Raw genomic sequence first — 72,089 nt, 5'->3', positions numbered from 1 at the left:
AAAGGGAAACCACAAAGCCTCCTTCACTTATGTGAGGAACCTCCATGGCAAAGCCCAGGTTTGTTCCGAATTAGTACTTAATGGTACCACTTACACTGATCCTGTTGACTTAGCCAGCCTGCTAGCAGATAGTTTAAGAGCAAACTTTACCTTCTTGTCCCCCCCAAAGGCCCATATGACATCCCCGACACTTATCCCACCACACCTCACATCTCCACAGAGTAAGTGTTAAAGGCCATATCCAAGGCAAAGAACACAGCTTCCATTGTACTTGATAGTATCCCAGGCTGTATTCTGCACCATCTCCAGCAAGAACTAGTTTTGCCATTGAGCACCCTGTTTAACCACAGTCTAAGTACAGGCTTCATTCCAGCAGAGTGGACAACTGCCATTGTCATCCTCTTGCACAAAGGTGGTGTCAGTACTGAACCTGGAAATTATCCCCCCATTAGCTTGACAACTCTGATCTGTAAAGCCATGGAGCATATTATTATGGATCTCATAAACAAGGACATAGGCAATCTCCAAGCACTTGACCCCACCCAGTTCAGATTCGTCAAAGGCAGATCTTGTCTGTTGTACCTAGTTGACTTCTTTGAGATTGTCACCAAGGCCCTGTATGAGGGAAATTCAGTACATACAGCTTACCTTGACTTGGCCAAAGCATTTGACACAATCCCCCACTCAGGCATCATTGAAAAGCTAACACAACTTGGTGTAAATCCCTATCTCATCCTGTGGGTTGCCAACTGGGTCACCTATAGGACCCACAAGGTCCAAACAGGTGCCTCCACCTCAGACAGCAGACCTGTCACAAGTGATGTTCTCCAAGGATCTGTTCTGGTACTCCTACTGTTTGGCATCTACTTCTCAGAGGTCCAGTGAAAGACAAATGGTCTGTGGCTGACCACGTTTGTGGATGATTGTAAGTTGGGTGCTGTCATTGACTCCTTAGATGATGTTAACATAGTGCAAGAGGGTCTCACAGCAACACGTGACTGGTACCAAAGTCATAGCCTTAAGTTAAATACAAAAAAAAATATTATCATAACATTTGGCTAAAACATGGCCTCTACTGATTACCACATAGACGGCAACCCCCTAAGCACACAACCTGTGGTGAGAGACCTAGCTACACAGGTTGACAACAATCTCACATTCAACCATCATGTAACGGTAGTGGTCAGAAAAGCCTTTTACTTGGATCATGTCATAAGTAAAGGCATTGCATCAAGAAAAAAGGTGGTTATTACCTCTCTGTACTCCTCCCTCATTAGGCCAATAATTGAGTATAATGCCAAGTTTGATTTGTACCTTTCCATACCCTTGCACCAACTGGAAAGGCCAGAGAAATACCTCACAAACAGAATCCATGGCCTCCAACACCTGTCCTATGTTGACAGGCTGAAATCACTATCACTCTTCTCAGTATTGTACAGATTACTCAGAGGTGATCTGTGTCTCGCTTACAAGGCAATTTCGGACCCTGCCCTACTAGAGGTGGTCTATTTCCATAAGTCTAACTCCATGCGCATTACCCACTTGAAAGTCCTAAATCTAATATACAACATCAACAAAACCTGCTGGACAGACAAGTTTGTCTCCCAGAGTCTGCTCCATCTCTGGAATAGACTTCCCATACACGTGAAACAGAGTAGCTCACTGACCCTCTTCAAGCACAACCATGATGAGTGGATGGGAAACCACCAATTTGTCACAGGGTTCCACTTGTGTCCCTCATTGGCAGGGGTGAGAGGTACTAACTGAGGTTTCTTTTTTGAGGATAAACTCTTGGCTAGGCTAATAACCTTCTATGATCCTATGATAACATTTTATTCCTGGCAAATCATTGGCATGTCATTGCAGAGAGCAGTCAGAAACTGATGACTGACATTTGAGTTTAAAACTTCATGCTCTTCAGAAAGAAGTTCATGCAAATGTACAACCTATATACTCTATCAACTTCCTAAGTTTGGAAGTGCAATAATAATCCTCTGTCCCTATTTCTGGCCCTTTGTCCCCTCATTTTTATTGTTTTGTCCACATTTCTCACTCTAAGAGAGTATTTAAATAATAATTGGCTATGCCCCTGTATTGCTCCCAACTAATATTCTTCCTGTTTTTTCCTACTCGTCTCATACATGTTAGCCCAAATAGTGCTCATCCAACATAGGGCTATCCCACTATCTGTCTTATCTTTATTAATCTTTGTTCCTTCAGATGACCTAACTTGTAAAACTACATGACCAATTTTGATCTTTCAGAAGTGGTTCATCTCGTAAAGCTACATGATTTATGCATCTCATGTATATTGTAAAAAAAAAAAGTATTCCTGTATGCCTGAAACATGCATGTTTATACTGTATTCTGTTGTTATATGTTGCTATAATATTTTTGTTAGGCTCATTTACATATTTTAGAAATGTACTACTTAAACTAAGTTTTGTACCTTAATAATGTTCTCTTTTCTCCCTGGGTCTCTGCTTAAAATGTTTTCTTCAACCCAGTTGGACACTACCCAGTTAACAAATGTAACTAAAATAAATAAAATAAAACAATTGGGTTAATTAACCATAATTCCCCTTCTTCTTCCTTCACATACAAAATCCCTCTTCAAAGTGGATTTAATTTTAAACTGCATATGAATGAAAATACAATAGATGTACCTCAGGATTTAATAATATCTGTGTAGGTACCGTGGAGAGCCTACACAGAATGTATGCATGTACATGGCCATGGTTCCCCCTCGGCAAGTGTGCCGTGCATATTAATGATTGTGCACTGCTGAGGGAGAGCATAGGAACAGGGGATAATGAATCAGTGAATTGTTTTAAATGTGTAATATTTTATTTGTATGATTTTTTTTTCCTCTCTCTATGTTTGCACTGCAAGGTACCCAGTGCACCAATGCCAAGTTGTGCTCACATATAGACAGCTGATACCTGTTACGTATCTAAAAATAGAAGCCATAATTCTTTTTTTTTTTTTTAGAATCGCCATTTGTTTGGCCGTGTGGTGCTTATACATACATAGCCAACACCTGCCAAATATCTAAAAATAGAAACTGGATGTAATTAATTATTTATTTATAGGTCTGTTTATGCATGTTTGTGTGGTACAGCACAGTGCTCAGCAATGCTAACAGGTAGCTGACTAGTATATGTGAATGTATGCCAGTTTTCTTAATATCCAAGTAGCTAAATGGGTACGGTTATGGCCTACTGTGTAGTAGGTCCTAGGTTTGAGTCTGTAGCAAGCATAACATGTCTGCAATGTAATTTACTGTTTTTGTTTAGTTTAATAAAAAAATTGTGAAATATGGTACTGCGGCATGGTGCTAAGTACTACTTAAATATGCTAACAGCTACTACTGTTTGTGTGGTGCTAAGCTTTGCTAAAACCATGGTTGTATGGGTTTTTGCCCTGCCCAGCTCTTCTTAGCTAGTTTGCGTTCTGCTAAGCAATGTAGCACTTTTTTGAATGTTGCTCAGTGACGTGTAAGAGCAGGAAAACAGCCTACATTAAGTGCAATAGGTGGGAATTCTGAACCATTCCTTGGAGTATAATCAGCTGTTGATATGGCAGGTGGTACTGGTGAAGGTGCATGCTTTCAGGTGCAGAGATGGGGTGTTCAGGAGTCCAGGGTCTTTGTTGGGCTCCTGGTAAAGAATCATGAACCCAGGCTGATGCAGGGCAGTTTCCAGGGCTCAGCATGTAAGGCAGAGGCCTGGGACCAGTTGGCCAGGAAACTCACCAGTGCTACTGGTATCCTCCACACAGGTGAGCAGTGTCATCACCATTATGATGACCTAAAGAGGAGAAAGAGGGAAACCTTGGACACCTGGGTCCAAGAGGCAAGAGCTGGGAATGCCCTACAAATAAGTAAGTATGGTTTCCAACTGTCTTACCAAAATGCAAGCTGAATGTCTGTAAAACTGGTATGCATAATGGTATGCTTCTCTCCCAACAGCTGCAGATGAGAAGGCATTGAGTCCCATGCCAGGCACCTGGCCAGATTGCCCTGAGAGTGTGGTAAGTATGGCTATAGTATGCTAACTGTAGTGCAATAAGCAAGAAATAGTAAATAATTTACTGCAATAAAGTATACACAACAAAAACTGTAGTGCAATAAATGGGCAAGTACAACTGTAGTGCAATAAATGAACAATAACAACTGTACTGCAATAAATAATAAACTATACCAATAACAGTAAGCAATATGGTGTACAGCAGGATTGTGTTGGCATAACCATTGCAGTAAAGCTGTGTGCATTGCTTGTTAATGGAAAGGTTGCTGCAGTCAAGTGTAATACTGTAATAGCTGTAGAATGCAAAACTAATGGCCTGCAAACTGTATTGTTTAACTCAGAGTACAGTCCGAGGCTGATTCCAGGGCAATATTGGTCACATAATGTTCTCTGTTCCTCTTACTTCAGGTAATAAAGGTATATGGGAAGGTATCCCACTCTATGGGCAGATATTATATGTGAACTTCACAGAAATTTGTCAGCAATAGCAATAAAGTGTTAAAGTAGCATTGTTGATTCCTAAATACATCTGTTTTAATATATGCAGTACAGTTGTATTCTATGCATGTGTATTCTACTGTCACTGAACTCAAGTATAACACTATAATAGTTCTAGAATGCAAAAAGAATGCCCTGTACCATGTATGGTTCAACTCACAGTATGGTTCAAGGTTGTCTAGTGTGTGTGTGGACTTCTCAGAAATTTAAAAGCAATACAAATAAAGTGTTGAGCAGCATTGTTGATTCCTAAATACATCTGTTTTAATATATGCAGTATGGTTGTATTCCATTCATGTGTGTTCTACTGTCACTGAAGTCAATTATTACACTGTAATAGTTCTAGAATGCAAAAAGAATGTGCTGTAACTTGTATTACTCAGCTCATAGTATGGTTCAAGATTGTCTCCAGGCCATTATCAGTCACATGATGCTCTCATTTTCTGTCACCCCAGGAACAAAAGGTATATGGGTGCGGTAGCCCATATTATGAGCAGATATTGTGTGTGGACTTCACAGAAATTTAAAAGTAATACCAATAAAGTCTTTCGGCTCTTAGTGGAACTTCAGTCTGCTAATGATTGGCAGTGAATTTTTATGGTGTCAAGTTGCCAGCCCGGCATCCAACCTTCAAAGAAGGCACAACCACACATGCTTGCACCTACCTGCATGTCTTTAAATTCACTCAACTGCAGGGAGGACATGCAGATTCCACACAGAAGGCACTCTAGTCGAGAAATGAACCAGAGAACCTCTTGCTGTGAGGTGACAATGCTTACCACTGCACCACCACGGCCATCATAAGTGTTAACCAGCATTGTTGATCCCTAAATAAATCTGTCTATTTCCAGTATGCCTGTATTCCTTGCATGTCTATAATTAGTTGCTGCAGTCAATTACTACATTATTTGAAGATGTCCCCAGCAGTCACAACTATTGTGTTCTATTTCCATACCTGTCAACTAAGGCATAATGGCTCTCTAGTTTACTTAATGTACACAAACAGAAGTGTCATGATTTTTCATAATGTAATTAGAACCACCTAATCTGTCTGTCACATGATTACCAGATAAATTACTACCTGGAATACAATGTATTACCAAATCTGCTTACAGAACACCTTGGTAGCTATCTAAGTCCACATTATGTGAAACTGGTCTGTGTAGTTGTGTACCTGCATTTGTCATTGCTTGGCCATTACTGACCCATGCTAACAGCTTGAGCGGTATGTACGTGCCACATCAGCTATAGCAGAATTGTAGTCACTGCACTCAAAACTGACACTACACACCTGTAGAGTAGATGTTTATTAGTGTTTTCATGGATATACTCTGCAATGTCAGTAATGGAATATTTTTCTCTCTCTCCCCACTCTTTAGCTTCATTTATTTATTATTGTTATTTATTATTATGATTTAATATTAACATATTTTGTTTAACTATATTTTGGATAATATGGTTTATCATTGTTATATGTTATTATGATTCAATATTAACATATTTTGTTTAACTGTTTTATTAGCCTTATGGTTTAATTCTTACTGGCATGTTGTTAACTTACTGACTGTTATGTTATTTACTGTTGTGTTAAACATAATATACATTAATATGTATTTGGATTAATTAAAATGATGTTCCATTATGTTAATATTAACAATGGTTTGGTTATTACTAACCTTAACTTATTGCTATACCTCATTTACCACAGCATGTCAAGGTAGGCCAGTTCCTGCTGATCCACCTACCTTGCCTCAACCAGCAGTGGCAAGGGACTCAGCACAACTGGGACCCAGATCAGTGGTGATCTCTCTGTTGCCTATGCAGTACCTGAAGCATTGGGTAGTACTGCCCCATTGGATGGGGATGGGCCCCCTCTGTCAGTGGTAGTGGAAGGGAGTTTTCACCCCAGTCTTAGGGCACAGGATAGTCTACCATGGGTTTGACCACCTCCTACTTTGGACTGAGGGCATTCTGGCTGTCCTGGTAGGGACACACATAGAAAATAAGCACCTGTCCCATGTGTTGAACCCAAGACCAACACACCTGCAAACCACTGCATTAACCTGCCACACCATGCAACTCTTAATTAAAACAGGTGGTTTAAACAAAATATAATAATTGCCAGTTACAGTCTTTAGGACTGTTTTAGCAGAGTTGCATGCCATGCCATGCCTCGCTGTGCAAACTTAATTAAAAAGGTAATGGAAAAAATGGGAGTGTACCTTGGATTCTGATGCAAGAGTATACCACTGGACAGCCAAAGACATGATAGTGGATGTAACTGAGGCCTGTGATAGGAGTCAAATGTGCTCTTTTATCAGCAACAGGTAGGAAGCCACCTGCTAAGGCATCCATGGCAAAATGCATGTTCAGCTGGGACTCTGGTGTAGAAATACATCCATATAAAGCCATGCACATACTGATGGATGTAGAAAATGCTTGTTACAGCCTGTATGTAATGCTTTACAAACAGTACATTTTGCCACACACAGTCCTGAGCTCAAATTCAGTGGTGTGTAGCACTGGATTTACAGTATTTGAAGCCAGAATTAATGACTGAGTCATGCACTCTTTATCCACACAATGCATTTCAAATTAAATAACTGCTTTTCACTGATGGAAATCACAAGCCTGCAGGTGGAAACACACTTCATATATCCTTATAGCAAAACTATATGTGCATAAATTGTCAGATCATGCAGTAATATGCATTCACAGAGAATATCAACTCAGGTACTGCAAATGAGGGCCACTAATATCAGAGTGCACCACACAATCCTTTCAAAGTCACAGTGCAGATTGCCACAGCTGCACAACTAAAATACACATTTGGAGTCCTTGCTTCTAACAAGGACTGTCCTCATACACACAGACTGTAACACATAGGTTCATAGGTTCATAGGTTCATACTAGGCTGTCTGCCCTAGGGCATTTATAAGCCTAGCCCAGAGTTTTGTGACTTTCACCACCCCTTTAGTTTGAAGGATACTATGCCCATTATTTAGCTGTGCCTCTGTCAAGCAGTGACACTGAGGTGATCCCTGGGGTATACCTGCGATCTCCCATCCATTGGTCAGGATTTCTCTTGAACAAAGCCAGCGAGGTGCTCTGCCTCACATGTACCGGAATTTTGTTCCAAAGCATAGGGAGTCTCTGGGTGATGAATCTGTCCCTCCAGCACATCCTATTTATGACCGTGTCAAGGTTCAAGTCTCGTGCTCTTGTAGATCGGATGGATTTAGATTTTTTGAGGTGAAGCATGTTCATTAATTCCGGGTTGGACATGGCCTTGTATGTCAGGCACAGGTCACCTCTGAGCAGGCGGTAAGCGACTGAGTAGAGCTGGAGCTCCTTCAGTCGGGCAGCATAGGACATATTTTTGAGACCCTTTATCCTTTTGGTGAGGAACTTTTGGGGCCTTTCCAATTGCTGCAGGTGTCGGGTCAGATACATTCCAAATGGGCGTTGTACTCAATCATCGGTCTGATGAGTGATGAGTACAGGGGAATGATGACCTCCCTTGACCTAGATGTGAATCCCTTCATGATCAGGTGGGCAATTTAGAAGGTCTTCCTAACTACTTTGGCAACGTGGGTGTCAAATGAAAGGTTACTGTCAACCTGGGTCCCCAGATCCCTGATAACCTCTTCTGTGCTTAGTGGATTGCCACCTATATGGTAGCTGGGGGTAACCTTGTTTTTCCCGAAAAGTATGACTTTGCATTTTTAGCTTAACTTAGGCCATGGCTTTGGCACCAGTTATCCGTTTCTATGAGACCCTTCTGAAGGATATCTGTGTCTGAAGTGTTTTCAACTATGGCGCCCAGTTTGCAGTCATCTGCAAACTTTGTCAGCCATAATCCTCCTGTGCTTGCCTGTACTTCTGAAAAGTAGATGCCGAACAAGAGGGCCCAGGACCGAGCCCTGTGGGACACCGCCAGTGACAGGCTTGAATCAGACATGGCGCCAGCAACTCTGACCCTGTGGGTTCTGTCACTTAGCCAGTTTGCAACCCATCTTGTGATGTATGGGTTTACATTTAAGCTGGTGAGTTTTTCTATGATGCCTGAGTGGGGTATTGTGTCGAATGCCTTTGCCAGGTCAAGGTAGGCTGTGTGGACTGCCTTGCCCTCATCAATGGCCTTGGTGACTGTTTCGAAAAAGTCAACCAAGTTTAAGAGGCATGATCTGCCCTTGACAAAGCCAAATTGGGTTTGGTCCAATGTCTGCAGGTCCCCTATGTCTTTATTTATGAGTTCCATTATGATCCTCTCCATAGCCTTGCAGACCAGGCTTGTCAAGCTGATGGGACGGTAGTTTCCAGGGTCGGTGGAGGCACCGCCTTTATGTAGTGGGACCACAGTTGCCGTACACCACTCCTTGGGTACGTATCCTGAGGTGAGGCTAAGATTAAACAGCTGCCATAATTGCGGGTTTAATTCCTCAATGAGTTAGTGGAGCACACAATCAGGGACACCATCTGGTCACATGGATGCTGTGTTTTTCGCCTTGGAGAGAGCTGTTCTCACCTGAGCATTTGAGATGTTTGGGAGGCTACAATCCTCTGGTATAGATATTTCCTTTGGGGGAGGGATTTGCACTGAACCTGTCAGCCAGTATGTTGGCAATGTCTGTAGGTTCAGTGATCTTTACATCATTTTGAACTAGTTCTGAGTATATCTGGGAGTTTCCTCCCAGGTTTCTAACATAACTAAAAAAGGCCTTGTGATTGTCTTTTGAGTCCTTGGCGATTTTTCTTTCAAAATTTGCCTTGGATGATTTTATGAGAGCTCATAGTTTTTTACTTATAATGATCAAGGGTGTCTTCCCTTAGGATTTTGCTCTATCTTGTAGTAGCTTTCCTTTGTTGTAGAGCTTGTTTATGGCTGGGGTCCACCAGACTGGACGCTTGCCTTTGGTACAAAGAGTCTTTGTTTTGTTTGGGATTGCCTGATCCATGCAGTCCTGGAGGTGCTGGTAGAAGGCATTTGTATGTGATTCAGCGGCTTTAGTGATGGTTTCTGCTGGTTTGGGGGCCTTGAAAGAGACCACACCAGTCCTAAGAAGTGTGAAGTCAGCTTTAGAGAAGTTCTTCACTGTGGCCTGACAGTTGCCCAAATGGTGGACATATTCTTATATTTATACCCCAAATGGTGGACATATTCTTATATTTATACCCCATGTTGCTTAAGGACACAACAAACATGTTGCATATTACTCTGTTGGTGAATACCATTGCCTAACATGTTTACCTTAAACACATGCCTTAATTGGAGTGGAAAGGGTAGCATCACTCTGGCTCTGCCTCTACAACAAGGTGGACACAGCTCCCTCAGTTACTCCTACAGCTTATTGTCCTTCAAAGTGTTCACACTCTCTTTCTAGGCCTATTACCTGCAGCAGCAGCTGCAGCCTGTAGCACACACCTCTATGTAAAGGTGTCTGTTACAGACCTACCCTCTGCGATGATGTAGTCACCTCACCTCAGTAATGTCCACCACAACATATCAGAAAGAGCCCCTAATCTACATGAATCCATTACCTCTTGTTCAGTGGTTGCATGTCATTAGCTGATGATAGTGCAGTTCAGCTGTTAGCTGCAATTAGCATTTCAGACTCACAGACTGGTTTAGAGGCAATTACCTGCTAATGAGAAGCATGTTAAAAAGGCAAAAAGCTGACTATGGGAACCATTCTGTATGAGACTTTCCTCACACAGAGCATGCCTTTGTGAAAACTTTACTATCACCAGATTTCAACAGAGGAGTACTGCACTCTGTCATGTATGTAACTGTTTTTGTGTACAACAGGATGCAGATGGTGAATAGATGTATGGAGAATAGGGAATGCATTACACCTGTCCTACACCTGTGATGATGACATCATGTCATTGATTTCTTCCCTTCTTACACCTGCCAAGGACGTACAACACCTGTCCTACACCTGTGATGATGACATCATGTCATTGATTTCTTCCTTTCTTACACCTACCAAGGACGTACAACACCTGTCCTACACCTGTGATGATGACATCATGTCATTGATTTCTTCCCTTCTTACACCTACCAAGGACGTACAACACCTGTCCTACACCTGTGATGATGACATCATGTCATTGATTTCTTCCCTTCTTACACCTACCAAGGACGTACAACACCTGTCCTACACCTGTGATGATGACATCATGTCATTGATTTCTTCCTTTCTTACACCTACTAAGGACGTACAACACCTGTCCTACACCTGTGATGATGACATAATGTCATTGATTTCTTCCTTTCTTACACCTACCAGGGACGTACAACACCTGTTCTACACCTGTGATGATGACATCATGTCATTGATTTCTTCCTTTCTTACACCTACCAAGGATGTACAACACCTGTCCTACACCTGTGATGATGACATCATGTCATTGATTTCTTCCTTTCTTACACCTACCAAGGACATACAACACCTGTCCTACACCTGTGATGATGACATCATGTCATTAATTTCTTCCTTTCTTACACCTACCAAGGACATACAACACCTGTCCTACACCTGTGATGATGACATCATGTCATTGATTTCTTCCTTTCTTACACCTACCAAGGACGTACAACACCTGTCCTACACCTGTGATGATGACATCATGTCATTGATTTCTTCCCTTCTTACACCTACCAAGGACGTACAACACATCAGGGCTGCATTGTTTTTTGTCATTGTGGCACACTGGTCTCATTGGACTGCCCCTTTATAGTAGTTGCAATAGCACACTGCAATTTGTCTGGCACTGTTCTTATGACATATTTTCTGGGGGGTTGCCCATAGGAGACACACCACAGTAGACTATAGAGTGCTGAGTGTATGATCATACAGTAGTAGCTGTCATGGCACACATGGGAATACCTGACTATTGCTACTATCTCTGTTGTATCCACACACTTAGTATGTTTGAACACTGTGGAGTATGACATGTGTGAGCAAGCAGTGGATAGTACCAGCAATTTTGTCCTTGCTATATCTCTACATAGTGTACTTCCATGTATGTGATCCTGTAATGTGTTCCTCTTTTGTTTGTCTTTCAGGAATTATGTACCATAGATGCCATGCACTCTTCTCAGATGCGGAGAATGAAATTATACTGGTAGGATTAAGGCAACATTATCACATCCTACTCTCCAGGGGAAGGCCAAAACAGGGAACAGCAGGTTGCATTGTGGGCAGACCTTGTCCATGATGTGAATGGCATGAGCCATCAGGGCATATTAGCAGATTCAACACCACGCAATGGACATGATCAATGCTTCACTACGAAGAGCAGCAGATGTAGCTGGGGATCATGCTATCACTGCTGGAAGGCCTGCAATGGAGCAATCACTCTTGGCCACTGAGGAATTCCTGGTGAACCTAGGCATCCACGACAGTGCCCAAGCATCCATCACACTGTACATCTTGGAGGTGGGTGCCAGTTTCCACAGCAGAGGAGTATGCAGGAAGGCTTATTGTTATCAGCATTGTAAAACTGTAGTAGTCAGTGTGTCAGGTTCTACATACTTTTATGTGGTTGTCAGGTCTTTGTCCTTTGGGGGGTTTAACCTCAGTTTTACTCTCATACTCAGAATGTGACCAATACAACAAGTAACACAGTAGCTACTGTAAATGTGAGATATATGGATGTATTACCTTGTTGTGCTGCAACATGCAGTGGTACTGACATAACCTCACCCTCGACTTTTCACAGGTCTGTCAGGTATTGGCCAAGGCCATGGCCCTGCTCCTGGTAAGCATGACACTGTTTTGTTAAGAAACATTTATATTCTATTAAAGTTAAGGGCCAGAATAATGCCCTATTTAAACACAATTTTGTGTGTAAGCAGGGTAGAAAGCTTTTATTTTCCATTCTGGAACAGGTACTTAAGGATCTTGGAGGGGGTAATCACAGTAGTGCAGTTGAACAAAAAGAAACACTTTGGCAGTTACAGTTAAGAGCAGATAAGCCTCCTGGTTTAAACAAAGCAATTAATCTAAAATGGCTTTTAAAAAACAAAAGGTTGAAGGTAAATAAATTTGTGTGTAATTCTATATATTTGGTAAGATAGATGTGCTGGGTTTTTATGTGTTGTTTTATCAAGTATTGTTTTATATTGATTATTTAAAAGGTAAATTTTACTGGTCATTTACCTGATTTACTTGAAGTGATTGTTATAAAGGTCTTGGGTTGAATGTGTGTTTTGTTCTGAGGAAGTCTTTTGTGGATGAAAGTGTAGAAGAAAAATGTTTGACCACTAATCCAGTTGTGGGTCTTCCTTATTATGAGTCTTGGTGAATTTTTTTTGTACACAATAGTGCAGGTATTAATGTACTGCTTTTTTCTTTCTTATCACAGGTGACCAGTGGGGTTGGTGTCTGTCCCCTACACAATCTGATGTTAGTGTCTTTTTGGACTCTGATGATGACGGTGGCCATAGTGAGGCACAGGAGGGGGTGTTGAGGGCTGAATCTGTCTCAGAAGTTGACATCCCTCTTCTGCCCCCATTGTCACCACACACAGTCAGTATGCCCACACATACCCAGTCCCTGGAGGCTACAGATATTGGATAATCAGAGGGTGGGGACATTGAACAGGAAAGTGTGGCAGCTATGGCTCCATTGAGTGTAGACACTGGCCATAGCCAGTGAGCTGGTAAGGTCCCACACAGACAGATTGATGGGGGTGCTTGTAGACCTGCTGTCCATCCACTATCTGTTGCAGGTGTCACATCACAGGTCAATCGGCACATGTTTTGGGCTATTATGGAGACACAGGCATGTTCTGAATGGAACACTAAATATATGCTTAGGGTTATGGATGCAGCACAGTCTGACATCAGTGACTGCCTCCACCACATATGGATACCCTGGATGAGTTCACTGATGCATGTGGGTTGAGATGGTATCTGTCTTGGACCACACATTTTCTGTGCTGAAACGTCTGGTTGGAGTTGAGCATCAGACGCATGGACAGAGGTCAGCAACCCCATCTGCTAAGAGTCCACGTGGCCATGCACAATCATGCTCCCATAGTGGCAGTACATCCAGAGCTACAGAGGGGAGTGTGCTGTCAACACCATGACATGGCAGGCCATGGGATCATGGTCCTGGATGGTCCCATGGGGGACATGGTCCCATCAGACAGTAGTCACCATCAGGTACTCGCATCACTTCTGACCTTGGGCATGGAGATGCCAGTGCAACTCCTGACAGAGTCAGTTTCCATGTTCAGGGCCAGAGATGGTGAACTGTCAACTCTACCATGTATGGTCCAAAGCTGTCCAACATACACATGTATAAGGTTAGCACTGACATTGACTGTGTACATTCACACATTCACATACCACTGTCAAATGCAGGTCACCCATAGACACACACACAGCATCTCTCCATGGTCTATTTTACATGCTTCCCTTCCTGACACATATACATGCTGTCAGCTGTTTGGGCCAGCATAGGCTCCTGCATTCCCACACAACACCGTGTGCAAGTGATGATACTTGTGCTACATCCCTGTTATCCTCGCCATAAATGCAGGGAAATGAAGCTATCTGTCTGATGCACACGGTGACTATATTAGTTAACATGTACTTGTATAATGCAGTGTTGTTGCATCATGCCACCATTTGTAGTGGTTACCAACAGATACTGTATGTTGGCATTTATCATGAATGCGCCACATACATTTGTGTACCTTATGTGGTCCTTATGTTGTATGTTGTTGAATTGGCCATATAGTTACACAATGACAGATGTGTCATGGACCTGTTTATGTTTCTCTTTCAGGAGTCTGTTGGGATAACCTGTGATTACACAGCGGCAATAAAGCAGCACAGGCTGGCATGTCAGCACAGTAGAAACATGTCTTCAGCAAGCTGCAGCATTATAAGTGCATGGCTTCATAGGTTCATATGTGTATAACAGGCTAACAAGGACACTGGCAACATTCAGAGTACTCATACATCCTTAATCTGTGATAAGGTCTGCTACCCTTGATAAGTGCCACCAGGGTTTTGTGAGCTAACACATCTACAAGCTGTGGTGATGGAGATGACCCATCTACAAATATCCTGTGTCCAGTACAGACAGCTGCCTGATACCAGTTATGATTATCGTGTTTTGCATCCCATTGTGCAACCTGCACATGATATGTGTCACCACAGATGTGTGCTTTACATGCATGGGGGGCCTGTTTCATGTAGGGTGTAGTGTCTGAGTTAAATACCTGTCTCTCCAGCATGTACTGTCTATTTCATGATGATGTTGTAAGTGTGTAGAACAGGTGAGACATGTGTTAGTCCTGTCATGGATACACAGGAGGTACACAGTGGGATCTGACACTTCCTTGTATGGATCCATAGACATCCACTTCAAAGCATTTAGGAGACAGACTACACATGTATGGTCATAACACAGACTCAACAGACATGTTATCTACACTGTGTATTGGTGTACCATAGAACCTGTGTGGCTGCTACAGTTGTACTATATGCCTGTGTAGTGACATGGCAAGGGTGCCATTGCACACAATGATAGGTGTGATGACTGCCACATTCAGTATAGGAGTGACAGTCTGAGATTTACATCCCAAACCTATTGATATAGGTTTTACAACAGTGAATGCATCACCACATCTTAGTGACCAGTGAAAGTCAAAGGCTACATTACTCTCTGTGACCATAACTCCATATGTAATGACTCAACTGTGTGCAGTGCATGGGCACTACAAATTTTTGCAGGGGTGGATGATTTCCCACAGGATAGTATTGTGCACTCATTGGCTCAGACAACAGCTGACTTTGCCTTAAGCCATCCTGGATAACTGTTGGTTCTATGTGGGATTCTGTGATGGCTCCTAATATGCAATCTGATAATGTACTCAGTCAGATGTCACTGACAGTGGCTGTGACTACAGAGAGGGAAAAGCTAGAATTGGTACACCAATAATGGAGGATGGTGTACTCCACTGGTGACTGTCATCATTGCAGCATAGGTCTCCCAATGCTATGTTCCCAGAGTATGACTCTCAGACACTTGCCTATCCACCAGCTGGCATAACAATCTGTATATAACATACACCGTTTCCAGCATGGCCTGCTGGCCTAATATTCTCATACACCTTGTCAGGCTATGGTTGGTGGAGTGAGACTGATGTCCGATAACCATTGCATAGTGGAACAGTCATTGGGCTCTGCCGGTCACAGTCGATAGGCATGTCATGGGCATGTGCAAAAGTAATAGTGTTTGGTCCAGTGCCAGTAGGTGTACGACAGTGTTAGTGCTTGTATCCATGTTAATATCTATTATGGAATTTCAGTTGACATGACTCAGAGATTTGGGGACACTGCTTGGCGCTACATGCTAGTTGTCCTCTGTGCAACTAAGTATTGCAGTTACTTCCAGTATGTTGCAACAAGAGAGTCATGCAAGGTGTCTGTACAGAGCACAGACAAACACATCAGGGAAGTGTAATATGTACACACTGTGTTATTTAGTCATGCTGTGACTCACTGTGTAATATGTACACACTGTGTTGCTTAGTCATGCTGAGACTCACTGTGTAATACATACACACTATGTTACTAAGTCATGCTGAGGCTCACTGTGTAATATGTACACACTATGTTGCTTAGTCATGCTGCAGCTCACTGTGTAATATGTACACACTGTGCTACTTAGTCATGCTGAGGCTCACTATGTAATATGTACACACTGTGTTAGTTAGTCATGCTGTGGATCACTGTGTAATATGTACATACTGTGTTACTTAGTTATGCTGTGGCTCACTGTGTAATATGTACACACTGTGTTACTTATTCATGCTGCAGCTCACTGTGTAATATGCACACACTGTTACTTAGTCATGCTGAGCATCAGTGTGTAATATGTACACATTGTGTTACTTAGTCATGCTGTGCTCACTGTGTAATATTTACACACTGTGTTACTTAGTTATGCTGCAGCTCACTGTGTAATATGTACACACTGTGTTACTTAGTCATGCTGTAGCTCACTGTGTAATATGTACACACTGTTACTTAGTCATGCTGAGCATCACTGTCTAATATGTACACACTGTGTTACTTAGTCATGCTGAAGCTCACTGTGTAATATGTACACACTGTGTTACTTAATTATGCTGCAGCTCACTGTGTAATATGTACACACTGTGTTACTTAGTCATGCTGAGGCTCACTGTCTAATATGTAAACAATGTGCTACTTAGTCATGCTGAGGCTCATTGTGTAATATGTACACACTGTGTTACTTAGTCATTCTGAGGATCAATGTGCAATATGTACACACTGAGTTACTTAGACATGCTGAGGCTCACTGTGTAATATGTACACACTGTGTTACTTAGTCATGCTGAGGCTCACTGTGTAATATGTACACACTGTGTTACTTAGTCATGCCAAGGGTCACTGTGTAATATGTGCACAGTGTGTCTTAGTCATGCTGAGGCTCTTTATGTAATATGTGCACACTATGTTACTTAGTCATGCTGCAGTTCACTGTGTAATAGGTACACACTGTGTTACTTAGTCATGCTGCATCTATCTGTGAAATATGTGCACACTGTGTTACTTAGTCATGCTGCGGCTCACTGTGTAATATGTACACACTGTGTTAGTCATGCTGAGGCTCACTGTGTAATATGTACACATTGTGTTACTTAGTCATGCTGAGGCTCACTGTGTAATATGTACACACTGTGTTACTTAGTTATGCTGCAGCTCACTGTGTAATATGTACACACTGTGTTACTTAGTCATGCTGAGGCTCTTTATGTAATATGTACACACTATGTTACTTAGTCATGCTGCAGTTCACTGTGTAATATGTACACACTGTGTTACTTAGTCATGCTGCAGCTATCTGTGTAATATGTACACACTGTGTTACTTAGTCATGGTGTGGCTCACTGTGTAATATGTACACACTGTGTTACTTAGCCATGCTGAGGCTCAGTGTGTAATATGTACACACTGTGTTACTTAGTCATGCTGTGGCTCACTGTGTAATATGTATACACTGTGTTTGTCATGCTGAGGCTCACTGTGTAATATGTGCACACTGTGTTACTTAGTCATGCTGAGGGTCTTTATGTAATATGTACACACTGCATTACTTAATCACGCTGAGGTGCTTTATGTAATATGTACACACTGTGTTACTTATGCTGCTGCTCATTGTGTAATATGTACACACGGTGTTACTTAGTCATGCTGAGGCTCACTGTGTAATATGTACACATTGTGTTACTTAGACATGCTGCGGCTCACTGTGTAATATGTACACACTATGTTACTTAGTCATGCTGCAGTTATCTGTGTAATATATACACACCATGTTACTTAGTCATGTTGAGGCTCACTGTGTAGTATGTACACACTCTATTGTTTAGTCATGCTGAGGCTCACTGTGTAATATATACACACTGTGTTGTTTAGTCATGCTGAGGTTCACTGTGTAATATGTACACACTGTGTTACTTAGTCATGCTGAGGCTCACTGTGTAATGTGTACACACTGTGTTACTTAGTCATACAGAGGCTCACTGTGTAATATGTACACAGTATGTTACTTAGTCATACTGAGGCTCACTGTGTAATATATACCCACTGTGTTGTTTAGTCATGATGAAGCTCGCTGTGTAATATGTACACACTGTGTTACTTAGTCATGCTGTGGCTCACTGTGTAATATGTACACACTGTGTTATTTAGTCATGCTGAGGCTCACTGTGTAATATGTACACACTGTGTTACTTAGTCATGCTGCGGCTTACTGTGTAATATGTACACACTGTGTTACTTAGTCATGCTGCGGCTCACTGTGTAATATGTACACATTGTGTTACTTAGTCATGCTGTGGCTCACTGTGTAATATGTACACACTGTGTTACTTAGTCATGCTGCAGCTATCTGTGTAATATGTACACACCACGTTACTTAGTCATGTTGAGTCTCACTGTGTAGTATGTACACACTGTGTTGTTTAGTCATGCTGCGGCTCACTGTGTAATATGTACACACTGTGTTACTTAATCATGCTGCGGCTCACTGTGTAATATGTACACACTGTGTTACTTAGTCATGCTGAGGCTCACTGTGTAATATGTACACACTGTATTACTTAGTCATGCTGTGGCTCACTGTGTAATATGTGCACACTGTGTTACTTAGTCATGCTGAGGCTCACTGTGTAATATGTACACAATGTGTTGCTTAGTCATTCTGCAGCTCACTTACCCAAAGATAGTCCAGGTCCTTAACTACCATGACCCGGAGCAGTGCCGTGACATCCCCACATGGGGATTGCATTATGTATCTACCAATATGGATGACCACTACATTCCCCCCAATGTAATGTCCTCCCTGGTGGGATCTGGCCACAGATTTGTCTCCTTAAAACAACCAGCATATACCCCCCACTTGCAGACATTACAGACATATATGTGAAGAAAGTCATTCATTACCTCCTGTGGGATGGGTGAAATTGTGTGACTGTACCTCCTCTTTCAGATGGGACAGGCAAGTATGCAGAGCTCTACACCCATGCATTATGTCAGCAGCATTACAACTGCATAAACTCTGCTGTGCAGGACAGGTGAGACACAGGCTCATCGTGGCTCAGCAAACCTGACTGGTGGACAACTGCCATTATCAGGCTGCACAATAACAGGTGGACAGTGCTGTGTGACAGTTGGGGTGAGGATGCCCCCCTAACATGGAGGCCCTACCTCCTTATCTAAAAGAAGAACATAGTGTTGCTGTGATAATGTATAGACACAGTAAGTGACATATTAGCCACCCACACAAAGCAGAACCACAAGCCACAGTGTAGTTACATGTGTGGCTTCAAAGGACAGGCCCAGGATTTCACTGACCTCATATGTCATGATGACACATATGGTATGTCTGTAGTCATACCTAACCTGTACACCAACACTATCTGCGTCACTTACACTCCCTTGTCTGCAGCACGTGACACATGACTTTCATACATGTCCCATAACTTCCCTATTTACAGAGCAGTTCGTAGCTGACAGCATCTATTGCACATGCTAACATACCAGGCTATATCCCACATGTGATCTGATAAGGATTAAAGTGGATTGTTGAGAGACAGCCTTACGAGACTCTCTGCAAATATATAGAGCTGAGTATATATTTTTGTATTATTCTGTATTATAGAGCTAAATTGTTACTTAGATATCTGTTGTCTTACTGTTCTGCAAATATACAGATATCAGTATATATTTATTTGAAAAAACACATATTTTCTGTGTTTTAAATGTTATACCTTTAAATGTCAATTGACTTCACTAATTAATTAATGTTTTACTTATCGCTTTGCTATTTAATGTCTGTTTGTGGGTGTAATTGTTATCTGAAGAAGCGTGGTTGTATCCACGCGAAAGCGCTTATCATCCCACCTGTCGAAAATAAAAAGTTTTTATTCTTCTACATGTTCCAGTGGATTACTTGGATATTTTGAAATACTACGTTTTTATTTGACACATCGTGGAGAGACCATTTTCTTGTTTCACTTTATTTGGACTGTTTCTCAGGTGATTATTGGTCTCCTTAAGTCGTAGTTACCTCTTGTTGTTTTTTCTGAACTTTGTGATTTTGTGTGGTAACTGCTCTACACGATGGATTCACTCAATGTTGAACTTGACTACTGCCCGGAGTCGAGGGACATTATGAATATACCTAATGGACTTTTACATTGTGTTCCTAACCCTTTATTGGCTCTGGAACTTGGTGGTTCCATCAATGATATACCTCTACCTACAGTCGATGAAGATATAGGTGAGTTCCATAAGATGGCTAATTAATTTGAAGATAAACTATATTTGCTACAAAGGTATGCCTGGCAAAGGCAGCACCTTGAAGCCTCATTACATTTTCACATCGTTCCAAGAGGCATGCATGTATTCTGTATGCCTTCATATGGGGATAGCCACCCAAATCTCCTAAAAAAGTGGCAAGACCTTAACATAGAATTAGGGTACTACTACATGAGACTGTTGATTGATTACTTCTCACCTTTGGAAACAGAACTCCGTACTAAAATAGACTCCATCTATAAAAATCTGACTGAACACTTTATATCTGCGTATTGTAAGAATAAAATACAAGACATTTTTACACAAGTGAATTCTTTCAGTGACAAACTTAGACAGACTAAACTCAGGAAACTTCAACGTGACCATAATGATTTTTTAACTGGGCAAGTCTTTGTCTGGCCGAGAAGTAATACAATGCAGGCTCGTCAGCATAACTCTACACCATCAGTACACCCATCAGATGACGTCACTCGTTTAACTCCGACTACTGTTAGTCATACTATGCCCTCCACCAATGCAACAGAGGCAACATTACCTGCCACTATGAACAATGGCGTTTCCAAGTCCAACACGGTTTCTGATACACCTCCTTCTAATCAGCTGGCATTACTTAACATACCAAATGAAACTCCACTAGGAGCAAGACCTAAGACTGCTAATGACTCTAACCATTTTTTACCTTATCCGGTAAAACAACAGTTTTACGGCAGAGGACGTTCGCACAGCAGAAGACCGAGGAAGCGGAAATTCTCCGGAGAGAGGTACAGAGAATCAAGGAAACAGAAAATGTGACTGATTTGTTCATTAACTTGTCTTCTTATCCTTTGGATTTATCTGATGTGAGCTTAATTAACAGAGGTTTAAGCTTCGTCCCCACACAATGTAGTAACTTGACAGATACTTTATGTGACTTGCGACTTTTTTGTAGAAATATTGCTCTGAAAATGTTTTTTAAAGATCTTACAGCTATGCAAGCTGTTAACTTTACTGAAAGCAATCCGCTCTTTTTAAAGCGTAAGAGTAGTTTCTCTCCTATACTACCTTTTAGCATAGAATGCTTCCAAAAGGCATGTGAAAAAGATTTTTATTCTTTATTCTCTAGTCAGGTCAAGAGAATAGCATATGTAAATTTAACATCTGATGAATTTAAATCCTTAACTAAACTAAAAAATTTAACTGATTTAACTTTTAAACCTGCAGATAAAGGAGGAGGAATAATTATACTGAATACATCTGACTATTTTTCTCTTATGTCTGATATGCTTTCAGATTCTGCCACTTACAAAATCATTTCTACAAATGAAGTAAATAAGATCATTACTATTGTACATGAAGCACTGTATGACTTACTCATGTGCAGACAAATCTCTCCTGACTTGTATGATTACCTATATATAGAGTTTCCGACTATCCCAGTGATAAAAGGTCTACCCAAAATCCACAAAAATGTGGTACCTATACCTCTACGCCCCATAGTATCAGGAAGCAATTGGGTTACTGCTACCATTTCTACACTCATTGAACGACTCCTTAGACCTGTGGTAAATGCTGTTCCTTCCATCTTAAAAGATACCTATCAATTATTGGACAGCTTGTGTGATATTACTCTTGACATTACAAATAATAACTATTTATTGGTGACCTTAGACGTAAAAAACCTGTTTACATCTATTCCCAATGACGTCAGGTTAGAAGCCATCAGGGAATTGCTAGCTGGTGATACTTCATTTAATGGAGATAAGATAATTCTAACATGTCAACTATTAGATCTGGTACTCAGTAATAATTTATTTATGTTTAATGACAAGACTTATTTACAGACATGGGGGGTAGCCATGGGCACCCCCTGTGCGAACACGTACGCAAACCTAGTGGTCCTAAATTGGGAAAGAAAGTTTATGTTTAATCATTCCACTTTCAAGCATGTTAAATTTTATAAACGCTTTGTTGATGATGTCCTTCTCATATGGGAAGGTACTAAAACAGACTTTCAACAATTTCTGGAATTTCTGGAATCCACCTCATCATATTTGAGATTTACTATGGAAGCTTCCCAAATTTTCTCGATGTCACTCTTACAATCACAGAACAGGGAACAGTTATTTCATCTCTGTATAGGAAACCCACATGGACCAATACCTTACTCAAATATGACAGTATGCATCCCAGACACACTTTTCCAGGCATCATCAAAAGTCAATTTATTAGGATTACTAGGCTATGTCAGACTGACCAGTCACTAAAGATGGAGGCAGAAAAGTTAGAAACACTCTTTATAAATAGAGGCTACAATAGTGATCTCATTAAGACAATTAAACAAAATGTTCTGGGTACCTCAAAGATAGACAATTATGCAGCAAGGCCATACAATCGAGTTATCCAATCAAGGCCTAGGAACATCACTGCATTAAATAATGTTAGGAAACTTTCTTACGTCATCAGATATACAAGTGATGTGAGAAGCCTAGAACAAATAATACGTAAAAATTGGAACATCCTCACCACTGATGAGTCAGTAACATGCTTAGTAGGGAATTACCCTAGTTTTTTATATAAAAATTGTGCAAATCTCAAACAAATCCTCTGTAAGGACCACCTCACAATAAATAAATATGTTAATGAGAGAGTTGGAACCTTTCCCTGTAGAAAATGTAATAGATGTTCATATATATGTGCTACTCAATCTTATACTCATCCAACCTTGAATTTTACAATTTATTTCAGAGTTTTTGCCACATGCTTCACAAAGAACTTGGTATGCTTGGTCACCTGTGTTAAATGCACTGCATTCTACATAGGCCTTACCAAGAGAAAGTTATCTGTTAGAATTTATGATCACCTTTACGAAATAAAAAGAACTTCAGATACTAATGCTTTGGCTTTACACATTAAAGAACATACAGATCATGGTTTTTGTTTTAGAGTTTTAGAGATAATCCCACAGAATCTAAGAGGTGGTGATGTGGGTAATCGTCTTGCAACAGCTGAGTTAAAGTGGATTTTAAGATTTAATGCACATAATTATCCTGGCCTGAATACTTCAGTTTCCATGAAACCTATTTTAGATAGTAGGAAACGTTAATATAGTGAAATTTGACTTGCTTATTCATTTACTTAGATACTTAGATATTTTGGTATATCTAAATATTTAATTATTTATACCAAATAGTTTGCATATTTAATTAATTATTTATATATTTAATTAGTTGCTTGGTTTTGAGGCCTAATAGACCTCATTTTTTGATTAAATAAGTAGATAGACAAATGTTTAAATAAATTTATAAGTAAACTAGTAATTGCTTATAAACAAACAAACTAGTGACTAAAAAATATTTTTAATTAATTAATTGAATACATAAATAATTTTTATTAATTAAATAGATAAATAATAGGCATTATCTCTATATATATCTGATTATTTATTTATATACATTGATTTCTATGTGCACTTGATGCATTTGATGAATTACACATACATTTTAAAAACATGGTAGTTTCTACTTTATACACGTGTGTATATGTACATGTACATATTTATGTACATGTACATATATCTATGTGTATTGATTTTCACATATATATATATATATATATATATATATATATATATATATATATATATATACATTATCATGTTACTATGTTGTTTAAGATTCTGATATATTCATGATTGTTTATGACTCTCTTCCTTAGAGTTCATTTTCTTAGGTATTGTTTTATCTCATTATACAATGAATCAAACTATGGCTAGGTTGAGTTAAAATGCATCTAGATTATTTGCTTGCTAGTTAGACAATTAAAAGCTTAGTACAATGGTGCACGCATGAATTTCTATAAAAGAAAAAATTTTTATGTATTTTTTAAATATTATTTTTAATGTATTCCTAAACGCAGTTTTATATGCGCTGTATACGCACCTTATATGCATTACACATAAGCTTATTTCATATAGAATTAACAAATGCATACTATAGAACACATATACATATTTTTTATTATATATATTTTTTATTATATTTAATGTCTAGAGTTGAGTTCTAATGCTGAGTTTTATGCTGAGCCTTAATCTTATCTAATTTCAGTGAACTCCATTAAATATACATAAATAAATATTTACACTCTTGTAGTCCCTAAGGAAGTCACTTTAAAGTATGTACATATAGCGTATACATTTTCTGTGTTTTAAATGTTATACCTTTAAATGTCAATTGACTTCACTAATTAATTAATGTTTTACTTATCGCTTTGCTATTTAATGTCTGTTTGTGGGTGTAATTGTTATCTGAAGAAGCGTGGTTGTATCCACACGAAAGCGCTTATCATCCCACCTCTCGAAAATAAAAAGTTTGTATTCTTCTACATGTTCCAGTGGATTACTTGGATATTTTGAAATACTACATTTTTATTTGACACATCGTGGAGAGACCATTTTCTTGTTTCACTTTATATATTTATTTGGTTATAATTTGCACTGTGATTCCTCATATCTATCTCTGTTGAAACTGTCTTACCCACCCCCTCCCTCATTTTAGTTTCTATAGCTTGTGTGTTAACTCAAGGTTCCCTTAATATTGCTGTTAATAGCAGCCTGCATTTAAAGTGGGTTGTTGAGAGACAGCCTTACAAGACTCTCTGCAAATATATAGAGCTGAGCATATATTTTTTGTATTATTCTGTATTATAGAGCTAAATTGTTACTTAGATATCTGTTGTCTTACTATTCTGCAAATATACAGATATCAGTATATATTTTTTTGTTTATAATTTGCATTGTGATTCCTCATATCTATCTCTGTTGAAACTGTCTTCCCCACCCCCCCCCCCTCATTTTAGTTTCTATAGCTTGTGTGTTAACTCAAGGTTCCCTTAATTTGCTGTTAATAGCAGCCTGCATTTAAAGTGGATTGTTGAGAGATAGCCTTACAAGACTCTCTGCAAATATATAGAGCTGAGTATATTTTTGTATTATTCTGTATTATAGAGCTAAATTGTTACTTAGATATCTGTTGTCTTACTGTTCTGCAAATATACAGATATCAGTATATATTTTTGGTTATAATTTGCACTGTGATTCCTCATATCTATCTCTGTTGAAACTGTCTTCCCCACCCCACTCCCTCATTTTAGTTTCTATAGCTTGTGTGTTAACTCAAGGTTCCCTTAATTTGCTGTTAATAGCAGCCTGCATTTAAAGTGGATTGTTGAGAGACAGCCTTACAAGACTCTCTGCAAATATATAGAGCTGAGTATATATATTTTTGTATTATTCTGTATTATAGAGCTAAATTGTTACTTAGATATCTGTTGTCTTACTGTTCTGCAAATATACAGATATCAGTATATTTTTTTTGGTTATAATTTGCACTGTGATTCCTCATATCTATCTCTGTTGAAACTGTCTTCCCCACCCCCTCCCTCATTTTAGTTTCTATAGCTTGTGTGTTAACTCAAGGTTCCCTTAATTTGCTGTTAATAGCAGCCTGCATTTAAAGTGGATTTTTGAGAGACAGCCTTACAAGACTCTCTGCAAATATATAGAGCTGAGTATATATATTTTTGTATTATTCTGTATTATAGAGCTAAATTGTTACTTAGATATCTGTTGTCTTACTGTTCTGCAAATATACAGATATCAGTATATTTTTTTTGGTTATAATTTGCACTGTGATTCCTCATATCTATCTCTGTTGAAACTGTCTTCCCCACCCCCCCCTCCCTGTTCTTGGTTGTAGTTTAAATTTGGTGGTTTTTGCAGTGCCCGCCCCACTGTAGATTTGATCTAGGACACTCCCCCAGTCCCATCTCTTTACCGCATTCTACCTAATAAACCCTTTCTGCACTTGCTTTTAGTCCTTTTTAATTTAATTACATTTTTTCAAACTGTGTGTGGACTAATATTGCTACATACTCAAGTGTGTCAGCTTGCACTGCATGTGAATTGTTTTTACTACTGTTTTTGCTACTTTTCTGCTTTTACTGTATTTGTGTTTCTTCCTACTTTATTTTGCTTTTGCGTCATCTTAAAAGTACTCAATTGTATTTATTACTGCTTGGTGTAACTCATTCTAAGCCTTTTAGTTTAAGCAGTTGGCCTTCAGACCAGTTGTTTTACATTAAGAAGGTTTGTGGTCTGCACTGTAGTGGCAGAACAGGTAGCTTACATCCTTCTAAGTTGGGAACTGCTGATTGAGGGATCAGTGTCTGTTAGTCTAAAAGTGTATTAATTCTGGTTTAAGCACTTGGGCTTCAGGCCAGTTATTTTACATTAAAAGGGTTTGTGGTCTGCACTCTTGTGGGAAGAGAGGCTGGACTCTGCCCTTCTGAGCTGGGAATTTCTGGTTAAAGGCTTATAGTGCCTGTATATTTGAACTGCTTCTTACTGAAATTGGTACACCTTGTTTGCTGTAGCGTAGACTAGATCCAGGCCTGTTGAATCTAGCTTTGTTTGTATAACTTGAGCACTAATCCAGGCATTCTTTAAATTATTCAATTGTATTTACTACTGCTTGGTAGTAACATGATTAAAGTGTAGCTATCATTCTAAGTCTTTTGGATTAAGCACTTGGGCTTCAGACCAGTTGTTTTACATTAGGAAGGTTTGTGGCTTGCACTGTGGTGGCAGGACAGGTAGCTTACATCCTTCTAAGTTGAGAACTGCTGACTGAGGGCTCAGTGTCTGTTATTCTAAAAGTGTATTAGTTCTGGTTTAAGCACTTGGGCTTCAGGCCAGTTATTTTACATTAAGAAGGTTCGTGGTCTGCATTCTTGTGGGAGGAGAGGCTGGACTCTGCCCTTCTGAGCTGGGAATTTCTGGTTAAAGGCTTATAGTGCCTGCATATTTCAACTGTTTCTTACTGAAATTGGTACACCTTGTTTGCTGTAGCATAGACTAGATCCAGGCCTGCTGAATCTAGCTTTGTTTGTATGCTTGTTGTTTGTTTGCTTGTTATTTCCCTGAAACGATAATACCATCTAAAACGTGGCTTTTCAGTGCTTCTGTGGATCCCTAGTGATATCTGCATTGCTTACTGCACTTATTTCCTTGTTTCACTTAAAAGAAAGTTACTGTTTGTCGTTTTTGCATTTAAGTTACCTGTAACACATTGCATTTAAGTTACCTGGCACTTGCTCACTAAAGCAATTATATAAGTCAGCACTAAAAAATTAAAAGCACTACACCCTCACAAACTCCCCTTGAGTACCTTGTTCCACATTGGCCCTTTTTTTTCAATTATAAAGGAACTCACAATACTATTCTAGCATGTCCAAAGGTCAGTTGTCAATCTCCTCTCTGGTCCAGCTGGTGAATCTGGGAATCTTGAGGCAATGTTACAACTGCCTCATGTACACAGACAACCCTCTCCTCCTCCCAACAAATTCCAACACATGTGAGAGATGCATCCATATAGCCAAACTAGAGGCTAAGCTCTCTCAACTCAGTACTGGCGTAACCAGTCAGGAGGAGAAGGAAACCACACTCACTACAATTCCAGTCTCACATAGACCTACCATGACAGCAAACCAAACACATAAACACACAAAAACATACTCGGATGCTCTAAATAAAAATCTGCCAAAGCAGCAGAGACCTCCAAAGCAGACAGCCAAGCAACCGCTACCCCAAAACAAAACACGTGCAACACATAGCTCACAAAGCCAGTGTGCCGAACAGTCACAGCCCATACACTTGTAATAAGTGACTCTATCGTCAGGTACACTGATGTCCCACTCACCAGGCTGAACAAGGAGAAGGTCATGGTGAGCTGCCTGTCGGGCACTAGGATCCGCCACATAACACAAGCACTCAGGTCACTCCAAGGCAAGTACAAATATGACTCAGTCATTGTCCATGCTGGTGTGAATGAGACATACAGGAGCTATCTGAGCATGTGGCCCAGGCCGGTATGACCCTGACCTTGAGTAGCACCTTACCCTCACCAAGAATTATGCCACAATATGAAGACAAGATGATCAATTTCAACAATTGGTTTAAGTATTGGTGTCATTCAAAGGGGATCCAATGCCTTTCAGCCTGGGATGACATGCTCGACAAGCCACGATGCTTCGCTAGGGATGGCTTGCACCTGTCACCCCTGGGCTTTCGGATATTGGCAAAGGCTCTTGCTACCCCCATAGTGCCTTTTTTAGGCAAGGCTCAAAAGACAAACCCACCTCCATTGGTATCACAAGGGATAAGAAACTAAGAGTAATGCTACTCAACGCCAGAAGTCTAAACCTCAAGATGCATGCACTCGAAACTCTCCTTAGCGTGGAGAACATCGATATCTGTGCAGTAACATAAACCTGGTTCAAGGCTCCCGAGAGCACCCCAGCACTACCAGGTTATACCTCATACCATGCTTTTTGGCCCCAAAACTTGGACCGAACCACAAATGAAGGGGGAGTATCAATATTCATCAAAGATACCCACACCTCCAGGTTGGTGGCACAGCACGAAGCATCAGAGACTATCCATGTGCAACTAACAGTGGGTAAAACTGCCTTCCAGTTTATAGCCTGCTACAGACCACCTTCCCAAACCAGGAACCCCACTCGGCCTTCCTGAGAACACTGGAAAATATGAAGGTCTCTCCAAACACCATTATATTGGGCAACTTCAACTACCCAAACATAGACTGGGAGCATTACTCTAGCTCCAACACCCTAGCCAAAAGGTTCCTAGAATTTATAAACTCAAATGCTATGGAACAACTTGTTACCACTCCCACAAGAGGGGAAAACATACTGGACCTGATCATCACCAACATGGGGACTCTATGCTCCAGGCCAGAAGTGTATCCCTCACTGGTAAGATCAGACCATAAACTAATCTCACTGGATATTCATATCCTGACCCCACCTCCTGCCCAGAAAACCACAGTGAAAAACTTCTCTAAAGCAAATTTCACACTCCTCAAAACCGAGGTGGAATCCTCCAAAGCCCCCGGGCCTGTGGAAAATACGGCCCAGACCGCAGAATCCTTTATAAATGCATTCTATGAACACCTTCAGGAATGCATGGATCATGCAATCCCAAATAAAACCAAGACCCAATCCTCCAAAGGCAGACGTCCTGTCTGGTGGACCCCAGCCATAAACAAACTATACAATAGAAGGAGGAAGCTACTAAATCATAGAGCAAAATCCCAAAAAGGGAAGGCATCTCTAATCAGTATTAGCAAAAAACTACGGGCACTCATAATATCGTCTAAGGCCAGCTTCAAGAGAAAAATTGCACAGGACACTAAGGATAATCACAAGGCTTTCTTTAGTTATGTTAGGAACTTGGGTGGGAATTCCCAGATATGCTCAGAATTAGTCCAAAACGACAAAAAATACACCAAACCCACAGGCATTGCCAACATCCTAGCTGACAGGTTCAGCACAAACTTCCCCCCCCCTCCCCACCGAAAGGGCAAATATCTATCCCAGCAGAGTGCTGCCCCTCTGACATCTCAGATGCTCAGGTAAGATCCACCCTCTCCAAAGCAAAAAACACAGCATCAATGGGACCAGACGGTGTCCCGGGCTGCATCCTACATGAACTCCAAGAAGAGCTAAACCCAAACATAAAACTACTGTTCAGTCTCAACCTTACTACAGGATATGTACCCAAAGAGTGGCGTACAGCAACAGTGGTCCCTCTCCACAAAGGTGGTGCCTCAACGGATCCTGGAAACTATCGCCCCATAAGCCTGACTAGCTTGGTCTGCAAAGCTATGGAAAGGATCATCATGTACCTCATAAATAAAGATATTGCGGACCTACAGACACTGGATCCTACCCAGTTCGGCTTTGTTAAGGGCAGATCCTACCTCTTAAACCTGGTTGATTTCTTTGAAACAGTCACCAAGGCCATTGATGAGGGGAAGGTGGTCCACACAGCCTACCTGAACATCGCAAAAGCCTTCAATACAATACCCACTCGGGCATTATAGATAAGCTCACCAGCTTAAATATAAACCCCTATGTCACTAGATGGGTTGCAAACTGGCTCAAGGACAGAACCCACATGGTTAGAATTGCTGGAGCCATGTCAGCCTCCAAACCAATTACAAGTGGCGTCCCACAAGGCTCAGTCCTGGGACCTCTCTTGTTCGGTATATATTTCTCGGAGGCACAGGCCAACACGGCAGGACTGTGGCTGACCAAGTTTGCAGATGACTGCAAACTGGGCACCATAATCGACTCTCCTGCCTTCACAAGCATCCTCCAAAAGGGCCTCATAGAAACAGACAACTGGTGCCAGAGCCATGGCCTCAAGCTAAATGCCAAAAAGTGTATAGTCATCCCCTTTGGCAAAAACAAAGTGCCCACAAATTACCACATAGGTGGTAATCCATTAAGTACAGAAGAAGTAATTAGGGACCTGGGGACCCAAGTTGATATCAGTCTCTCATTTGACAACCACGTGGCCAAAGTGGTTAGAAAAACATTTTATATAGCCCACCTAATCATGAAGGGATTCACATCTAGATCAGGGGGGGTCATCGTGCCTCTTTACTCATCCCTCATCAGGCCCATAATGAGTACAATGCCCCCTTTGGGATGTACCTTACCAGACACCTGCAGCAACTGGAAAGACCCCAAAAGTACCTCACCAAGAGGATCAAAGGGCTCAAACAGATGCCATATGCTGCCCGGTTAAAGAAATTCCAGCTCTACTCAGTGGCATACCGCCTGTTCAGGGGCGATCTGTGCCTGACGTATAAAGCCATGTCCATCCCGGAATCAATGGACATGCTGCACTTCAGAAAATCCAAATCCCATCGAGCTACGTGCTCGAGAGACTTGAACCTTAGCACTGAAATAAATAGGACATGCTGGAGGGACAGATTCATAACCCAGAGGCTACCTTCACTCTGGAATAAAATCCCAGTCCAGGTTAGGCAGAGTCCCTCATTGACTCTCTTCAAGAGGAATCTTGATGAGTGGATGGGAGATCGTAGGTTTAACCCAGGTATCACTTCTGTGCCACTGTTAGACAGAGGCACAGTATACTAACCTCGAAAAAGGGCATAGCAAAATTAATTTAAAATGAGTGGCGAAAGCCAAACACATTCTGGCTAGGCTTATAAATGCCCTAGGGCAGATAGCCTAGTATGAACCTATGAACCTATGAACCATTGGGCAACCCTTGCAATCATACTGAAAAACACTGGCTGCACACCAGCTGAGTGGACAACAGCAACTGTTACAGCCTTGCACATAGGTGGTGCATCAATTGAGCAACAGAACTATGCACCTCTTTGGCTATGTATCCATATATGTATGCCAGTAGGGACAATCTCATTGGACCTGATCAGCACACATATATGTGATCTACACACAGTTGACTGTACACATTTTGGATGTGTGACAGGGGGGCATGATTGTTACACATGGTGGATATATCTGAGGTAGTCACCAAGGACCTGAGTGAGGGTACATCAGGGCATACAACCCCCAGACTGAGCCAAGCTATCTGACTATATCACCTGCTCAGGCAACATTTACAAAGCACCCATTTATGCATCCACAATACTGTCATTGTAGGGGTCACTAAGTGGCCCATTGAACTTGCACATATGCAACATAGGGACATCTGACTCCAATAGCTGATCTGTATGCAACAGTGCTCACCAGGTTGCAGTCCTGGGTCCTCTACTGCTTGGAATCCATTTAACCACAATACACATGACTACTGACTGTGGCTAACAATGCTGGCTGATGCCTACAAATTGTGAGCACTCATAGATTCTCTGTGGTATGTCACTATCCTGCAAGAGGTTATTGCGAACACATGCCTGTTGACATACTAATGGCCATAAACTCCATGCAAATATATATGTTGTATCATTTCCATCAGTTAGATGTACGTACCTAGTAAGTAGCACATCAGTTGCAACATGTGATGTACATACTCAAGGGTGAAAGAACTGGGCACAGAGAGCTGGCCAAACAGGTTTACACCTAATGTGCTTGAGATCACCATCTCTCTACAGTGGTACAGCAGGAAGCATATGGCATAGCTGAGGCCATAGTCACCTGTAAGTGACATACTCATACCCTCCACATACTTCCATCAGCATGTCACTATCTGAGTGCAATGGCCATTTGTTTCCGTACCTTTCCAAGCAATACTGGCAATTGCATACAACTGTATGTCCCTCACAAGGACACTTTATGTCTTCAGTATGTGTTCATTGGGGATTGTCTGCAATGAGTGTCATTGTTGCCTGTGGTATATAGACTACTCAGAGGTGAACTGTACCTTGCATACAGGGCAATGTGTGACCCTACTTGATTACATATGCTGCCTATCTACCGGAGGCATAGTAGATGGATAACTCACTCTAAGGACATTAACCTAGTATGTGACGTTAGTAGTAAATGCTTGTGGGAGAGATGTGTCTAGCAGACTTAAACATACCCATGAACTATAACCCTGCCTAATGGCACATAGAGCACCTCAGTGCACCGCAACACATGCCATCTGTATGATTGGCTGGGCAACCGTCAGCTCAACACAGGTTGTCTGCCTTTGTCCTTCTTGGTCTGGGGCAATATGTGCTGATCCTTTAACTACAGTATACAAATGTCTATTATTACAAAGGCTGTATCGATATTATGCAAGTTAAGTTCAAATGTCCTATGGATCCATAACATGATGTAAAATGCTCTAACAGTCTCACACACAAACATGGCTACATTCAGGCTAGCACCACTTCCAATCACTGCATGCAGAACACGCCAAGGCACACATGTAGTGCAAGTTGGCTGTATGCAGATAAGAACACTTACCTATGTAATGGCACACACTATAGATCACAGTACGTGTTGCACGCAACACACCTCATGTCTGCTAGTACTATCAGTTTAGGACATATTATGATTGATAAAATCAGCAGGCCTTGTTGTGTTCAGTCCTTTTGAGGGGAACATCACCCACTAAAAATAAAACACTGCAAAACCCTACCTATTTCTAAGTTACCAAAGTGATCATATTCATGCCATATGAACATACACACATACTCAGTAGCCTGGAATGAGATTGGAATCCTACCTATTTATTGTTATACACTATGGATCACAGTATTTATTGCACCCACCATGGCTTACTTCTGATACTACATTATCAGCTGGTGGTCGTAAGGTGCATTACATCATCAGGCCTTGTAGAAGAGGACAGTTTGGATGCCAGCAGCAAGTTACAGGGCAAAAAAGTGCATAGCCATTGCAGGTAGAATGCCTATGAGGGCATGTCAGTTGTTCTTCATGGGGATACACACACACACACACACACACACACACACACACACACACACCACCAAGTATCCTGGAGTAAGATTGGAACCCCTACCTATCTATTGTTAAACACTATAGATCACAGTACTTATTGTACACACTGCAGGTTGAGTCTGTTGTATATGTGATTGCAGGCACAGTACTTGTGCATTACACAAACTAGGCTTGTGTTAAACTGCATATGTGTCCTGCAGAATAATATTGCTTCATACTGTTTTCTGCAACTAGTATCCCAACAGTGGGATAACTGCTATCATCCAAGCTATGTGTGTACAGTTATCAGTATGGCCAGTTGGCCATATGTAGTTGTTTGCAGTTAAATTGGCACACCTGTGGGCAAGAACAATGTGCTCTGTCCATGCGTGCATTGACAGCATTATATATTACACCACCTGCTCACCTGTGTCTATCTACATGGTGGGATCCATCAGGCACAGGGGTCTGTAGGTAAGTGGATTATGTACAGCTGTGCCCTTAGTTTGGACACTTCGGCTAACAGTATGGATGTGTGATAGTGCAGATTTACTCACCATTATTAGGGTATGTAGGACAATACAGATATCCACACACATATGTATGTAATTAACAGGGATGTATATATAAATGCAGCTATGTGTGTGTGTATGATATGTATATGTGTTATGTAGATATATGGGGAAAGCCTATGTATCATTGTAACACATATATATATATATATATATATATATATATATATATATATATATATATATATATATATATATATATCTGTTTGACACTGCATTGCGATAGATAAACCATGTATGTGAGAGAGAGAGATAGTGACATATATGTATATGTATATCCTGTATGTATAGGCATATCTATACATAAGAAGTTATTCTGATGATGGGACAACAGAACTGCGCTCATTTTAATAAAGTGTTTGGGTATGCCCAGTTGGACTGTCAGTACTTATAAAGTGACTCCAGGCCACACCTACCTGTACTCCAGTCCAGGATTTTGCTGTTATAGACAATACCTCTGAACTGTCCCAATTTTCACAGAATGTCCAGAGTTTTGGCTCATATTTTTGGTCTGTACCTCAATAAATTTGTGGTTTTCTGGCAAATCACTTGGCTGATCTAAGGATTGAAGTCACTAAATAATGACATACATTTGAGTTTCTGACTTCAAATTCTTCAGAAAAATGTATGTTGATTTAAACCCTCTTATTCTAGCAACTTTTTAATTTTATAAGAGCAGTATTTAACATATGCCCCTGTTTGTGGGCCATTGTCTCCCCATTTTGTTAAGCTTTGCTCAGACTTTTTCCACTAAGAGGCTGAGATGTATGTTACAGACCTTGATATCTGTCCCTGTTTCTGCAGTACTGCACTTCACTCAAACTGCCCATGGCATTCCCCAGCTGTCTGCTGCACTTAATATGTGACTAAGGTTCATAATGTTACACCACACACAGAATGACAGTATGTGAAAACTCTGATATAATAAAACCTCACATGCAAAAGATGTGAATACTTCCAGAGTAGAACCATCAACACCATCACCCATGCTGACTTCTCTAATCCACTGAGCCACACAGGCTGCTTGACAGAGAGGGATCATTTGTCACACAATCAACATCATACATATGTACGTTGTTATTTCTGCTTTACATGGAACATACAATGTGTGATAGAGTACTATGTTACAGCCCTGAGACTGCCTGGTCTGCTGCTACTATTGAACTGGGTATCTGTAGTCCCATGTGGATGTTACTTCTGTACACATATCCCACTATATTTCCTTGCATAAATGCAGCAGATCCATACATATGATACCATATTATATTAATCCTTACTAGTAGTGTCTAGGTTAGAGACTTACCTTTCGATGCAGCGGTTGACAGAACTGTAGTTCAGGGTTGACTCTGTGTGATGCAAGTAGTACACAGCCAATACATGGATAGGTACAGGTTGTGTGAGTTGCCTGGCATCAACAATTTTAATATATGTATGTGAGTAGGAGTAAGATGTCAGACCCTAGGGCCCAAGGTTATCAGTGAATGTGCTATGCGTTGTCTCTTAGCCAAAGCCAGGGCATACTGAGCATGCCTATATCTGCCTACAGGGCCATCATCAGGGGGTTCCTCCTCTGAGTCCTCCTGTGAGTGTGGCTGTGATGGCCTAGGCACTGGTGGGAGGACTGTGTATCCCTTCCCTTTGCTGATCCTGCTGTAGCTGTTTCTGCAGGATCATATTGTGTAGCATGGCACACACTGTGAATATTTGCACACATGTGGCTGGAGTATACTGCAGGGCTCCACCAGATATATCAGCGCAGTGGATCCCATGACTTCAGAAGCCCAAACACACACTCTGTAATGTTCCTAGTTTGTGCATGTGCCTCATTATGGCATTCTTCCATGGGTGTGTGTGCATTTCTGAAGGGTGTCATCATTCATGGTTCCAGTGCATAGCCAGCCTCCCCCAGTAAATGCCTGTGTGGGATGCCCCCCCTAGCAAACATCTGGTACAGCTGTGATGTGTGCCAGATATGGGAGTCGTGATAACTGCCAGGGCTGCCAGCACACATATTCATGATAATGCCCTGGGCATTGCACATGACTTGGCAGTTGATGGAGTGGTACCCCTTGTGGTTGACATAGATTCTACCCTCCTCACAGGTTGGTGACTTGATGTGTGCATGAGTGCAATCTATGGCACCCAGTACCTCAGGGTAATGTGCTATATGGTAGAAGTGTTGCATATTGCTGGCCCTCACCTCAGGGATGAGGAGAAAATAAATGTGCTCACTGGCATGTGCTAGCATGGCATCCAGGAGCAGCAGTGACTTCAGCACCTAGCACGTACAGATGTAACAGACCTGCATCAGTTAAAATTTCTAAGTCTGTACTCCAGAGTGGGGGGGGGGGTCAGATTGTAAGGTGTATACATACTTTATAGTGCTCTGCTGTAGGTGCTGACTGTGTGACTGGCTACCTATGTTGCATTTCACCTGCCTAGTATATCGTTAACATCATTTAATGGCCCTAGTTTAACTTAAACAGGGATCAAACCTAATTAATATATTATTTGCTTTTACATAGACTCAGCATTGTTGCACACCATGCAAACGCGAGCCCCATAGGTAAACAAAGTTTAGCACATACTGTACACCCCCCCAGACTTCCATGCTCCGCACGGTGGCTCACCACGCAAACACATGGAAACACACTCCCCTTAGCTAAACAAAGCTTATAAATTAGTGTATACACCCCCTACAAAGGGCACACTCTGCACAGTGGCATGCTATGCAGACAGGTGCAGCTAAGCTGAAATCAGCTTAGAAGGTATTGGACGCACCCTTCTCTGATGTCAGCTACCTCCTGTGTGAACACCAACACAGTTCTCTTCTTACACAGAGGGGATATGCAGACATGATTATCTCTTTATGCTATTCAGTAACTCCACCTCATTTGCATAGAGATCCATCCTCACAGCCTGGAAACTACATGCTTCAAGGCCCTACCACGTTAGCAGCAGCACCAATGCACCATTGCAGATACTGTACACAGGGTCATGTAATACATTCTGTCACATAATATTCATTTTGTTTTTAACAATGTTTTTACATTTTTTATAAAGCGTGTTTACGCACTGCAGCAAGCTACACAAACATGCACAGATAATTAAAAAAAATAAAATTAATTCAACTTATTTTCTTATATTTTTCAGATACATGAAGGATAGTTTCACTCATATTCATATGTGGTATGCCATTTCTGTCCATCTATTTACATTTTTGCAGCCCCTTTTATCTGTCTACATTCCTATACATGGAATTTTTCCATGTACACTATGGACACTGACACATGGTCTGCAGAGCTGCCTATCTGCCTGCTGGATCACTCTACCTGCCTCATTTGCATGAGAGTCACCTGCTTATGAGGTGATTTGCATGCCACAGAACATCCCATGTTAGTGCATGCATGCATGCTGCCCAGCAGTGCTTACTAACTCTAAAACCTGCTTACTTTCATGTAAGCAGTGTGGTACAATGCCTACATGGTAAAACAGACCGTGAAGGCTTTACTAAATTACCCCTCAATCTCTTTTTCATAATTAGATGGAATGATATAAATACTTGCTAAATCAGTTAACTTGGCTAAGAGAATAGAATTTGTCAAATAAACTTTTTTTAATGTATGACAATTTATATGACTTCCTAAATGTACATATATCTCTTAATTTCTGAAAATGTTTCTCCCATTGTTTTTTCTTATGTTCATTTGATCCAAAGACTCTTCCTAGTACATCTACAACCGCTATGTTAAACTGTACATCTATACTTCCCATGAAGCCAAGACATTTACTTTTGTCCTTACTTAGACACAAACCAAGTATTTCTAAGAATTTAATTAACTTTCTGATTGTCCCTTCCATCCATTCTTTGTTCTTGGTAATTAATACTATATCATCTGTATATATGTATGTGTATATATATATATATATATATATATATATATATATATATATATCTATATCTCTCTCTCTCTCTCTATATATATATATATGGGAACATTTTATAAGCTTGAAATACTGAAATCGAAATTCAGTATTTTCGAGGTTCATAAGGAAGGATACGGTGCCAATCCTAGAAGAGCGAAATTCAAAATCTCGAATGCGGGAGAGTTTGAATTAGCGGTTCTGGTGTTGTCCTGTGGTCATGGATTCAGGTTTAAGGTTGTTGAGTAAGGGCTGTAGTGTGTGTTAGTGTGTGTTGTTACTGTGATGTGTGTGCGAGAGGAATTTAGTTTGTGTGGCGGTGTTTTGTGTCAGTGTGTATGTAGTGCGACCTTGGAGTTAGAATATTTAAGTAGGGGGTGTGTGGGGGGTGCACTCCCCCACATGGGGGGTGCAGGGGGGCATATCATAAGGGTAGATGTGTGTGTTTATTTAGTTGTGTGCATGTGTTGTAATGGTGTTTAAAAGTTTTGGGAGTTTGAATTTCGCGGTTTTGCGGTTTTGGGATTTGGGTGTTCGTGATTGTGTAGTTTTGAATATTTGGATTTTCTACTTTATGGGCTCAAGATTCTGCAATTCGAGATTTCAGAAGTTCAAGCTTATAAAGTGAATCCGTGTATGTGTGTATGTATATATATATATATATATATATATATATATATATATATATATATATAGGTCTCGGACGTTTGCTCGAATGAGCAAGCGTCCAGCTAATGGCGAACATCACGTGTCGAGAAGTGCTTTTGCAAAGAAGCACTTTTGCCTATGTTATACCTGTTGCCGAGTCGTGCTGTGTAGTGCGGATGAGGAAAATTCCCTTTTCCCCACTGTCAGAGAGCAGTCTTTCCGGAGGGAAGAATATTAAAGTAGGGGGTGTGGGGGTGCAGGGAGGCACCAAAGCCCCCTGCTAAAGCTGATAATGCAGTTTTTTTTTGTAACATGCTTTAATAAAAGCACTTTTTCGATAAAAGCTCTTTCGTTAAAGTGTGTTCGGTTGTTATGGATTTGGACAAATGTCCTAGATCCATATAAATAAATAAATATATATATATATATATATATATATATATATATATATATATATATATATATATATATATATTATTGGCAATCATATTTCCTCCATTATCTTATAACCTGCCATATTTAATATTCTACTTATTTTATTGACAAGCACAATCATAACTAAAGCAAATATAATACTTGCAGGGCATCCTTGCCTTATTCCACACACCCTATTTTAATTTCCTCACTTAACCACCCATTTAGAATTATTCTTACATGGTTTTTCTCATATGCTGACTTTGTTACTTTTACTATCCTTTCACTTATGTTATAAAGCTCCTAATATATCTCATAAAAATTCATATTGCATTTTATCAAATGCCTAACTTAAATCTCCTACCATAACTCTAGCGTCCACATTTTTATTTATAATACCATGAATTATTTATTTTACTATCCATAATCCGTGTCAATGCACTTTCCACTATAGGCGTCCAGTTTGCAGTGATCTGCCAAACTTTGTCAACAAGAATCCTTCCCATGTTGGCCTGTACTTACTGAAGTAGATGCCGGTTTCAATAGGGGCCAAGGACCGAGCCCTGTGGGACACCACTTGTGACCCTGGCCGGAGTCTGACATAGCGCCAGCAACTCTAACCCTGTGGATTCTGTCCTTAAGCCAGTTTTGCAACCCATACTTGCATGCCATATGTGTTGCATTAAGCTGGTAGTTTTCTGCAATATCCGAGTGGGGTATTGTGCCGAGAAAGCACTTTACCGCAGGTCAAAGGTAGGCTGTATGGACTGCCTTTCCTTCATCAATGGCCTATGGTGACTGTTTTGAAGAAGTCGACCAGTTCAAAAGGCGTGATCTGCCCTTCAGCGGAAATGAAACTGGGGTGGTCCAATGTCTGCAAGTCCCCTATATCTTGTTTATGAGCTCCATTATGATCCTCTCCATAGCTTTTGCAGACTAGACTTGTTAGCTTATAAGGTAGTGATTACCAGGAGTCCATAGAGCTACCGCCTTTGTGGAGTGGGACCACAGATTGCCCGTCGCGCCACTCCTTGGGCGCATGTATCCTGTAGTGAAGGCTGAGATTAGTAACAACTGCCTTATAATGCGAGGTTTAATTCCTCATTTGCTTCGTGCTTTAGCACGGCACGGAGACACCATCCGGTCCCGGCGATGCTGTGTTTTTAGCTTTGGAAACGGCTTTCACCTGCACACGAGATGTCTGGGGCTACATTTCCACTGGGATAGTTATCTCTCCTTTAGGGGGGAGGGGTGAAAGTTGCACTGAACCTGTCTGCCAATATGTTGGCAATGTCTGTAGGGGTCAGTGATTTTGTATCATTTTGGACTAATTCTGAAGCATATCTGGGAGTTTCTGCAGGTTCTGCTAACATAGCTGAAAAAGGCCTTATGATTGTCAGCCTTTGAATCCATACGTTTTCTCCTCAAAATTGGCCTTAGTTGATGTTATGAGTGCTCGTATTTTTTACTAATAATGATCAGGGTGACTTCCACTTTTATGGATTTGGTGTTCTATCATGTAATAGCTTTCTCCTCTTCTTGTAAAGTTTGTTAATGGCTGGGGTCCACAGAACTGGACGTTTGCCCTTTGTGGAAAAGGTCTTGGTTTTATTTGGGATTGCCCCTGATCCATGCAGTCCTGGAGGTGTTACATAGAGAGCATTTGTATGAGCTTCGCAAGCTTGGGTTAATGGTTTCCCACTGGCTCAGGGCCTTAGGATACCACACCAGTCTTGATATGATGTGAAGTTTGCTTTAGAAGTTCTTCACTGTGGTCTTTTGTTTGGGGTGGGGCGGGATGTGGATTGCCAGTGAGATTAGTTATGGTCAGATCTCACCAATGGCAGGGATATACTTCTGGTGTACAGACATTTGTCCCATGTTTGTGATAAGCGAGATCTAGTATATTTTCTCCTCTCATTGAGACACATGACTAGCACATTCCATGGCATTTAATTTATGAACTCCAGGAGCTTCTGTTGGGCCTAGAAAGTTAGGGCTTGAGTAATGTTCCCAGTCTATATTCGGATCCAGTTAAAGTCACCCAATATGATGGTGTTTGTGGAGATACATTTATACCTCAGTGTCTTCAGGAAGGCTGTGTGGGGTTCCTGGACGTTTGAGAGGGTGGCCTGTAGCCATGCTACAATTTAGCCAGAGCAGTTTGCCTATGGTTAGTTGCACCTGGATGGTTTCGAAGCCGTTAGTGCATTGCCACCAACCTGGAGGTGTGGGTATCCCTTTATGAATATGGATACACCCCTCGCACGTGGTGTGGTCTGGAGTTTTTGGGGCAGGGCGCTGTGATATGAGTAAAACCTAATAGTGCCGGGTGCTCTCAGAACTATGAACCAGGTTTCATTACAGCACGAACATCGATGTTCTCCATATGAGAAGGGCCTCGATGCGTGCATTTTGAGATTTAGGCGTCTGGCATTGAGCAGCATTACCCTCAGTTTCTTCCATTTTTGATTTCTAGGGTGGTAGGTTTGAATTTGAGCCTTGCCTAAAAGGCACTATGGGGTGGCAAGAGCCTTAGCCAATATCCGGAATCCCAGGGTGACACCCAGGGTGCAAGCCGTCCCGCCGCGGCTTAACAGCGGTGGCTTATCAAGCATGTCATCCAGGCAGACAGAACACTGGATCCCCTTTGAATGACACCAGACATTAAGCCAATTGTTAAAAAGCTGATCATCTTGTCTCTATATTGTGGCATCATTCTTGGTGAAGGAAGGATACTGCTCAGGGCCAGGGTCATACCTGCCTGGGCTACATAATCGAGCTCCTCTATGTCTCTTTTCATGTAGTCAGGGAGGTGCGTCTCAAGAGTCATTCACACCAGCATGGACAATGACTGTGTCATATTTGTACTTGCCGTTAGAGTGACCAGTGCTTGTGTTATGTGGGCCCGGATTCGCGCCCGATGGGCAGCTTACTGTGACCTCTCGCTTATTCAGCCTGGTGGTGGGACGTCCATGTGTGTCTGACTATGGGTCACCTATGACTTAAGTATGTTTGGTATTGTGTTGGCCTTAAGGGGCTGTGACTGCTTTACACACTGATTTTGTGGTTTTATGTGTTGCTCGTGGGGTGTCTTGAGGTAGCAGTTGTTTGGGTGTCTGCTTTGGAGGCCTCTACCGTGTTTAGGAGGTAAATTTTGCTCAGAGCCTCAGTATCATCTTTAATGTGTTTATGTGTTTGATTTAGTGGTGTGGTAGCATTATGTGAGGCTGTGGTTTTGTGGTGTGTGTGGTTGCCTTCTCCTCCTGTCTAGGTCTTGCCAGTCCTGAGTTGAGAGCTCAGCCTCAGTTTGGCTAAATAGCTGCATCATCTACGCAAGTATTTGTGTTATGTTGGGAGGAGGAGAGGGTTGTCTGTGTACTTGAGGCGAAGTTGTAACATTGCCTCAATATTCCCCAAGATTCACAAACTGGGCAGGAGAAGGGGCGCCAGCATCCTGGCCCCTTCGACATGCTAGAAAAAATTAAAGTTAGGTATGAGACTGAATAAGAGAGGACTTAGTAAGGAAGTGGGTACTCCTGGGAGGTTTAAGTGAGGGACTTTTGTATAATATAGAAGTGACAAGTGCTGAGCTTTTTTTTTTTTTTTGAAGAAAAAAAAAAAGGAAAAACTTTAGGAACAAGTCTTTCGCTTTTAGTCAAGGGATATACTGTTTAGGTTACTAGTAGAGCAGTTCTAAGGGAAAAAATGAAGACCAGACTTTATGGAGCCAGAAAAAGTTTAACCTTGTTAAAGAGGCGCTGCCAGATGCTGCTCTACTGGCAACTCCAGCTAAAAGTGCTTTATAGCAGGGGCTGGAAAAGGCAGAAATGACCCAAAATATTGCCACTGAACTACAAGTTACTGTCTTAAACCACTCCTCTGAGGACAAACAGGCAGCTCAGTACTCCCCCACTCCCACTGGTGAGTAAAACTTCCCCTGACCAAACAAAGAAAATGGAAATGTACGGAACCAACAAAAAGCCCAGGGATCAACCAAAAATCTGATCACTGGAACAAACTAGCCAAGGAAAGATTAGGAGAACAAGAATATTTTTTGTTTTTTTCAAGTTTTTTCACAGACAGAACAGAAAACACAATAAATGCTTTGCTTTTCGATTAAATGCTATCAAAAGCTAGTACACTTGAGTGTATTAGCCTGTAGTTATATATACATATATATATGTGTATATGTATATATATATATATATATATATATATATATATATATATATGTATGGGAACATTTTATAAGCTTGAAATACTGAAATCTCGAAATTCAGTATTTCGAGTTCATAAAGGGGAAGGATAGGAAAATCGCAATCCTAGAAGAGCGAAATTCAAAATCTCGAATGCGTGAGATTTTGAATTAGTGGTTCTGGTGTTGCCCTGTGGTCATGGATTCAGGTTTAAGGTTGTTGAGTAAGGGCTGTAGTGTGTGTTAGTGTGTGTTGTTACTGTGATGTGTGCGCGAGAGGAATGTAGTTTGTGTGTTGGTGTTTTGTGTCTGTGTGTATGTAGTGCGACCTTGGAGTTAGAATATTTAAGTAGGGGGTGTGTGGGGGGTGCACTCCCCACATCAGAAGATACAGGGGCATATCATAAGGGTAGATGTGTGTGTTTATTTAGTTGTGTGCATGTGTTGTAATGGTGTTTAAAAGTTTTGGGAGTTTGAATTTCACGGTTTTTGCGGTTTTGGGATTTGGGTGCTCCGTGATTGTGTAGTTTTGAATATTTGGATTTTCTACTTTATGGGCTCAAGATTCTGTAATTCGAGATTTCAAGTTTGAGCTTATAAAGTGAATCCCGTGTGTGTGTATGTATGTATATATATATATATATATATATATATATATATATATATATATATATATATATATATACATATACATATATATATATATATATATATATATATATATATATATATATATATATAGGTCTCGGACATTTGCTCGAATGAGACAAACATCGAAAACTCAAATGGCTGGAGCATACGTGTCACGAAAGTGCTTTTACCAAAGAAGCACTTTTTGCATATGCTCACGCCTGTTGAAGAAGGTTAAGTACTATAGTGCCGGATAAGGAAAATTCCCTTTTCCCCACTGTAGAGCAGTCTCGGAGAAGAATATTAAGAGTAGAAGTGGGGGGGTGCAGGGGGGCAAAGCCCCCAACCTCTCATTTCGATAATGCAGTTTTTTTTGTAACATGCTTTAACAAAGCACTTTTTCGATAAAAAGCGCTTTTCGTTAAAGTGTGTTCCGGTTATTATGGTTGGACATTTGCTCATTGAGCAAATGTCCTGAAATCCATATATAAATATGTATATATATATATATATATATATATATATATATATATATATATATATATAAATATATATATATATATATATATATCTTATTAGCAATCATATTTCCTCCATTATCTTATAACCTGCCATATTTAATATTCTACTTATTTTATTGACAAGCACAATCATAACTAAAGCAAATATAATACTTGCAGGGCATCCTTGTATTCCACACCCTATTTTAATTTCCTCCTTAACCACCCATTTAAATTATTCTTACATGGTTTTCTCATGTCTTGACTTTGTTACTTTTACTATCCTTTCACTTATGTTATAAAGCCCCTAATATATCCCATAAAAATTCATATCGCATTTTATCAAATGCCTAACTTAAATCTCTTACCATGACTCTAGCGTCCACATTTTTATTTATAATATCATGAATTATTTCTTTTACTATCCATAATAAATCCTGACTTCCTTTCCCCTTTCTATCACAAATTGTATGATCAAGCAATTTATCTACTTTATTTGTTAGTTTTTTAGTTATCATTGTCATAAATAACTTATAGTCTATATTATTCAACACTATTGGTCTCCATTTTATATAATCTTTCTCTCCTTTTTTCCATATAATTTTCATGATCCCAATATATATAATTTTATCTGCCATACCTGTCTTTAGCCTTTCATTTAATATATCCACAAAAAAAAAAACGTTTTGCCAATCTTCCATATGATTGCACCCATTATATTCAGTACCAACCAGTCCTGTAGTTTTATCCAGATTTAGATCTTGCAATATTTCATTTAGCACCTTCATATTTATATTTTTCTCCAAATTGTCATTATCTTCTTTACTTACTTTTTTAATTATCCTTTTCTGAGTCACTTTTGCCTCTCTCTTTACAAAAGTATGCTCTATATACTTTTTAATCACCTCAAATATTCTGTCTTGAGTAGTAGCATTGTTATTTAATTCCCTTATTATTCTTTTATTCTCTTTAACTAATACATTTAAGTAAGGTGCCACCTCTTCTTTTCTTCCTTGTAAAAATATATTTCAGTATATATCAGTCTCCTAATCTTCTCCTGATTTATATGATATATTTCCTTTTCTTTCACATAAAACTGTCTTATCCCTCAATATTTCTTTATTTACTTCCTGACTCAGGTGCTTATATTTTAATTTCTCTGTCCTTCTCCTTTCATCTTGACACCCCAAAAAAACACTTTTTATATTTTTTCTTGAAACTTATTACCCACTTGTCCAGTTCTTATAAAATATTCCCATACCTATATGATCCTTCCATAGTTTATTAATTCCTTTCCTACCTTCTTTATTTAAGTCTTTTTCATTAAGCCTCTTGACACCATTTCCTATTCTTATATATCTTTATTTCTTTCTTGTGTACCTCTATCCATATGGCTACATCATCTGAAAAGCCTATCCTATCAATCACCTCTTCTTTCCTTTCTTTTCCCTCTGCTATTATTTTTTTATTTCTTTCTTGTTTACTAACCTGTCATTCTTGTTCTTTTTTCTATATTTTTATCTATCTCATATACCACTCCTGTGTACATTCTTTTCCTGTAACTTCTACATTTTCTTTACACTCCACCATCCACCTAAATATGTCAAGTTTCTCCACATTTTTTTTACATTTCATGTCACATTTTCTTGCTTCATACCCTGTCTTGCCACAAATAAAACATTTAAATGTATCACAATCATTAATCAAGGGTCATTTTAACAGAAAAAGACATGTTTTGGCTGCCGCTATATTTAACAAATCTTCTGTACCATTCATTAATCACACTCACAATATGTACGCTTTCATTTTCCATTATCAAAATAATCCCACATTCCCCAGTCCATAAAAGCTCAGACATCATGTTTTTTGTTGTGTCTATAACATCTTTACATATAGTATTTAAATATTCTTTCAATTCTTCTCTTTAGACTTCTGTTCTAAATTGTATCAAGACTCTCGTTTTGGTTTCTCTATAAAATGCCTGCACCACATACTCAGTTCAAGGATTACAGTTCTATTTTTGTTCATACCTTTCTAAAAAAGTCTGTTTCTGTCCTGTTTCAAAGAATATATCACAGTACATTTCATTATTAATAAGAATAAAAGTCTCTTGGTGAAACACCAGTGGTGCAATTACTCCCATATTTCATACCTTTCTGTAGTCCATTCTCTGTCTTACCGCCAACCTTATAACAAGTTTCTTCTTCACTTCTTTCCTTCTTTGACTCTCCTCTCTCCGTCTTTCACCATCTGTGCATAGGATTTCCCTTTTTGCCATGCCTGAGCAACCTCCTCTTCTTGTATCTTCCATAATTTTACCCCATGAAGCCACCACCTCACTCTATAGTTCATTTTGTTTGGTCATTTCTTTAGATAAACATCCTAATCCTCCCAACTGTGAAGAGTTGTATATACAACCATCCTGTGATTCTCCTTGGAATAGCCTTTCCTGGAAGCAGCAACTCTGAATTTTGTAAAGTTCATTCACCCTTTGCTTATAATTGCATTCCATTTCTACTTTCTGACCTGCTGCTCACGATGTTCGCTCCACCACCAATTCCACTTCAATCCCTTGAGCTCTTTAAAACTCTGACATCTTCTTTTCCTCAATACCAACAACCAACTCAAAATTGTGATCAGCCATACTTTCTTCTTGTTTCTGTGTAGCATCCTGTACAGTGCAGGAAGTTTCTAGTGCCCTATTAAATTCCCAATAATATAAATATCACATTGTGTCTCCCGTGAAAAGGGCTACTTACTAGCCCTAATGGACTATCCAGTCAACAAGGATGGATAAATTGATAGATAAATAAATAAAATGAAATTCTGTATAGTGTAACTATATGCTATATTTTAAGTACTTTGTTGTGAATCTGTTATATCTGACTGATACAGGTCTCTTCTGGACCAGTGCAGTTTGTGGCAACTGTTACAAGATTTGGAGAGTTAGAATATGTTAAAAAGTGTTCATTTGGACAACACCTGGTGCTTAGTGTAATTATTATTTGTTTTTTTTTAAGTTTTCATGTCAGTAGGGTTACCAGCACTTACTGATTCATCGCCTAGTGATCAGATTCTTTGCATTGAAAATGAGCATCTATACATACTCTGTTCTCTATAGCTGTTAGGTTATCCTTACTGAGCAAGGCAGAACCACTCTTGTCAGGCTTTGGGAGAGAGTAGCAGTTGCAACTGTACCTCATGGCCAAGTTAGGAGTGCTGCCTGAGCTCTAGGCTAGTGTCTCTCACTGAATCCATCTGATTTCTGGAATTTTTGAAGAGAAAAGGAGCAAGAAAAATCTACAGAATGTTCCCTTTTGTCCCCCCCTTTTCCTTTGGACATAGAAAATTTATTGGGACTCACTAATGGGTTGTTGCCTGCTTTGGATGTTAAATCCTTTCCCCTTTCCTTTCCCTTCCCTTTTCCTTTCATTTCCTTCCCTTCCCTTTCCTTTCCTTCCCTTCCTTTTTCCTTTTCCTTTCCTCTCCTCTCCTTCCTTTCCTTCCCTTTCCTTTCTTTTCCCTCTGCTATTATTTTTTTATTTCTTTCTTGTTTACTAACCTGTCATTCTTGTTCTTTTTTCTATATTTTTATCTATCTCATATACCACTCCTGTGTACATTCTTTTCCTGTAACTTCTACATTTTCTTTACACTCCACCATCCACCCAAATATGTCAAGTTTCTCCACATTTTTTTACATTTCATGTCACATTTTCTTGCTTCATACCCTGTCTTGCCACAAATAAAACATTTAAATTTATCACAATCATTAATCAAGTGATCATTTTTAAACAGAAAAAAAACATGTTTTTGGCTGCCCGCTATATTTAACAAATCTTCTGTTACCATTCACATTAATCACACTCACAATATGTACCGCATTTTCATTTTCCATTATCAAAATAATCCCACATTCCCAGCCCCCAGTCCATAAAGCTCAGACATCATGTTTTTTGTTGTGTCTATAACATCTTTACATATAGTATTTAAATATTCTTTCAATTCTTCTCTTTAGACTTCTGTTCTAAATTGTATCAAGACTCTCGTTTTGGTTTCTCTATAAAATGCCTGCACCACATACTCAGTTCAAGGATTACAGTTCTATTTTTGTTCATACCTTTCTAAAAGAAATCTCCATTTTCTGTCCTGTTTCAAAGAATATATCACAGTACATTTCGTTATTAATAAGAATAAAGTCTCTTGGTGAAACACCCAGTGGTGCAATTACAATTTCCCATATTTCATACCTTTCTAGTCCGTTCTCTGTCTTACTGCTTAACCTTATAACAAATTTCTTCTTCACTTCTTTCACTTCTTTGACTCTCCTCTCTCCTTCTTTCACCATCTGTGCATAGGATTTCCTTCTTGCCATGCCCTCAGCAACCTCCTCTTCTTGTATCTTTTCCATAATTTTACCCCATGAAGCTGCCACCTCACTCTATGGTTCTTTTTGGTTGGTCATTTCTTTTAGATAAACATCCCTCAATCCTCCCAACTGAAGAGTTGTAATAACACAACCATCCTGTGATTCTCCCTGGAATAACCTTTCCTGGAACAGCAACTCTGAATCTTGTAAAAGTTCATTCACCTTTACCTTATAATTGCATTCCATTTCTACTTTTCTGACCTGCTGCTCACATTCATTAAACTCCACCACCAATTCACTTCAATCCACTTCGAGCTCTTTAAAACTCTGACATCTCTTCTTTTCCTCCAATACCAGCAACCAACTCAAAATTGTGATCAGCCATACTTTCTTCTTGTTTCACCAACAATAGCATCCCTGTACGAGTGCAGGAAGTTTCTGGTGCCCTGGCCAAATTTCCCCAATAATATAAATATCACATTGGGTCTCCCATGAAAAGAGGCTACTAGCCTAATGGGACTAATCCAGTCAACAAAGGATGGATAAATTGATAGATAAATAAATAAAATGAAATTCTGTATAGTGTAACTATATGCTATATTTAAAGTACTTTGTTGTGAATGTGTTATATCTGACTGACATAGGCCTCTTCTGGACCAGTGCAGTTTGTGGCAACTGCTACAAGATTTGGAGAGTTAGATACTGTTAAAAAGTGTTCATTTCGACAACACCTGGTGCTTAGTGTAATTATTAGTTTTTTTTATTAAGTTTTCATGTCAGAAGGGTTACCAGCACTTACTGATTCCTCTACCTAGTGATCAGAATTCTTTTGCATTTAGAAAATAGAGCACTCTCTATCGCCACTGTTCTCTATAGCTGTTAGGTTGTCCTTACTGAGCAAGGTAGAACCACTCTTGTCAGGCTTGGGAGAGGTAGCAGTTGCAACTGTACCTCATGGCCAAGTTAGAGTGCCTGAGCTCTAGGCTAGTGTCTCTCACTGAATCCGTCTGATTACTGGAATTTTTGAAAGAAAAGGAAAGAAAAATCTAAGAATGTTCCCTTTTGTCCCCCCTTTTCCTTGGACATCGAAGATTTATTGGGACTCACTAATGGGTTGTTGCCTGCTTTGAATGTGTTAAATCCTTCCCTTTCCTTTCCCTTCCCTTCCCTTTCATTCCCTTCCCTTCCCTTTCCTTTCCTTCCCTTCCCTTTCCTTTTTCCTTTTTCCTTTCCTCTCCTCTCCTTCCCTTTCCTTGCCTTTCCCTTTCCTTCCCCTTCATTTCATTTTTCCTTTCCTTTCCTCTCCTCTCCTTTTTCCTCTCCTTTCCTTTCCTCTCCTCTCCTTTCCTTCCCTTTCCTTTCCTCTCCTCTCCTTTCCTTTCCTTTCCTTTCCTCTCCTTTCCTTTCCTTTTCTTTCATTTCCTTTTTCCTTTCCTTTCCTTTCCTCTCCTCTCCTTTCCTCTCCTATCCCTTTTCCTTTCCTCTGCTCTCCTCTCCTCCCCTTTCCTTTCCTTTCCTCTCCTTCCCTTCCCTTTCCTTTCCTCTCCTCTCCTTTCCTTTTCTTTCCTTCCCTTTCCTCTCCTCTCCTTCCCTTTCCTTTCTTCTGCCAGTAAATGAAAGAGGTTTCCCTCCAATTATTGTCAGATGGATGGAGACAGGAGGGAAAATATCATGATTCTGAGAATATTTCTGCCCAAGAACAGTGGGATTGTGTGGGAAGTGTCTTCAGATTTCCTACCAGAATCCGTTTTTTTTTCTGAGACTGTTACTAAAAACAACCTAATTCTTTCAGTATCGGCAGACTGAAATTCCTTCCTCTCAGAGGAAGTTTTACGACCTGTTAAAATTTTGATTTACCATAACTAGCAGCTATTTCTCCAATGTTAGCATCTCTGAATGATGTTTTACCTGACACTCAAGCTCCTACTTCTAAATATCCTAAAAAATTACACAAAGTCCCTCAATCTCACAACTATATGATGACTAATCCTAAAGAAGATCCTGCTATAATTTATTGCTTTAATTCTTCGGGTTGATAAGGCTAATCTTATTCCGTTTTGTAAGGAGGGGAAGGGCCTTGAGGAATTAGCAAAAAATGTATTCCTCCTCTACCTTAGCATTTAGGGTTTTAAACTACTAAGCTCACATGCTTCGGTTATAGTTGTCTGTCCCTGAAAACATGAGGAACTTATCTTCCAGTCTGCCTGCTTCTGATTTCAAAACCTCTTTATAATCTCTCATTTGGGTCGGCTTCTCACGTTACCAAACATTGCCTCAAGTGCTCTTTCTGTCATTGCCATTTCTAGGGCTGCAGCCGTGAGTCCTGTTATGTGAAGATGTCCTTAGCTGAACTCTCACAATTTACATGAACATGTGAAGTCTGAACTTTTTAATTGCTCCCTTAGAAAATATGTTCTTTTTGTCTCTTCTTATGCAGAAATACTTAAAACGTTTGCTGAAACATGAAAAGTGATTTAAGGAGTTCCTCAGAGTTTTCAGGCTGCCCTCCCCTTTCTGGTTTTAAGAAGAGTATTCCCAGATCCTTTGTTAAAAGACAAAAACGTACAACTTCAGCAGATTAAAAACAAAAGGAACTTCAGTAGACAATGGCAAGGAAACTTTAGCAGGAATGGTGGGATGGTGGGCTTCCCGAACCAATGGCACCCCAAAATGTCTGAATAGCTATATGCCGCTACTTCGTCTTAGCACCCCCTCCCACCCTGGCAGTCCTGTAAAGTTGTTGGCCAGTCTAGGCCTTTACTTCCATGTCTGGAATCAAATAATTTCAGACAACTGGGTCATGAGAGTAATCCAACAATGCTACAGATGGCACTGGGAGTTTCTCCCTCATTTCTAATTTTGATTCACCCTTATCCAGAAAGCCAATCTGCCTTGTTCCCCTGCATTTTAGATTACATATTTTTCAGGAGGAGCATTGAAAAGGTACCTGCTAGCAAACAGGCAAAGGCTTTTTACTCTTAAATCTTTCCAGTACCAAAGAAAGATGAGATGTGGAGACCAATACTGGATCTTTCTTTTCTCAACCTGTATGGAAAGATACCATCTTCCAAGATGCTATCCATTCAAACTTTGTTACACCTTATTCCTTCTTTCAATTACATGGTGTTCTGGAGCAGAAGGATGCCTATCAGCATATTCCAATGTGCAAGAAGTTCTGGAATTTCCTAAGATTTTTTGCACTTGGATCTCACTATCAGTTCTTTGTCTTATCCTTTCAGTTATCTACCATTACAATGGTCTTTACAAAGTGTCCAGCCATAGTAGTACCTCACTGCAGATTTTGAGGCAATCACATTTCCATACTTGGACAACTGTCTTTGGAGACTCTTCTACCAACTGTCAGGATTCCTTGAATTTTCCTCAAGAGCCTTGTACTCAGTCTTGGGTTTCAACTAAATTTGGAAAATCTTCTCTTATTTCTTTTCACAGGCTAGTATTTTTGAGAAGCCTCTTGGATACTTCCATTGGAAGAGTTTTTCTTCCTCAAGATGAAATAGATTTGGAACGAGAAATATTTCTGAATTTTTTTCAGACAGTTTAGTTTCTGTCAGAGAGCACCTGATACTCTTGTTATAGGTGACTCTATTGTCAGACACACTGACATCCCGCTCACCAGGCTGAATAAAGAGAAGGTCACAGTGAGCTGCCTGTCGGGCGCTAGGATCCGCCACATAACGCAAGCACTCAGGTCACTCCAAAGCAAATACAAATATGACTCAGTCATTGTACATGCTGGTGTGAATGACCTGAGACGTACCTCCCTGGACTACATGAAAAGGGACATAGAGGAGCTCTCTGATCATGTAGCCCAGGCTGGTATGACCCTGACCTTGAGCAGCATCTTACCCTCACCTAGAATGATGCCACAGTACAAAGACAAAATGATCAATTTTAACAATTGGCTAAAATTTTGGTGTCATTCAAAGGGGATCCAGTGTCTGTCAGCCTGGGATGACATGCTCGACAAGCCACGTTGCTTCGCTAAGGACGGCTTGCACCTGTCACCACTGGGCTTTCAGATATTGGCAAAGGCTCTTGCCACCCCATAGTGCCTTTTTTAGGCAAGGCTCAAAAGTCAAACCCACCCCCATAGAGAGCACAAACAAGAAACTAAGGGTAATGCTGCTAAACGCCAGAAGTCTTAACCTCAAGATGCACGCACTCGAAGCTCTCCTCAGTATGGAGAACATCGATATCTGTGCAGTGACAGAAACCTGGTTCAAGGCTCCAGAGAGCACCCCAGCACTACCAGGCTATACCTCATATCATGCTTTTCGGCCCCAAAACCCGGACCGAACCACAAAAGGAGGGGGAGTTTCCATATTTATCAAGGATATCCACACCTCCAGGTTAGTGGCATTGCACGGCATCGGAGACCATCCATGTGCAACTAACAGTGGGCAAGACTGCTTTTCAGTTTATAGCATCCTACAGACCACCCTCTCAAAGTCAGGAATCCCATTTGGCTTTCCTGAAAACATTGGAGAACATGAAGATCTCTCCGAACACCATTATATTGGGCGACTTCAACTACCCAAACATTGACTGGAAGCACTACTCAAGCCCCAGCACCTTAGCCCAAAGATTCCTGGAAATTATAAACTCAAATGCTATGGAACAACTAGTCACCACTCCCACAAGAGGGGACAACATACTAGACCTGATCATTACCAACATGGGGACTCTATGCTCCACACCAGAAGTATATCCCTCATTGGTAAGATCAGACCATAAATTCATTTCACTGGATGTCCACATCCCCACCCCAACTCCAGCCCAGAAAACCACAGTGCAAACTTCTCAAAAGCGAACTTCTCACTTCTCAAAACCGAAGTGGAATCCTTCAAGGCCACAGGGCCAGTGGAAACTACAGCCCAAACTGCAGAATCCTATATAAATGCATTCTACAGACATCTCCAGGAATGCATGGATCATGCTATCCCAAACAAAACCAAGACCCAATCATCCAAAGCCAGGCGTCCAGTCTGGTGGACCCCTGCCATAAATAAACTGTACAACAGAAGGAGGAAGCTACTACATGACAGAGCAAAATCCCTAATAGGGAAGGCATCTCTGATCAGTACTAGCAAAAAATTACAATCCCTCATAAAATCCTCCAAGGCCAGCTTCGAGAGAAAAATTGCACAGGACACCAAAGACAATCATAAGGCTTTTTCAGTTATGTTAGAAACTTGGGATGCAACTCCCAGACTTGTTCTGAGTTGATTCTAAACGACAAAAAATACACTGAACCCACAGACATCGCCAATATCCTGGCAGACAGGTTCAGTGCAAACTTCCCCCCCCCCCCCAAAAAAGCAAAAAACTATACCCGCAGCGGGGTGCCTCCCAAACATCTCAGATGCTCAGGTGAAAGCTGCCCTCTCCAAAGCAAAAAACACTGCTTCCATGGGACCAGATGGCATCCCAGGTTGCGTCCTACATGAACTCCAAGAGGAGCTAATCCTCAAATAAAACAGCTATACAATCTCAGCCTCACTACAGGATATGTGCCCACAGAATGGCGTACAGCAACAGTGGTCCCACTCCATAAAGGTGGAGCATCTACGGACCCTGGAAACTATCGCCCCATAAGCCTGACTAGCTTAGTCTGCAAGGCTATGGAGAGGATCATCATGGAGCTCATAAACAAAGACATTGAGGACCTACAGACACTAGATCCTACCCAGTTCGGCTTTGTCAAGGGCAGATCCTGCCTTTTGAACCTGGTTGACTTCTTTGAAACAGTCACCAAAGCCATAGATGAAGGAAAGGTAGTCCACACAGCCTATCTGGACCTTGCAAAGGCATTTGACACAATACCCCACTCGGGCATCATAGATAAGCTATCCAGCTTAAATATAAACCCCTATGTCACAAGATGGGTCGCAAACTGGCTCAAAGACAGAACCCACAGAGTGAGAGTTGCTGGAGCCATGTCAGACTCAAAACCGGTCACAAGTGGCGTCCCACAGGGTTCTGTCCTGGGACCACTCTTGTTCGGTATATACTTTTCCGAGGTACAGGCAAACGTGGGAGGACTATGGCTCACCAAGTTCGCAGACGACTGCAAACTGGGCGCCATAATCAACTCTCCAGCTGACACAAACATCCTTCAAAAAGGTCTCACAGAGACAGATAACTGGTGCCAGCGCCATGGTTTAAAGCTAAATGCCAAAATGTATAGTCATACCCTTTGGCAAAACAATGTGCCCACAAATTACCACATAGGCGGAAACCCATTAAGTACAGAGAAAGTTATTAGAGACCTGGGGACCCAAGTTGATAGCAATCTCTCCTTTGAAAACCACATTGCCAAATTGGTTAGAAAGACCTTCTACACAGCCCACCTCATCACGAAGGGTTTCACATCTAGATCAAGAGAGGTAATCGTGCCCCTTTATTCATCCCTCATCAGGCCCATCATAGAATACAATGCCTTTTGGGATGTACCTTACCCGACACCTGCAGCAATTAGAAAGACCCCAAAAGTATCTCACCAAGAGGATCAAGGGTCTCAAACAGATGCCATATACTGCTCGGTTAAAAAAACTCAAGCTCTACTCAGTTGCATACCGCCTACTTCGAGGCGATCTATGCCTGACATACAAAGCTATGTCAAATCCAGAATTAATGGACATGCTCCACCTCAGTAAATCTAGATCCCTTAGAGCCACACTGAGGGACTTGAACCTCAGCACAGAAATAAATAGAACTTGCTGGAGGGACAGGTTCATAACCCAGAGGCTCCCTTCGCCTGGAATAGAATTCCAGTTCATGTGAGGCAGAGCACCTCACTGAATCTCTTCAAGAAGAATCTCGATAAGTGGATGGGGGATCGTAGGTTTGTCCCAGGGATTACTCCTGTGTCACTATTAGACAGAGGCACAGTAAACTAAACCTTAAAAAAGGGCACAGTATACTCAAATCAAGGGGTGGCGTAAGCCATACAGAATCGGGCTAGGCTTATAATTGCCCCAGGGCAGATAGCCTAGTATGAACCTATGAACCTATGAACCTATATATTCAGATTTCTAGCTTCCATGATCATAATGATTCCGTTAGTCAGACTCCACATGAAGGAATTTCAATGGGTCCTCATTTTATACTAGTCACAGAATCAATATTTATTGAGTTTTCATATTTAAATGATACCTTTTATAAAAAGAGAGTTACTTTCGTGGGGGACCCGACTGTCTGTAGATCCAGGCCTCCCCTTCTTCCTGCCATCCCCCTTTCAATCAGGAAAAATAGATTCCAAAGACTTTGCATGGGGAGGTGTTTCAGAGGGTTTAAAAATACAAGGTCTGTGGAACAAACAGTGCATAGAAAAGCACACAAATGGTAAAGATATCATGGCAATAATAAGTCTTCTGAAAAGGTTAATCCATCTCTGGATACTAGGACCTCTTCAGGTGATTACAAACAGCACTGCAATAATCTGGCATTTCGAAAAATGGGGGAGATGGACTTTTCAGGCATACTGTGATAGTCTGCGAAACAGCTACCCCTCTCCGCTTGACTCTTCAGGTTCCATATATCATATCAGAGTAAAATATAATTGAGGACAAGATATGCAGGCCAAAGACCCTCACAAATGGAAACTACACCTAGGGGCCTTCCAAGAATTAATACATCTCTGGGGAGCACCTCAAGTAGATCTCTTTGCCTCCTTACAAAATGAGATACTTGAATAAATTCTGTTGCAGAAACCCCTGCAAGCAGGCCTGGAAGACAGACACCTTTTGATTCACTTGGGTGAGAAGTTACCTGTATACTTTTCCACCCTTTCTGCTAATATTCAGAGTTCTTTTAAAGATTGAGAAGGACTTACTAAAGCTAATAGCAGTAACTCCATTTTGGTCCAGGTAACAGTGGGTCTTCCTTCTTTTAATCTCACCAAGCATAATTACCACAGGCTCTCATACAGAGTGGATCTACTCATGCAATCCAGGGATTGTTTGATACATCCCAGACTGGAATCTCTTACAATTGACTGCCTGAATGATAAAAGTTTTGATTCCTTTAACCATCTGATTTCTGAAGATGTATAGCTGGTATTAAAGTAGGCTAAAATACCTGCTACTAGAATATGATATATTAACAAACAGAAATGTTCAAACTGGCACTATTTCAAGAACAAGGAACCTTTTAAGGTAAGCTGCCTCTGGTGTTGGATTATTTGTGTGAGTTACTGTACTCTGCCTGGATTCATTTCTCAGCCACCTCTTTTGTCTGTCCTTAGATCCTACTTTCTTCTTGTCCTTAAGTTAAACGATTTTTGAAAGGGGTCTTACACATTTGTCCTCCTAGAAAACAGCTGACTCCTCATTGTAATTTCAGTTTTGTGCTTAAAAAGGTTATCATTGTGCCATTTGAACCAGCTCATGAAGAGAATTACAGTTCATGCCATGGAAGACTGTCCTACTTAAAACTACTTAATACCTGCTTGTAGGCTGTCTGAGGTACACACCCTTATTGTGAGCCAACACTGCTTTATCTTCCACATGGACAAAGTTTCTTTAAGAATGAATCCAACTTTCATGCATAAAGCCAACACAGAGCTTATTTGAGTCAGTCCATTAATCTCCCTTTGGATTATCCAGAACCCAAGAATGAGGAAGAGAGGATTTTCTATACTCCGGATTTCTACAGACAGCTGAGATGCTACTTGAAAAGGACAGACCCCTTCATGAAAGTTGTACAGCTATTTGTTTCCTAGAAAGATAACAAAAAGGACAGTTTCTAAACAGACTATCTCATGGTGGGTGTCTCAGGCTATTTTTATTATTATGCTCATCATGACAAACCACTTCCAGGCAGGGTCAAAGCACATTCTACTAGGCCCTTGGCTTCTTCAGTGGCTTTTTAGGAAGAGCTGAACTCTAGAAGTAATCTAGAGGTAGTTGGTTCACAGGGCACACTTTTTCCCAAGTATTACAAACTGGACTCTCTTTCTAGATCCAGAGCTGCTTTTGCTATGGCTATTCTATAGCCGGTCTTAGGCATAGGCCAACTAGACAGCTACCTAGGGCAGCACTCTAGCAGGGGCACTTTTCCAGTATTTATTTGGTGTAGGTAGACCAGGATAGGGGCACCAGGGGGTGTGATGGGGGGGTGCTGTGGAGCCCTTTTGCCTAGGGCAGCAGCTGACCTAAGGCCGCTCCTGGGCCATTCATCATACTTTGTTGGATTGTTGATTAGTATCCTGCTCCCTGCTCTAGTTAGCTGTGGTCATTTCCTGCTCTAGTTAGCTGTGGTCATTTCCTGCTCTAGTTAGCTGTGGTCATGTCCTGCTCTAGTTAGCTGTGGTCATTTCCTGCTCTAGTTAGCTGTGGTCATGTCCTGCTCTAGTTAGCTGTGGTCATGTCCTGCTCTAGTTAGCTGTGGTCATTTCCTGCTCTAGTTAGCTGTGGTCATTTCCTGCTCTAGTTAGCTGTGGTCATTTCCTGCTCTAGTTAGCTGTGGTCATTTCCTGCTCTAGTTAGCTGTGGTCATTTTCCCATTTAGCTTTGGCTGGTGCAACACTGATCATTACGTTGAACAAGGCACAGTGGTGTAAGTAAACCGTACCAAAACAGATCATGGTTAAAGTAGCCATCCTCTCTCATCACCACACATTTTCACTTATTTGGACTTCCAGAGTGTGGGTTTGTATGTGTGCATGTGTGTATGTATACATTACAGCTTTGTCTTTGTCAGTAGATATTTTCTAACTAATGAATCTGTCTTTTGGCTATTACTAGCATATATGCTTCAGGGCTGTAGCCTCTGTACTCCTTTTACATGGCTCTCCTTGAGCTCCCCTACAGTTAGGGCTTGTGGAAGGTGCCCTAAAGGTTTAAGAAGCTGGTTGGTGGTCTTATCCTGGTGGCAGGATAGAACCTATCTACCTTTGGCTACTGCAACAGTAATCTATCAGAACATATACTATTTTGTTAAGTTTTACTTACACAGCTCTACTTTTATGAAATTCACTTATAATGTTTGTGTCAAATGCAATAATATTTACTGTCAGGAAAAGTACCAGATAAGAATAATGCTTTAGCCGCCTCTGTGATGCAGATGGATAAAATGCTGACCATGACCCACGTGGCCCATGATCAGTAGAGGCTTAGACATTGAAGGAGCTGGCCAGAGTAGGCAGATGTGGATGGCCCCTGCCAGCTTGTCCATCCTTAGAGGGAGGAACAGTGTCCAATCTGAAAATGATGGTGACTTTTAACAGAGGCAGACAGATTATACCAAAAGCACTTTGAGTCAAACAACACACGCTGAAGTAATGTGTATTGTTGTTGACTGGGTAACAGAGGTGTGCAGGCAGACATGCACAGGCAGGACTAATTTACTAATCCCCCAACCTGGTGGGGGTCAGGCAGAAAGGTAACAATGGCAGTTAGGTACCTAAATAGAAAAGTCCGGATGGCAGGCTGAATGGTCTCACACAGTCAGGTAAATGAGAGAACCTGGTGCTCAGCTGGCAAAAGGAAGAAAAACAATTTGAGAAAAAAAAAGCAAAAAGAATGAAGACAATAATAATTTAGTTTTATTTATAATCGACTCTAAAACAATCAGTCCTAACGCAAAGTATTTGTTGATTAATATGTCATTTTGTTAATCAGCAGTAAGAATCACTTAGATTGGTCTACACAGTCACAGCCTGCATGAATACTGGAATTTACTGTAACTTAGAATACAGCTTAGCTTTACGGCTGGTGTTATAGAACAACATATGTGTAGCGCAGCTTACACTTCCTGCTAAAACCCTTCTGGGAGCTCAGACACAGTAGTCTACATTGTCTGTCCAAAAAAAAAATATCTGTAAGTAAATATTTCCCTACAGCCAATGTATTTTACATTTCTTGTCATTCTCTTCTTATTAATTATGTTATACCTCCTCTTAAAGAAATCTGCTCTGTTCCTAGCTTTAGTAGAAATAGTTCACTGTTAATACTTCCTTCTATATTACTTTTGTACTTCCTGGTGGGGTTTTCTCCTCTGGTCCCCAGTTAAAAGTGGCTTTTATACCCAGTCAGACTTTCCTTGTAAACAAATGCAAAATAATTTGTTTCATAAATGTGGTCTTGCAACAACTGAGGATTTTGTTGAAATTAAAAGAAAGGAGGAAGGAGCCTTTTAATTAAAAGATCATTGTTCTGAGAAAACAGATGTTCTAAGACCTAACAGTGGCTTTTGACAGTAATTTATTACCATTTTATAGAAAAGATGGTTTATAGGACAGCTATGCAGTAAACACAGCATTTCCTTTTCCTAGAGTATGTTGCTCCCCTACAAAATGTCCCTTACACTGCTGCATATAAAGAGTATGTCCTAGCTGTGACTTCCTTTTTAACATTACTATAGTCTTTCCCTCTTTAGCATCACTGTACCATTCAGCTTCCCCTGTGCACAGTATGTTGGTATGAATGAAGTTTTAACCAAATAACAAGTAATCTCTGTGCTGTCCCTGAAATCTCCAACAACACACTAAACAAGTACAGTGGGTCCAAAGTGTAAGAAACTTATCTGTGTGGAAGATTTTCAATATATATATATATATATATATATATATATATATATATATATATATATATATATATATATTTACTTTTTAACAGGCAAGGGAATGGTTTATTGTGCTGTACAACATATTGGTATACATGTTAAATTCACATCCCTTCCCCCATTAGTGTAACATTTGAGCTGATCATGCCTACTTAGTAGCTGTCATAATACTATAACCCTTATGTACTTAAAAAAAATATGTAGCACATCTTATTTAACCAGATTATTAAGTCTGCGATTTTATCCAAGACAATTTACTACATGGCTGGAAATATAAACACCTCAGGCCATATGGCATTCTAAAAATATATATATAAAATATATATATATATATATATATATATATATATATATATACATATATATATATATATATATATATATATATATATATATATATATATATATATATATATATATATATATATATATATATATATATATATATATATATATACACACATATATATACATATACATTTATACATTTTGAATGCAAAAAACATTGTACAAATCATATTCTATTTTAATAACCTATTGTTAACAAAAATGGCTTTTGTTCTTCTAGACTTCTTCAGGTCTGTGTACAAGAACCCTAAAAGCTATCTACAGAAATATTATTGTATAATTAGCTAGTATTGTTATTACACATCATTTTGAATAAAGTGGAAACAAGAATTAGAAAAACAAAAATTTATGATGATAGAAACAAAATATACACTTCAATTAAACATGATTTAACATGGTATTTAAAACCAACTGGAAGAATAAAATAAAAGAAAATTAGTCGTTAACAATGTGGTAATTTTTTAAGTTCCAGTACACTTTTAAGTGAATGGTAGTAGTTTAGTCCAGTCTTCCTAAAAGAGTTCAGCTTTAATTGCCACATGAGTTCACGTTTCTCCAGCATATTCAAGACGTCTCCTTCAAAATCACACATGTCTATGCGATCCAGTATTTAGAACTTAAAACTGATGTGTCTTTTATGAAAAGCAAGGTGTTTGGTTAGTGCATTATTTTTATATCCCGAGTGAATTTCTGACAGATGACATGAAATCCTACGCTTGAGTTTATTTACAGTCTTGGCCACATAAAATGCATCAAATTCATTGCACTGTGCCCTGTAAATTACTTTTGTATTGTCACAGTCACCCCCTGCACTGGTCTTAATGATTTTTTTTAAATAAAGGCAATAAAAACTATCACCTTTCCGTATAAATATACAAAATGTACAATTATCTTCACATCTTTTAGTGTTTTTCTCTCATATAGTCTAGATTTAAATCCAACAAAACTTTTAATGTTCCTGGCCTTCCTGTAATCAAAAGATGGGGCTTCACCTAAGATGTTAATCAGAAAAGGATTTCCTGTGACAATGGCCCAGTTTTCTTCAATAACATTTCTGATACTGTGATAATCCAAAGTGTAGGTCAGGATGCAACTATTTTTGCATTTGTTATTCTCTGTGGAATTTCTTAACATTATCCTACTGGGAGGGTTGAGTGAAGGTGCTTCAGTCCTTTGCAGTTCTATAACTGGTTCCAAGATGTTTTTTAACATCTGACTTTCATAGCCTCTCATTAGAAAACCATTCTCTAAGTTGTTCAAGTTTCTTAAAAATGGTTCCATCTCTGTGGTAATTCTAGCTAATCTATAGCCTCAGGACTTCACCACATTATATTTGTTTTTTGCAGGATGCAGATTTTTAGTGTGGAGTAGTAAATTGTCTTGGATAAAATCACAGCCTTAATAATCTGATTAAATAAGATTACCACATCATTATTCATTTTATTTAAAGTACTTAAGGGTTATATAATTATGTAGGGTTGCCACCTTTTCAAATACCCAAAGTGGGACATTTTTTGTAGAAATGTCAGATTTTGCAGGACAAAATATAGAACTTCACTTTTTTGCCAAAATAAAAGCTTATTCTTCTAACATTTAGTTGCTTATGCTATTTCATATAACATTTAGGCATTTCAGATAAAAAAATAACTGTTTTATGCAACTATTAAAGAAAACTTAGAAATATTTTTGTCATAAAATGTCAGGACATTTGCCATTATTTGATTTTTTTCGCAGGACAAAACTGCCCAAAGAGGGACTGTCCCTCTCAAAGTGGGACAGGTGGTAACCCTATAATTATGACAGCTACTAAGTAGGGCTGGACCAGCTCGAATGTCACACTGATGGGGGAAGGGATGTGAATTTAACATGTGTACCAATAACACTTTGTTTTACAGCACAATAAACCACTCCCTTGCCTGATAAAAAGTATATATATATATATATATATATATATATATATATATATATATATATATATATATATATAGTTAGAAAGCTTGTGAGGAAACTATTATTCCGTTATTTTTGTTTTACTTGAATCGCTTGTCTGTGCACTTAGTAAAGGATTTTCGACTGGAAACAGACTGTCTATCCTACTAGGATTACTTATGAATACTTAGTAATTCTGTATAATTTGCAAATTATATATATTTTTTATTATTATTTTTTAACTCAGGACGAATTTAAGTTTGCTGCTTCTACTACCATTATCTGATCTGATTAATATATAATGATTAACTGTTTAGAGAGAGAGAGAGAGAGAGATGGATTGAAAATCTTCCACACAGAGAAGTTTCTTACACTGTATATGAATGAAGTTTTGTGATACTTTCTTTAGGAATTTAACTCCCTGGCCCTTGTGTCATATCACCTAATACATTTTTCCCTCCAGAAAATGTATATATAGCAAGGCATTTTTATATTTTTTTGTTCACTCCTACTGAGATCATAAATCTGGGAGGATTCATTTTTCTTTTATAATGCATTTATAAACGAGCAATATTTGACACCTAGACTGTCACTGTTAGACTGAAGAAATGTGATATCCAAGACAGAAACAGAGATGAATAAATAATGGTTCTTGCAGTTTTTTTTTCACAAATTAAGCACTGGCTTGCAGCTGGAGAAGAAAATGTTTATTACAGTGCACAAACAATAAAACATAGTGTCACTGTAAGAAAGTTTCAGTGCCCACATTACAGCAAGGAGACATCAACAGGTGTTTCCTACTGATGCCTCTAGGTGTCAAATATTGCTCGTTTATAATTGCATTAATAATTCCAAAACCATGCTACATGCAATGTTTTAAAATATTTCATCTTAAGCTTACACAATGACAAACACTACTATATCAATATTTGACCTCTGCCTAGTGCTGATAAAGAGCTATTAATTGTTGAATGTACAATATTTATTTATAGTATCATACATTTCATATTTTTCTAAATATCCCAACAACCAAGTAACACAGACAGAACTCCTTAGCCTCATATGAAAGCTCTCAGGTAGATGAATAAAATGCTGCTAACAGTATGTGTGTAACGTGAGTGGTTGCTGGGATGTCATAAGTTGTTTACAAAATATTACAAACTTAATGGTGTTTACTTTGACATATAAAATCCAGCTTAAGACCTAGACTTACCTGTATAAAATAGTTTGTGCTGAAGAGTTTGACATTTGCACTGCTTTAAGTAGCCACTATGGTTCCAGAGAAATGCAAGGACATAACTTGGTTTTATCAAAATTATAGGCTCTGCCGGAGGGAGATTCCACTGCAAAGTTTCAGAGCTACACTAGGGAGAACGAGAGAACAATTTGGAGTACTGCTATTCTAATGAAATGCAAAAAGCTTGCATGAGAAGGTAGAGCATTCTAAACTCTTGTTTTAAGGACTGTGTGCATTGTGAGAAACACAAAACATAGATAGAAAGCATAATCATGTCTCTCTATCTGCCCCTATTAAGTAATTTTTGGAAATTATAATTAGCAACAATCATTTGTAATACTGTAAGGACATTAACACAGCACAGATTACCAAGACAAGACAAAATGTTTATTTTTTTCAGTTTCTAGCTATAAGCTAAGTTTAGCAAGGTAGAACCCTCATTAAAAACATATTGGCTGAATTAAAGTTAGTAGATCTGTAACTCCTGCCAGCTCAAATGATTATGTGTGGGATCAATACATGCAGAGGAGGAATGAGGTTTAAAAGAAGGCAGGATTTGAATGGGCAAGGTAATGGTTGACTAAATGATTGGATATGTAAAAAGTGATGTATAATGTTTGCAGCTACAGTTGTGTCAGCACAGTTTGGAATGCATTATGTTTGCAACTGACATTGTGTCACTATGGTTCATTGTCATTTATATAAATGTAACATGGCTCAATATCTAAGAGTTTCTATCATTGTTGCCTGACGTGGAATACTTCTAAAACCATCTGACGTACAAAACTGATATAAGTATATTTTTTGGGTCTATATCAGAACATCGAATGATTAAAATCGTGAATGCTCTAAAGTGCGAAAATGCCTGACCTTGAACTCATTATTGTGGGGGGATGTACCCCCCCACACCTCCCACTAAATATATATTCCAACTCCAAGATCACACTACAGTAAGGAAAGGGCAAATATTCCAGTCTTCACTGTACTGCATTCTCAAAAAAGCACTTCGAGGTCAAGCATTTTCACTCTTTAGAGCGTTCTCGATTTTAATCATTCGATGTTCTGATATAGACCCTATTTTTGCACTTGCTATAACTGTTTCAGTGATATTTAATAATTCTGTACTTAGTGTTGCAAAGTTTGTGTGTTAAACTGGTGTCTGGTTTACTTCTGAACACTTACTCTGGTTGGCTCCATTTGATTTTCCCTCTCACCAGCCCTACGGTTGTTGTGTTCTTAGAGCTTGGTGGCTTTGCTTTGTCCACCTCTTATTATAAATTTGTTATTGGACACTCCTCCCAGTCCCATCACATCAGCTCTTTCTACTGAGTACAGTGAGATACTTTGGGAAGATCTACCTCTTAGCTCTTAACCTTGAATTATCTTCTGTTTCCTCCCTTTCTACACTCGATTTTGCTGCTTTTACTGCATTTTACTGTGCCGTTTCCTACTTTAATATTTTATTTTGCTTTTCCTGCTGTTCTTATGTGTTGCATTTATACCGTTTCTTTTATTACTGCTTGTTAGCAGCCTGATTACATTGGGAACATTGTCCTACCGAATTGCTGCTTTATACTGTTTTTTTACTGTCATGGCTGTGATTTTACGCACTTTAAATTTCAAATACCTCTGTGCTTAGCATAGACTAAATTCAATCTTACAGAATCTAGACTGCATTGTATCATTTGAGCACTAAAACTAGCTCTTCACTGAGATAGTGAAAGATCTGAGGCATCTGTTGCTTCCAACTAACTATAAGTGCCTGCTTCTGCTCCTATATTGCACTTTAAATTTGTATTTGCATTCTACTGTCTGTTTCAATTGTCACAACTGTTTTTGGCCACATTTTACTGCATACTTTATTTATTTGACTGTAGCATAGCCCAGGTCTAGGCTCGCTGTTTCTGGGACTATTTTAAGGTTGCCACCTTTTCAAATGCCCAAAGTGGGACATTTTTTGGATAAAGGTTAGATTTTGCAGGATAAAACATATCCACGGCAAGTACAAAGGACAGAACTTCACTTTCTTGCCTAAATAAAAGCTTATTCTTGTAGCATTTAGTTGCTTATTCTGTTTCTTATAAAATGTAGGTGTTTAGGATACAAAATAACCATTTTATGCAACTATTAAAGAAAAAATAGGAATAATTTTGTCCTAAAATCTCAGGACATTTGCCATTTTTTCAATTTTTTTGCAGGACACAACTGCCCAAAGAGGGACTGTCCCTTGCAAAGTGGAACAGGTGGTAACCCTAGTCTATTTTGTAAACTCTGAGCATCAAATTCAAGTCCTTTTTGTTGGAAAAGGGCTTTCTCCACCCTTGTGGGAGGAGAGTGCTGTCTGGGGCCCATCTAATCAAGGGTGATTGGACTAGAGCTTACTTGCTAGTTTGAGTTAAAAAGTTTATTTCTTGTTTTACATAAGCCATGCATCTGTGCTTATTGTGTGTTGTGCACCATTGTGCACTGCCGTGTAGCGGTGGTTACTGTTGGTGGTTATAGTAGCAAATGCTTTGTTTGTTAAATTTTCCCTTAACACTTTGCTTGTAGTCCTCCAGTGGTTTTTTACAGGTCAGCTCAACTGTCAGGTAGAACACTAAGCCTAACCTCAAGGGTTCCAACACACCTCTCACCCACTAGCCATTCCTAAGTGCGACCCCTCTTCCCACCATATAAATTTACCTAACACTATAGATGTACAATTTCCTATAGTTTCTCCAGCCAGCTTGGTTGACATGGGCATCTTGAGACAGTGTTCACTGACAACCCGCTACTTATAGACTACACAAACTCAACATGTGAGAGACGCAATTATATTACGAACCTTGAATCCATGCTCTCTCATACACCAGTCAGTACATATGACAATGAGCAGGTCATCAGCATGAACACCTCACCTCCTACTCCACCCAAACCCACATCCCTACATAGGTAGAGGTACTCACCAGAAACATACCTAAACACCAGAGACCTCCCAAACACAAACACAAGCATGCTACACATAATACTTCCATTGCAGAACACAATACACATAACAGCTCACGTACCAGTGTCTCACCTGTCAAGCCCTTAAGGCAAAACACAAAACCAAACATATTAGTCATAGGTGATTCTATCATGAGACACACAGATGTCCCTCTCACCAGGCTGGATAAAGGGAAGGTCACGGTCAGCTGTCGGTCAGGTGCCAGTATCTGCCATATCACACATGCACTCAAGTCTCTCAACAACAGGTACTGTTATGACTCTGTCATAGTCCATATTGGTGTGAATGACTTGAGATGTACCTCTCTGCACTGCATGAAGAGAGACATGACTGAGCTCTCAGACTATGTGTCTCAGGCTGGTATGGCCCTAGTCTTAAACAGCATTTTACCTTCACCTAGGATGATGCCTCAGTACAAACAGAAAATGATTGACTTCAATAATTAGCTTAGCTTCTGGTATCATTCCAAGGGGATACAGTATCTGTCAGCCTGGGAATGACATGATCGACAGACCTTGATGTTTTGCCAGAGATGGTCTTCATCTGTCACCCCTGGGATTTCAGCTACTGCTCTTGTCACCCCCATAGTGCCTTTTTAGGCAGTGTCTCAAGGACAAAATTCCTGATGTAAGAATTCCATCTAAGAACCACCTGAAGGTTTTGCTGCTAAACGCTAGGAGTCTTAACACAAAACTGCATTCACTGGATGCAGTCCTCAACTTGGAAGACATAGGTATTAGTGCAGTCACAGAGACCTGATTCAAGGCTCTGGAGAGTACTCCAACCACATTGGGCTACACCTTCTTCCACATATTCAGACCACAAATTGAAGCTGTGAAAACTAAAGGAGGCGTTGTATCAATATTCATTAAAGATAAATATACCTCCAGATTGGTTAGACAGCATGACTCACTGGAGATACTGCAGGTGCAATTAACTGTTGGTAGGACACCTTTTCAAGTCATTGTCAGCTACAGGACCCACTCCATGATCCAAGACACCCACTCTTCCTATTTGGATCTACTTGAGTCTATCACGATACATCCGAACACCATGATTTTGGGTGACTTTAACTACCCATTCATTGACTGGGAAAATTACTCATGTGGAAACTCACTTGCCCCCACAAGGAGTGCCAACATCAGAGATCTGGTGCTTACTATTATGGAGGACCACTGTAACATCCCCATTGTGAGGTCTTCCCTAGTGAGACCTGACCATAAAGCAGTCTCATTCAAAGCTACTATCACACCTGACCCACTGTAGCACAAACTAAACTAAAAAAACCTTCTCCAAAGCATATGATATAAATAGCTTTGCTGCACCTGCTCCCTCATATGGAACTGGAAACTATGCTGAGTTCTATACAAATGCTTTATACAAACACCTGAACAACTGCATTGACTCAGCTGTACCTGATAGGACCAAAATAAGCTCCACAAGGAAGAGCAAGCCTGTGTGGTGGACAACTGCCATTAACAGGCTCTACAATAAGAAGCAGACTTTGCTATCTAAGTGCAAGATGAAGCATGCCCTAAACTGGAAACAGTCTCTCCTCAGTTAAACAAGGAAATAAGACTCTTTGTGAAGTTCTCCAAAGCTAACTATAAATCCAAATTATCTTCCTCAACTACGTACAGCCATAAGGCATTCTTTAGTTACATCTGTAACCTAAAAGGAAAGGCTCAGATTTGTGCCAAACTGGTAGTTAATGATATCACATATACTGAGCCTGTGGACATTGCTAACCTGTTAGCCAACAGGTTCTGTGAAAACTTCACTCCCCTTTCTCCACCACACTTACCCCAAGACATCCATACCACCTGTCCTCTACCCTGTATCTCTAAAGAGCAGGTCGTGAACACCCAGTCTAAGGTCAAAAACACACCAACCATGGGACCTGATAACATCCCAGGCTGTGTCATACATGGGCTCAAACAAGAATTAGCAACATCATTGGGTACTCTTTTCAATCATAGCCTATGCACTGGCTTCATCCCAGCTGAATGGAAAAAAGGTCACCTTTATCCCCTTGTACAAAGGTAGTGCTTCTACTAACCCTAGGACCTGTATATGTATTAGCCTGATTAACCTTATCTGCAAGGCCACGGAGAGAATCATCATGGACCTTATCAACAAATACATTGGTAATCTCCAAACACTTGATCTTACTCAATTTGGATTTGTCAAAGGGAGAACATGCCTGTTAAACCTAGCAGACTTCTCTGAGACAGTCAACAAGTTCCTTGATGAGAAGAAATCTGTGCAGACAGTCTACCTAGACCTAGCCAAGGCTTTTGACACTATTGTCTACTCAAGCATATTAACAAACTCACCCAGCTAGGTATCAACCCGTATATCATTATATGGGTCACCAACTGGCTCATTGATAGAACTCATATAGACAAAATAGGGGAATCCACCTCCAACAGCAGACCTGTAACAAGTGGTGTTTTACAGGGATCAATCCTGGGACCTCGACTGTTTGGAATCTATTTCTCTGAAGTGCAAGATAAAACTAAAGGTCTGTGGCTGACAAAGTTTGCTGATGACTGCAAACTAGGAGCAGTCATAAAATCTCCAAATTATGTCGACATCTTACAAGAGGGTCTTAAAAAAATGACTGGTGCCAAAGTCATGGCCTTAGATATAATGCATAAAATGTATTATCATCCCTTTCAGTAAGAGCATGTTCCTGCTAACTACCACATGAATAGCAACAACCTAAGGATGCACTCACTGGTGAGAGACCTGGGCACACAGGTTGACAACAACCTTAACTTTGGTCACTATGTCTCCATAGTGGTAAGAAGGGCATTCTATATTGCTCATCTCATAAGTAAGGGAATTGCCTCCAGAAAAAAAGAAGTTATAACCTCCCTGTACTCTTTCCCCATCAGGCCAATAATTGAGTACAATGCCCCTTTTGGTATGTACCTTTCCAAGCACCTTCAGCAATTGGAGACCACAAGGTTCCTCACAAGGAAAATTCAAGGTCTTCAGCATCTGTCTTATGAGGATCATCTGAAATCATTGTCACTTTATTCTGTTTCATTAAAACTACTCAGAGGTGATCTCTGCCTTGCATATAAGTTTGATCCTGTTTTATTGGAAATGCTGCATATCTGTAAGTCAAATGGTACAAGGGTTACTCGTTCTAATGGCCTTAACATATTTGACATTAATAGAACCTGCTGGAGGGACAGATTTGTCTCCCAGAGGTTTCCACACCTTTGGAACAGATGCCCAGTTCATATCAGGCAGAGTACTTCATTGGCCCTGTTCAAATGTAATCTGGACGATTGGATAGGTAACCGCAAATTCACCCCAGGGATTCCACCTATGTCTCTCTTGGACAGAGGTGACAGGTGCTGATCGTGGAAAAAAGGGTAAAACTTGCCTAGGGTTGTAAAAGCCATAGTGTTATTAGCCTAGTAACCTCCTATGATCCTATACATGATAATTTAATAAAGATGCTTCTTGTGTTTTTTTTAAAAAAGAAATTATTTATGCTGGAAATCAAAGTCATCAAGACTAATCAGCTAAACAATGTTTTAATGCATGTGGATGGTCTCCAACAACATGGAAGAAAGGAAAATCAGACATCAAGTGACAATTTTGTGATGCATTCAGACTACAAAATGGACTTTGTGCATCACTTAATATCTGCCGTTTTGCTGCAATAGTCTAAAAATGTGGAATAACTGAAAGCATTTATAGGTTAGCCTCATTTTGTAGAAAATGAGGAACTTAACTACAGTCGATCCTGGTTCAGTCTGGGGCATATGTATGCAAAGAGCTGATACAGCAGCATTCTTGGTTGAGGTAAACTGTTCAGTAATCAGTTCTGTATATTTGTGAATAACGGCTTTGGAATGGCGACTACCTTTACTTGCACACATTTTTTTTCTTTTGTAGTCATGCAGTTTGTAGGCAGGCTGGATTTTACACTTGAACTTTGATATTACTTTGTTCTTTTGTATTAGCATGTTACACAAGTTACTTACTGGATATTAGAATTTTAAAATATCTGGGTATTAAATAGTATGGTAAACATTAAGCACTTGAAGTAACGAATATGATTTTAACTGTGCTTTATTTATTTTTTTATCTATCATTTACAAATAAAAATATTTTATTTTTTTATAATAAAATCTGACGTTATTTTCATTTATTCCTCAACTGATGGGTCACTGATCCAACTCGGCTACTTTTACCACACTCACGGACCCAGTTCTCAAGTTCCTCCCTTTACCCATAATGCCACATTCTCCTGGTATATCTCCAGATTTTGTTTACAAACCACATTGTTTGGATGTGGATTTCTGCTCTCTAGCTACAGAGGTTAACCAGATATTGTTATATCATTTTTGTGGGCAATTTGTATCTACTCTCTTCCTATTACCTTTATACAAAACTTGCTTGATTTTCAAATCCATTATCTTTCCTTTATGTCTCCTTCTTGTTAGGGCGCTGCCCACATAGATGTTGGCTGTTTCATTTGTTCGGGATTCAACTCTCATGCTTTAAGTGATAGGAGGAATAAGTTGTTTTTAAAAGGCTCACTAACGTCTACTATTGTTTCTGCCTTAGCTGGGGCTCAGAGCCCATTTAGTGTATCTGACAAAGGGAAGCCTGGCTCGGTTCTAAAAGAAAGAGTCCAGAAATGGTCCCCTGACCGTTCTTCACTTTCAGCTCCAAGTCATGAGCCTCCAGCTAAAGTTTCCAAGAAATCAGATCTGACACCTTCTTTGGATCCCACTACATCGAGCTTTATGTCTCCTTGGATACTCTGGATCCAATATCTCCTTGGCTCCATTTGACCCTCTTGCAGCAACACTTAGAAAATCTTTCAGGCCACCTTCCACTACTTCCTCCCTTAGTTCTTCTAGGAGCTAATCAGAGGTAGAGGTGGTTAGGATGATGAAGTTTCTCAGGGTTCAAATCCAGATTGGGGTGATTCTCACTCTGTCTCTTATCTGACCCATGACCCTGCTCTCCTTTCAACATCACATCACATATCTCCTTCTACGATCTGACCATTGGTTTCAGAGACCTCAGATCCAAGATCTTAGAGGATGTCTT

Source organism: Protopterus annectens, chromosome 16.part0 (assembly GCF_019279795.1).
Source record: "Protopterus annectens isolate FY-2018-M chromosome 16.part0, PAN1.0, whole genome shotgun sequence".
In the NCBI taxonomy this organism is placed as follows: Eukaryota; Metazoa; Chordata; order Ceratodontiformes; family Protopteridae; genus Protopterus; species Protopterus annectens.
This window is presented reverse-complemented; position numbering follows the sequence as displayed.